The 55,321-nt window shown below is 37.1% G+C and overlaps 3 protein-coding genes across 6 annotated transcripts; 2 read left to right on the forward strand and 1 right to left on the reverse strand.

Moving 5' to 3' along the window:
* The first annotated feature begins 29,049 nt into the window (after positions 1 to 29,049).
* Positions 29,050 to 39,707, forward strand: LOC110615512 (inorganic pyrophosphatase TTM1). Of its 4 annotated transcripts, none has more exons than XM_021757387.2 (12): positions 29,050 to 29,226; positions 29,786 to 30,156; positions 31,625 to 31,739; positions 32,150 to 32,345; positions 32,453 to 32,566; positions 32,677 to 32,850; positions 33,263 to 33,457; positions 34,308 to 34,430; positions 34,501 to 34,613; positions 34,973 to 35,096; positions 35,357 to 35,629; positions 39,225 to 39,707. In XM_021757387.2, the coding sequence occupies exons 2-12, from the start codon at positions 29,817 to 29,819 to the stop codon at positions 39,441 to 39,443; spliced, it is 1,986 nt and encodes a 661-aa protein (XP_021613079.1). In that variant the 5' UTR covers positions 29,050 to 29,226; positions 29,786 to 29,816; the 3' UTR covers positions 39,444 to 39,707. The 4 variants fall into 4 exon arrangements, with proteins under 4 accessions (XP_021613079.1, XP_021613080.1, XP_021613082.1 ...); XM_021757388.2 differs by having other exon boundaries at positions 29,791 to 30,156; XM_021757390.2 differs by having other exon boundaries at positions 29,845 to 30,156.
* A 2,428-nt stretch (positions 39,708 to 42,135) lies between these two features.
* LOC110614718 (H/ACA ribonucleoprotein complex subunit 2-like protein) lies at positions 42,136 to 44,156 on the reverse strand. The gene is made up of 4 exons (XM_021756355.2): positions 43,910 to 44,156; positions 43,404 to 43,473; positions 42,804 to 42,909; positions 42,136 to 42,427 (listed from the first exon to the last, which is right to left on the reverse strand). Exons 1-4 carry the CDS (start codon positions 44,043 to 44,045, stop codon positions 42,266 to 42,268), a joined length of 474 nt encoding a protein of 157 aa, XP_021612047.1. The 5' UTR covers positions 44,046 to 44,156; the 3' UTR covers positions 42,136 to 42,265.
* A 1,765-nt stretch (positions 44,157 to 45,921) lies between these two features.
* On the forward strand, positions 45,922 to 51,332 carry LOC110614411 (plant cysteine oxidase 3). The gene is made up of 5 exons (XM_021755936.2): positions 45,922 to 46,309; positions 46,899 to 47,050; positions 47,433 to 47,595; positions 50,626 to 50,826; positions 50,987 to 51,332. Exons 1-5 carry the CDS (start codon positions 46,189 to 46,191, stop codon positions 51,112 to 51,114), a joined length of 765 nt encoding a protein of 254 aa, XP_021611628.1. The 5' UTR covers positions 45,922 to 46,188; the 3' UTR covers positions 51,115 to 51,332.
* The last annotated feature ends 3,989 nt before the right edge of the window (positions 51,333 to 55,321 follow it).

Genomic DNA, 55,321 nt, shown 5'->3' on the forward strand with positions numbered 1-55,321 from the left:
TTAGGTGATTTTGGATCAAGAAGCCAAACTCTATATCCTTTTACACCATATGGATAACCAACAATATACCCTTTCTAGATCTAGGTTCAACTTTTCCATTACTAATATGAACATAAATAGGATAACCAAACACCCGTAAAATCAGAATAATTAGCAAGATCACCAAACCATACCTTTTTTGGAGTCTTCATCCAATTGATACAGATGGAGAACAATTTATCAAATAGCAAGCTGTAGAAGCTGCTTCTACCCAAAAGTCTTGTGTCAAACTAGAATTAGATAGCAAATATCAAACTTTCTCCAATAGAGTTCTATTCATGCATTTGAAAACACTATTCTACTATGGAGTTTCTCTAACTATGAGATGTCTCCCAATACCCTCATCTTTATAGAATTTAATAAACTCACCATTATAGAACTCTAGTCCATTATCAGTGCGAAGACATTTGACCTTCTTGCTTGTATGCTTCTCTACCAAAGCTTTCCATTGCTTAGAAGTAGCAAAGGCTTCATTTTTTACTTTAGAAAGTAAATCCATACCTTCATAGAGTAGTCATCAATAAAGGTAAGTATACAGCGAGCACCACCTTTCGAAGGGGTGCGTGCAGGTCCCCTAAGATCTGAGTGAATATAGTCCAAAGTTGATAAGTCTAAGATCCGGTGGGACAAGGAGATGATGATACATTGGTGAGGGTTCGATTTACGGGGAAGTTAATGGATCTGATTGGGTGGTTTCCAAATAGATAAGGGATTGAACTGGTTTTATGGCTTTAAGGATGTTGGGAATACTTAGAGCCGTTTAAGAGCTTTCAGGATCGAGGTTTTGTAAAATCTATCCTCTTACATAATTGGTTCAGGGGTATTAATACCTTGATTGTTTTGGTGCATCATGACGAATCGTCCTATTGGATGCGATGATGGAGTATTGTGGTAGAAGTGTCAAGCAGTTCATTTAAAATGGATAGTCGGCTAATAAATGCTGAGGCGCTTTTGCCATGCCCTGTCCATCACTCACTTCTCCTCTATCATTCTTACTTGCACGCGTAATGATGACCTATGTTGGGAATCTGCGTGCTTTAATGAACTAGGTTAAGGTTACGCCGGTAAGGATAGTGGGGAATACTTTACAAAGCAAAGGATCAGAGTGAGTCGGTAACTCCATGAAGATTTTATAGTTGATTACATGGTCCCTGGGATTACTTGTGCCATTATACGCACCAATGGTGGGCATTTGAAACTTCTTAGGAATAGTCTCTTCTCAGATATGGGCTACAAATGGGAAGTCATTTTTAGGCTTATAGGGGCTCCTGCTTGGTTCTTTAACTCCGCCAACAATTCTTCCTTCAGTTTTTCCAGCTTCTCTACTACTCCATTTTTCGTGCTAGTTTTTTCACTAACTGTAGGAGCTTTCGAACCGGCGCCCTCTTCCTCACTTTCTACTTCATACCTCTCCATCCTGTCAATTTCTTCATCTATCTAATTTCTTATTGCAAGGCTTCTGGACTTGGCTGAAGTTTCTCTAGTGGACTCGCCTTCTCTTCTCTTCCGAGTTAAGCATATCGTAGCAATTTGTTCATGATTTTCAAATTCTGGGATAAAGGTTGGCTTAGGTGCTTGGTTAGGGTTTGTGATGGGTGTTAGGTTTGTGGGCATAGGCTGTATTATTTGGTTCATCCACATCATCGTTTGTTGCAGTTGCGCAGACATTGCTTGTAGATTCTAGTTGGACATATGTGTTTGCAGGGCAATGTTTGCTAGAATGGGGTTGCTGGTGGATGGTGTGTGGTAATGTTTGAGTGGGGGGAATGGGAATAACGTCATAGGAAAGCTTGGACGATTTGGGGTTTTAAGGGTTGGATTTTTGTCTCCAATGGGTGTTGATGGGTTGTTTCCTTGATTTGCCATGGTGGATCTCAGTAGGTTTATGTTTGGAAAACTCCGATTAATTGGATAATCTTCCTTCATTTTCCCACAGACGGCACCAATTGATAAGTCTAAGCTCCGGTAGGACAAGGAGATGACGGCACGTTAGTGAGGGTTTATTTTTGGGAAGTTAATGGATCTGATTGGGTGGTTGCCAAATAGATAGGGGATCGGATTGATTTTACGGCTTTAAGGATGCTGAGAATTCTTGGAGCCTTTTGAGAGCTTTCAGGATCGGGGTTTTATAAAATATGTCCCTTTACATAATTGGTTTAGGGGTATTAATACCTTGATCGTTCTAGTGCGTTCTGATGGATCGTCCTATCGAATGTGACGGCAAAGTGTTGTGGCAGAAGTGTCAGGCGACTCATTTATGGTGGGAGTCGGCTAATAAATGCTGAGGCGCTTCTGCCATGCCTTGTCCATCACTCACTTCTCATCTGTCAATGCTACTTGCACGCACAATGATGACCCCTGTTGGCAATTTGCGTGCTTTAATGAGGTCGGCATGCGCGCTCCGTGCATGGGTGAGGTTGGAGATGTAGGAGATCAGACTTGCATTTTATGATGGATGGGTGGTCCTTCCACAAAATGGTCGAATCAGACGAGCTGCTATGGACCTTTCCTCTTTCATAAACACGCATCGCGATCTCAAGGGGTCCATCATTATTATGTTATCAACAGTACCTTTAGTTTTATGAATTGCTGTATTGAAACTAACTTTTTTGTACTTGCTAAAAATACAATGTTTATAAACCTCCAACTTTGATGCACTTTGACTGTTAAGAAGACCTCGCTTGCTTCACATTGTCAACCCCTTCTCACTCATGTGTCTCAATCTCATGTACCATAACTTGGTCATATATGAATCCAACAGGGAAGAAGAAACTGCAGCCAACCCTATGATAGTAGATCATTGCAATACATACAATCTACCAATTTTGTAATACCCGGCTAGATTCGGGCATCGGAATCCCTACCTTCCGGCGGAATCTCCGTTGGAATCTGGAATTTTGATGATGCCAGAGTCTTCTAGAGGGTTAAAATGTGTTTTCCAAAATGTTATTTTTTTTTACTGATTTCATGGTTTTAATTGAAAAAGAATTGAGTTTTGAAAAGAAAAGACCAAGGAGGCATTTGCCAGGTTCGGCCGCCGAAAGTAAAGTTCTGCCGCCGAACATGGGAAGGTTTCGAGAGCGCCTTTGGCCTCCGAAAGCCTTTTTGAGCGAGCCAAGGTTCGGCCGCCGAACCTCAAGTTCGGCCGCCGAACATGCATGAGTTTAGGGGGCACGTTAGGCTGCCGAAGGTGGTTCAGCAGGCCACCTATAAAGAGCCCTCAAATCGGAAATGGGCGAGTTTTCTCCCCATTCTCGAGCTCAGGTGAGTTTTGGTCCTCCTTTGGTCGTTTTCATGTTTTTCTCGACCCATCCTTCAAGTTTTCATGAGATCTACCTTGGTTTTGAAGCTTAAAAGGGAGTTTTGGAGCTTGGAGGCTTTTTGGAGCTTGGATCCTCCACACCTCCGAGTTAGGGATCGCACCAACCCTCGATCTTCAAGAGGTAAGTGTAGATCCTTGCTTTCCTAGCGTTTTACTGAAGTTTTAAATAAGTTTAATGATGTTTTGATGGTTGAGTATGGGTAGATATGCATGTTAGGGTTTATGTGGGTTTTATGCCCAATGTATGGTTATGTGATGTTATGTTGAAAGTTAAGTTAGTTTATACATGTGGGAGAGTGTATGCATGATTGGGAAAGAGCAAGTGAGATTATGGGGTGTTTTGATGATTTTGGCCTATGTGGGTCATAAGCTATCTATGCATGCTTTGGATGTTGTTTTTTTGGAAGTTTAATCAAGTTGTTAAGCTCCTTTGTGCATGCTTAAGAGTTTGTGCATGTGTTGAGATGTTGGGTGTTTGTTTTGGGGTGTTTGAAATGGTTTGGGAGGCTGTTGGTGCATGAGGCTGAGTTCTGGACGAACTCAGGTTCGGCCGCCGAAGGTGGTTTCGGCCGCCGAACCTGCCTATGGATGCATGGATTGGCCGCCAAACTTTGCCCCCGAAAGTTGTGTTTCGGAGCTGGAGCAGACTTTCGGCCGCCGAATGTGATGTTCGGCCGCCGAAAGTGCCTGACTTTCGTCTCTAGAGAGAGGGTTCGGCCGCCGAACTTGCCGCCGAACCTGCATGACTTTCATCTCTAGAAGGGACCTTCGGCCGCCGAAAGTGCCGCCGAAAGTGCCCTGTCCAGCCTTTTCTTGGGTGTTTTTTATGCATGTTTAAGTGATGTTTTAGGGGGTTTTTGGGTAGTTGTTTATGAGTTGTTTAGAGTATGTTTGGCACCTCACTGGAGTCCACCTGTGTAGGATCGGACCCGAGGAACCGAGGTGTTTAGCAGTGTCAGCCGTTTCAGAGTCGGCCTAGAGCTAGTCACAGGTGAGTAGAACATAACTCTTTTAATATTAAAGAAATGAAATGTTTTAAGCATGTTCATGCATCATGAATACCATGTTATGTAATAGGTTGTTGCATTAGAATCCACGAATATGATTGTAACGACCCGAAAATCGGACCGCTACCGGCGCTAGGACCCAGGTCGGCTTAAGGCCGCCGGGACCCGTAGCAAGCCTGACATGCAACCTGTAAACCTGTTTAATCCCATACATGATCAACAGCATACATAAAAATTAAAACTTTTCTTTCATACATTCTCTCATACACCAACTCAACCTGTGCATGCACTGAACATAAGCATAATCATGAACATGACCCCTCAGTGGGATCTCATCAATGCCCCAATGGGCGATACATCATACGTTGAGTTGGTTTACATAAGCATCAAAAAACATCTAAGATCATGTATTAAAAGGGATACCTTATACATAAACTCAAGCACAATCTCTAATCTCAATATCATTACATGACTAAAACCGTACTTTTACATAACATTAATACATTTATCATGTCCACACTATCTATTACAACATAAGACTTCATTACTCTTGCTGACCTCCTGGTCTACCCTGTACCTGCAAGCCTGGGGGGTTAAGGGAGAGGGGTGAGCTACAAGAGCCCAGTGAGCAGAATAATAAAACATTTAAAGTATATGATAACATGGAATGCATCACATCACAGCTAATCACATCAAGGATGAATTTGTCACCAATAGTCCTCTACATGGTCCAACTGTGCCAGGGGCGTAGAATGGGCCTCACTGGTCTTTCTCTTACATAATCATAACATAGCATAACATAACATTCCAACTGTGCCAGGGGCGTAGAATGGGCCTCACTGGTCTTCCGTACCGTATCATCATCATATCATAACATAGGAGGACTAAAGGATCATTCAACATTCATCCGCATTATCAACATATTATGCAATGCAACATATTCGTGAGTTCTAATGCAAGCACCCTATTATATCTCATGGCATTCATGATGCGTGAATCATGCTAAAATTGGTTTATTTATTTAAAAGCATAAGAGTTATTCCACTCACCTCTGGCTGAAGCTCTACTGACTCAGAAGCAGCTGAACTCACTGCTGGGGTCCTCGGTTCCTCGGGTCCGAACCTACACAGGTGGACTCAAATGAGGGACCAAACATACATGAACATAACTCTAAACTATTCCTCAAAAACCCCCTAAAACATCTCAAAACATCCATGCAAGAACATGCAAAGGAAGGCTGGACAGGGCACTTTCGGCGGCAGGTTCGGCGGCTGAAAGTCCCTCCAGAGCCGAAAGTCAGGCAGGTTCGGCGGCACCTTCGGCGGCCGAAACTCCCAAACAGAGGCGAAACTCATGCATGTTCGGCGGCACTTTCGGCGGCCGAAACTCCCAGACAGAGACGAAAGTCTCCTTTCGGGGGCAAGCTTCGGCAGCCGAAGGCTGCTTCCACAAGAGGGTTCGGCGGCCGAAAGTCCTTTCGGCTGCCGAACCTGGTTTCTCCCAAAGGGCAGAAACTTGGTTCAAACATGCATAAATGCCTCCAAACTCATACCATCATGCATTTAGCTCAACCAAAACATGCATACAAGCTCCTAGGGGTCTCAAACTACCTTAAACCCCAACTACAACCCATCAAACATACATTTACATGCCACAATGCTCAAAAACTCATCAAAACCCATAAACTCAACATAAGCTTACTCATGCATTTTCTACCCCATGAACTTGCATAAAACTTGTTTAAAACATAATGTAAGCTAGAGATCGACTCTTACCTCTTGAAGATCGAGAGTAGAGGCGATCTAACTTGGAGTTGGGAGAGATTTAGCTCCTTGGGTCTCCAAGTTCAAAACTTGCTCAAAGCTTGAAAATCTTCAAAAGAAAGCAAAAACTTGTGAAAATCGTGAAAGATTTGAAGGAAAAGCTCAAATATTGGTGAGGAACGGCGGAGAGCTCACCTTGGCCGACAATGGGGAGAAAAACTCGCCCGTTTTTGGCTAAGGGACCCTTTTATAGTGGCTGGCCAGGCCACGTTCGGGGGCCGAACGTGCCTCCGCATGCATGCCATGTTCGGCGGCCGAACTTGAGGTTCGGCTGCCGAACCTAGACTTCCCTCACTTATGCCTTCGGGGGCCTAAGGCACACCCGAAATGCCTGCATGTTCGGCGGCCGAACTTGAGGTTCGGCGGCCGAACCTGGGTTTTCCTCCAAAGTTGTTTTCATGCAAAAACTCATTTCCTTTTCACTTAAAACATATAAAACGCATTAAAACATTTTATGAAAACATGTTTCTACCCTACTAGGGGCTTCCGACATTCGAGATTCCACCGGACGGTAGGAATTTCGATACCGGAGTCTAGCCGGGTATTACAGCATTGCATAATACGATGATGATGATATGGATGAATATTGAATGATCCTCTAGCCCTCAGTACGATATGATATGATATGATATGACATGGTATGACATGAGATGGAAAGACCAGGTGTGGCCTAATCGCCCCTGGCAATATATTATGTGACAGAGAAGACCAGGCGTGGCCTTATCGCCCCTGGCACAGTTGGACATGTTACGATATGTTGAGGGCTATGGGTGACAAGTTCATCCTTGATGTGATATGTTTGTGATGTGATGCATGTCATGAAAGCATATGATATTATAAACTGTTTTTATTAGTTTTGCTCACTGGGCTTTATAGCTCACCCCTCTCCCCTAACCCCAGGTATGCAGGGCCAGAGGTAGTTCAGGAAGTCATCAGGATATGGCTGTGGTTATGATGTGTAATAGAATAGTAGTGGACAAGATGTAATGTAAGTCTATGTAATGATGTAAAAGAGTTGTGTTGTAAATGATATTATGTAATATGTTCAGAGTTATAGTATTGTGCATGGCCCGAGTTGGATAATCCCTTTGTGCATGAGTTTTATTTTTATGTTGATGTATGTGTTGGACCGAGTTTGACACAGGGTATGCTGACCCTAGGGGTTCTATGAGTTCAGTCATAGTGCATACACAGGTCAAGCTGGTGAAAGGTAAAGTTTTAAATGTTTCATGGAAATGTTTATTCATGTTTGGGATTATACCGACTGTACAGGATGCATTGTAGGCTTGCTACGGGTCCCGGCGGCCTTATGCCGATCTGGATCCTAGTGCCGGTAGCGGTCTGGTTTTCGGGTCATTACAGAATGGTATCAGAGCCCTAGGTTCACATGGTCGGACCTATAGTGTGTCGGGCTCATAGAGGTGATAGAAGGGCAAGCACAATAGGAAGATCATGTCCACTAGGATAGGAGGTGGAGTCCTGTCTTGTATGCTGATGTATGCTGATGTGAAATGCCATGACGATATGCATGTGCATTAATGATATGCTATGTGTGTGATGCGGGTTCATGTGTTTCCACATGAACCGTATGATGCTAATGTTTATGTGATATGTTATGTTTTCAGAAGTTAAGATGAGAGGAACTCGTCGATCTGCTAGATTGACTGGAGCTCCGCCAGAGAATGAGGACATGGATGCCCATTCCCCTGCTCTGCAGAGGGCAAGATCTTGTAGAACAAGCAGAGAAGGTACATCAAGGGACCCTAGAAGGTCTTTTCATGCAGATCGGAGGAGATCAGTTCAGGGTGATATGTCAGCAGATGTCATGGAAACAGAGGAGGATAATCAGAGAAGAGATAGCAGTTTGGGCATGAGTATGTCAGAAGAGGATATGAGAGAGTCCCAAGGAGGCACTCAGGCCTCGGGCTTTGTTCCACCACAGTATCCACCCTACCCGCAAGGGCCAGAGTATCCGATGGGAGGTACATCGGATTTCTTTAGCTATAACCCATATCCCACCTTTATGCCCTATCCTCCCTTTTACCCACAGTACCCCATGTTTCCACCCTCATCTTTTTACCCAGGTCCAGCATACCCAGAGAATGCTGCACCTCCTCCTCCACCAGCAGAGCCAATTGTCCCTGATGTCCAAATACCCAAACCTGGTTCATCAGTTGGGGGTAAAGTAAAGATGACAGACTACCTAAAGTTGGATGCCCCCAAGTTTGAATCAGGTGATGACCCTTTTGAGTACCTCAGAACGGTGAAGATGATAACTGATGAGTTGGGAGCAAGTGACAGTAGAGCCATTCAGATGGCAGGGTTCACATTGAAATGCAAGAAGGCAAGGGAATGGTTCAAAAACTATGTGGACCCAAGGTTGGAAGGCTTATCCTGGGAGCAGTTTGCCAATGAGTTTGCAGGATGGGCTTTTCCAGATAGTTCCAGAGAACTGAAGATGATTGAATTTGAGCAGCTAAGGCAGACAAAAGAGATGAGTGTAGATGAGTTTATAGACAGGTTCCTGGAGCTGTTGCCGTTTGCAGGACAAGGTCTTGACACAGACCTGAAGAAGTCTAGGAGATATGGCACGGAAAATGGAGGCTAGTGCCACCCTTCAAGGGACAGTTAAACAGTACGTGGCATAGTCTTCGGGTTTCAAAGCCCCGGGGACAAGTGATGTTAATCTCTCCCCTCTGAGCGAGGCTGTCACAAAGAGTAAGAAGGGAGGCAGAGGCCTCAGAAGATCGAAGAAGAGCAAGTTCTGGGATCAGATAAAGTCTGGTCTGGGTTTACGTGATGGTTCGAGCTCTGGTTCGGGTAACTCCAGATGTACGCGGAGCGGTAGGCCGCACAAGGGAATCTGTTTGATTGGGACAACGGCATGCTTCAGGTGCGGACAGGAGGGGCACATGGCACGTGAGTGTCTCACTGTGACCTTGTTGGCACAGTCCCAGCAAACAGTTTCAGGCAGTGTAGCTCACCCAGTAGCTCCATCCATGACGCAGGGCAGAGGCAGAGGAAGAGGGATAGCTCCTTCTTCAACAGGTTTCCCAAGTGAAGGTCCATCAGCTCCAGCACGGATCTTCACTATGACACAGTAGGAGGCTAACACATCGAACCCGATGGGATCAGGTAATCTCACTCTGGTATGTTCTGATGTGTATGTTTTATGAACCCTGATGTTTCTCTTTCTTTGTTTGCTTTGTGAGCCTTTGTGAGGTTGGGTTTGATAGCTTATGGGTTAGAGTATCCCCTTTGGGTCGGTGGACCCAAGTGTGATTCATCAGTGGCGGAGTCAGTCTGCAGGTATAGTTCAGAGTATGTTGTGAGTAGATGCCTTCCAGCTGACCTAGCGGTTCTAGATTTGACTGTTTGACGTCATTCTAGGGTTGGATTGGTTCTTCTACTAGTGGTACTACCTAAGTCTGCAGAGACAAGGTAGTCAAGTTCAGAGGTCAGGATGGATCAGAGGTAGTCCTTAGAGGGGACAGAGTAGGGATACTTAGTGTAACGACCCGAAAATCGGACCGCTACCGGCGCTAGGATCCAGGTCGGCTTAAGGCCGCCGGGACCCGTAGCAAGCCTAACATACATCCTAAAAACCTGTTTAATCCCATACATGATCAACAACATACATAAAAATTTAAAACTTTTCCTTCAAACATCCAACTCAACCTGAACATACACTGTACATAGTCATAATCATAATTATGATCCCTCTGTGGGATCTCATCAATGTCCCAATGGGCAATACAACATGAGATGAGTTGGCTTTCATGAACATTATAAAACATTTTTGATCATGTAATAAAAGGGATACCTCATACATAATGTCAAGCACAATATCTAATCCTCAATATCATTACATGACTGAAACTGTACTTTTACATAACATTAATACATTTATCATGTCCACACTATCTATTATATAAAACATACTTCATTACTCTTGTAAACCTCCTGGTCTACCCTGTACCTGCAATCCTGGGGAAATGGGAGAGGGGTGAGCTACTAGAGCCCAGTGAACAGAATAATAAAACATTTAAAATCATATGATAACATGGAATGCATCACATCACAGCTAATCACATCAAGGATGAACTTGTCACCAATAGCCCTCTACATGGTCCAACTGTGCCAGAACGTAGAATGGGTCCTGGTCTTTCCCTTACATATCATAACATAACAGTGTCCAACTGTGCCAGAACGTAGAATGGGTCCTGGTCTTTCCCTTACATAGTGCCAGCGAACGTAGAATGGGTCCCACTGGTCTTACATTCCATACCGTACATATCACATCGTCATATCATAGATCGAGGGCTATGGATCATCCAACATTCATCCACATCAACATTTAACATATGCAATGCAACATATTCGTGAATTCTAGTGCAAGCAACCTAATTCATCACATGGCATTCATGATGCATGAAGCATGCTAAAAAGTACATTATTTGCTTTAAAACATGATAGGTTATTCCACTCACCTCTGGATAGCTCTGACCAGACATTGGGGCAACAGACTCACTGCTGGGGTCCTCGGTTCCTCGGGTCCGAACCTACACAGGTGGACTCAAATGAGGGACCAAACATACATGAACATAACTCTAAACTATTCCCCAAAAACCCCCTAAAACATCATGGAATAATCATAGAAAAATATGCAAGAAAGGGCTGGACAGGGCACTTTTGGCGGCAGGTTCGGCGGCCGAAAGTCCCTCCAGAGCCGAAAGTCAGGCAGGTTCGGCGGCACCTTCGGCGGCCGAAACTCCCAGACAGAGACGAAACTCATGCATGTTCGGCGGCACTTTCGGCGGCCGAAAGTCCCAGACAAAGACGAAAGTCTCCTTTCGGGGGCAAGCTTCGGCAGCCGAAGGCTGCCTCCACAAGCACGTTCGGCGGCCGAAAGTTCCTTCGGCTGCCGAACCTGGTTTCTCCCAGAATGGCAGAAACTCAGCTCCCTTATGCATTTGTGCCTCCAATCTCATCCAAACATGCAAAACCTATTCTACAACACTCATACACAAGCATACAAGTTCCTAGGGGCATCAACTAGCTAAAACCCCATCTATAACACACAAGCAACTCACATTGTTCAAAAATCACACCAAAAACCCATAAACATAACTATGACCTAAACATGCATTCTACCCCCATGAACTTCATAAAATTCGTTTAAAACATAATGTAAGCTAGAGATCGACTCTTACCTCTTGAAGATCGAGAGTAGAGGCGACCAAACTTGGAGTTGGGAGAGATTTGAGTTCTTGGACCTCAAAGCTCCAAAACTTTGCTCAAAAGCTCAAATCTTCAAAACGAAGTTAAAACAAGTGAAAAACTTGAAAGATCTAGAGGAAAAACATCAAAGATCGGTGAGGGGCGGCGGAAAGCTCACCTTGGCCGAAAATGGGGAAAAGCTCGCCTGTTTTCGGCTAAGGGACCCTTTTATAGTGGCTGGCCAAGCCACGTTCGGGGGCCGAATGTGCCTCCGCATACATGCCATGTTCGGCGGCCGAACTTGAGGTTCGGCGGCCGAACCTGGACTTCCCTCACTTGTGCTTTCGGGGGCCTAAAGGTGCTCCCGAAGGCATGCATGTTCGGCGGCCGAACTTGAGGTTCGACGGCCGAACCTGAGTTTTCCTTCAAGGTTGTTTTCATGCAAAAACTCATTTCCACTTTACTTAAAACCATGAATTACCTTAAAACATTTTATGAAAACATGATTCTACCCTACTAGAGGCTTCCGACATCCGAGATTCCACCGGACGATAGGAATTCCGATACCGGAGTCTAGCCGGGTATTACATTCTCCCCCCCTTAAGAATATTCGTCCCCGAATGTTCCTCAACTAGCACATAGCATGGCATAAAACATAACATACATAGCACATAAACACATAGAGATCTAACCTTAAAAGAGCTGAGGGTACTGCTGGAGCATAGACTCCCGTGTCTCCCAAGTGCATTCCTCCAAATTGTGGTGGTTCCACAAGACTTTCACCATCGGGATTTCCTTGTTCCTTAACTTTCTGATCTGGGTGTCTATGATCCGTACTGGCTGTTCAACATAGGTGAGATCCTCTTGGACCTCCACATCAGGCTCCCTAAGAACCTTGCTCGGATCTGACCCAAACTTCCTCAACATTGAAACATGGAAAACCGGATGGATTCTTTCCATTGAAGCAGGTAAATCCAGCTTGTACGACACATTCCCAATCTTTTGCAAGACTTCAAAGGGTCCGATGTATCGTGGGGCTAGTTTACCTTTCTTCCCGAAGCGAACCACTCCTTTCATAGGAGACACCTTGAGCAATACCAGATCCCCCTCCTGAAACTCTAACTGCCTTCTGCGGATGTCTGCATAACTCTTCTGTCTGCTTGCAGCAGTCTTGATTCTCTCTCTGATTATGGGTACTACCCTGCTGGTAATCTCTACTAGCTCAGGCCCTGCCAAGGCCTTTTCTCCAACCTCTTCCCAGCAAACAGGTGATCTGCACTTCCTTCCATATAAAGCTTCATATGGAGCCATCCCGATGCTAGCATGATGGCTGTTATTGTAGGCAAACTCCACCAAAGGTAGATGTTGCCTCCAAGAACCGCCAAAGTCCAGCACACACATTCTGAGCATATCCTCTATGGTCTGGATGGTCCTTTCTGATTGTCCGTCCATCTATGGGTGGAAGGCAGTACTGAAATCCAACCTAGTACCCATGGCATTCTGCAGACTCCGCCAAAATCTGGAGGTGAACTGGGGCCCTCTATCTGACACTATAGAAACAGGAACCCCATGCAGCCTGACGATCTCATCAACATACACCTGCGCCAACTTGTCCACAGAATAGCCACTCTTGACAGGAATGAAGTGAGCAGATTTGGTGAGTCTGTCCACAATCACCCATATGGAGTCCAATCTGTTGGACGTCGCCGGTAACCCCACTACGAAGTCCATAGCTATATTTTCCCATTTCCATTCTGGAATAGGTAGCGGGTTAAGCATTCCAGCTGGCTTCTGATGTTCCAGCTTCACCCTCTGACACACTTCGCAGGCTGACACAAACTGTGCCACTTCTTTCTTCATAGCTGGCCACCAATAAACCTTCTTCAAATCTTGATACATCTTGGTGGCTCCGGGGTGAATGCTGTATCTTGCATTATGAGCCTCTCTCATAATGTCTCCTTTTAGCCCTATGTCATCTGGTACACATAGTCTGCTCCCATAGCGGAGGATCCCCTTGCTGTCGAATCTGAACTCACTATCATTGCCTGACTGAACAGTCCTGGCAATCTTCACTAACTCCGGGTCCTCATGCTGTTTCTGAGCCACCTGCTCCAGAAACACGGGTGCCACTCTCATCTGGGCCACCAAGGCACCTGTACCAGACAACTCCATCTGTAGACCTTCCTCAATGAGCTTGTAGAGCTCCTTCACCACTGGCCTCCTCTCTGCCGATATGTGGGATAAACTGCCGAGTGATTTCCGGCTTAAGGCGTCTGCCACTACATTCGCCTTACCCGGATGGTACTGAATCTTGCAATCATAGTCACTCAGCAGCTCCACCCATCTCCTCTATCTCAAATTCAAATCTCTTTGACTCAGGATGTACTGCAGGCTCTTATGATCTGTAAAGATCTCACATTTAACCCTATAGAGGTAGTGCCTCCACATCTTGAGTGCAAAGATTACTGCTGCCATCTCCAGGTCATGTGTGGGGTAATTCAACTCATGCTTCTTCAGCTGCCTAGAAGCATAAGCGATCACCCTCTCATTCTGCATTAGTACACAACCCAGTCCCACACGGGATGCATCACAAAAGACTGTAAAGTCCTCATCACTAGATGGCAGAGCTAAAACTGGTGCTGAAGTCAACCTCTTCTTAAGCTCTTCAAAACTCTCTTCGCACTGGTCAGTCCACACAAACTTCTGATTCTTCCTGGTTAACCTGGTCAGAGGAGCTGCAATCTTTGAGAAGTCCTGAACGAACCTCCTGTAGTAACCTGCCAAACCCAAGAAACTTCTAATCTCTGTCACTAAAGTGGGTCTAGGCCAGTTAGCCACAGTTTCTGTCTTCTTGGGGTCCACCTCAATCCCATTCTCTGACACTACATGCCCCAAGAACGAAATGCTCCTCAACCAGAACTCACACTTAGAGAACTTGGCATACAAGTCATGTTCCCTCAAAGTCTGCAAGACCAACCGCAGATGATGGGCATGCTCCTCTGCATTCCTGGAATACACTAAGATATCATCTATGAAGACAATAACGAAGTGATCCAGGTATTGACTAAACACTCAGTTCATGAGGTCCATGAATGCTGCAGGGGCGTTAGTTAACCCGAACGGCATTACAAGGAACTCAAAATGCCATATCTGGTCCTGAAAGCTGTCTTCGGCACATCTTCATCCCTTATCCTCAGCTGATGGTACCCCGATCTCAGATCTATTTTGGAGAAACAACCCGCTCCTGCTAGCTGGTCGAATAGATCATCGATCCTTGGCAAAGGGTACCTATTTTTAGTAGTGACTTTGTTCAACTGCCTGTAGTCGATACAAAGTCTGAGGGACCCATCCTTCTTTCTCACAAACAAGACCGGAGCACCCCAAGGTGAGGTACTCTGTCGAATGAAGCCCTTTTCTACCAGCTCTTGCAACTGCTCTTTCAACTCCTTTAACTCGGCTGGGGCCATCCTGTAGGGAGGGATAGAGATCGGTCTAGCTCCAGGCATCAACTCTATCTCGAACTCTATCTCCCTAGCAGGTGGTAAACCTGGAAGCTCGTCTGGAAAGATATCCTGAAACTCTCTGACAATCGGCATCGAGGCTGGCTCCCTGACCTGACTACTAAGCTCTCTCACATGAGCCAAATACCCCTGACATCCCTTCCTAAGCAACCTACGAGCCTGAAGAGCTGATATCAGACCTCTAGGTGTGCCCCTCTTGTCTCCTCTGAAGACGACCTCTGACCCGTTCTGATCTCTGAACCTGACTACCTTGTCCCTGCAGTCCAAGGTAGCACCATGGGTAGATAGCCAATCCATCCCTAGAATGACGTCAAAGTCTGTCAAATCTAGAACCACAAGGTCGGTGGAGAGGCATCTTCCCTCAACAAAAACTGGACTGTACTGGCAGACTGACTCTGCCACTGACGGGTCACACTTGGGTCCACTGACCCATAGGGGACACTCTAACCCAGAGACTATCAGACCCAACCTCTCAACGGCTCTCGGAGCAATAAATGAATGAGATGCACCCGAGTCCATTAATGCATACACATCAGAACACCCAATGACAAGATTACCTGACACCACGGTGTTGGATGTGTTAGCCTCCTGCTGAGTCATGGTGAAGATCCTGGCGGGAGCTGATGGACCTTCACCTCGGGAACCAGAAGAAGAGGCTGCCCCTCTCCCTCTACCTCTGCCACTGCCCTGAGTTGTGGCTGGAGCTGCTGGCTGTGCCACACTACCAGAAGTTGTCTGCTGGGGCTGGCCCATAAAAGGCGCTCTAGGACACTCCCGAGCTATGTGTCCCTCCTGACCACATCTGAAACATGCATTAGTCCTAGCTCGACACACTCCCCTATGCGGCCTTCTACATTTCTGGCATTCTATACCATCTGAGCCTGAGCTCGAGCCACCGCCAAATCCCAGACTGGATTTCAACTTATTCCAAAACTTATTCTTCTTCGGCTTCTTGGTGGTGTTATCCCACCTCTTCTTACTTGAGCTCTGAGAAGAGAGACCTGGCCCTCCTCTGCCTGGGGTCTTGACCCCTGAAGACTGGGTCACTGACTGCTTCACTGACCCCTCAACTATAGCACTCGCCTCCATCCTTCGAGCCATATCCACCACAGTGTGGAAACTTTCTCTCTCAGCTGACTGAATCAACGAGGAGTACCTAGAATGTAGCTTCATAACATATCTTTTGGCTTTGTTCGTATCTGTATCTAGAGCTTGCCCTGAAAAAGGCAATAGCTCCAAGAATTTATCCGTGAACTCCTCTACACCCATGTGCTCTGACTGCCTCAGTTGCTCAAACTCAATCATTTTCAGTTCTCTGGAACTGTCTGGAAAAGCCCATCCAGCGAACTCATTCGCAAACTCCTCCCATGTCATGCCGTCTAGTCTCGGGTCCACATAACACTTGAACCATTCCCGTGCCTTCTTGCACTTTAAAGTGAACCCTGCCATCTGAATGGCCCTGCTATCATTCGCCCCTAGCTCATCAGTTATTGTCTTCACTACTCTCAGGTACTCAAAGGGGTCATCCCCTGACTTGTATTTGGGAGCATCCAGCTTGAGGTAAACTGTCATCTTTACTTTGCTCCCATCGGCTGAGCTAGGTCTAGGAGGTTGAGTAACTGGGGCTGCTGGTTCTGTAGGTGGTGGAGGTGGGGGTGCAGCATTCCCCGAGGTGGGGTTTGCCGGGTTTGGATAGAAGGGTGAGGGTGGATAAGCTGGGTACTGTGTGTAAGGTGGATAGAAAGGTGGATAAGGCATGTAGGTAGGGTAGGGGTTAAAGCTGGAGTAATCCGATGTACCTCCCATCGGATACCCTGAACCCTGTGGGAAAGGTGGATAATGGGGTGGAAAACCATACCCCGAGGCCTGAACGCCTCCCTGAGACTCCCCTGTCCCTTCTTCCTCCATGCTCACGTCCAGGTTCCCATCCCTCCTCTGATCCTCTTCCGTAACCTCCCTCACATCTGAAGAACTTCCTCCCCTATCTGTCCCCCTTCTGCTAGCATCAAAAGACCTTCTAGGGTCCCTTGACACTCTTTCTCTGTTGGCTCTACAAGACATTGCCCTAGGCAATGTAGGAGGACGGGCGCTCGTGCCCTCATCCTCAGGTGGTACTCCAGTCAATCTTGCCGATCGACGGGTTCCTCTCATCCTGTTTTCTGAAAAACAGTACACATCATACAAACATTAGCATCGTATGGTTCATGTGGGCACACATGAACCCTCATCACATATACATCATTCATATCATAGCATCAATGCACATGTATATAATCATGGCATTACTCATCATCATACAAGATAGGACTCCACATCCTATCCTAGTGGACATGATCTTCCTATTGTGCTTGACCTTCTAGAACATCTATGAGCCCGACACTCTAGGTCCGATCCTATGAACCTAAGGCTCTGATACCATTCTGTAACGACCCGAAAATCGGACCGCTACCGGCGCTAGGATCCAGGTCGGCTTAAGGCCGCCGGGACCCGTAGCAAGCCTAACATACATCCTGAAAACCTGTTTAATCCCATACATGATCAACAATATACATAAAAATTTAAAACTTTTCCTTCAAACATCCAACTCAACCTGAACATACACTGTACATAGTCATAATCATAATTATGATCCCTCTGTGGGATCTCATCAATGCCCCAATGGGCAATACAACATGAGATGAGTTGGCTTTCATGAACATTATAAAACATTTTTGATCATGTAATAAAAGGGATACCTCATACATAATGTCAAGCACAATATCTAATCCTCAATATCATTACATGACTGAAACTGTACTTTTACATAACATTAATACATTTATCATGTCCACACTATCTATTACATAAAACAGACTTTATTACTCTTGTAAACCACTTGGTCTACCCTGTACCTGCAATCCTGGGGAAATGGGAGAGGGGTGAGCTACTAGAGCCCAGTGAGCAGAATAATAAAACATTTAAAATCATATGATAACATGGAATGCATCACATCACAGCTAATCACATCAAGGATGAACTTGTCACCAATAGCCCTCTACATGGTCCAACTGTGCCAGAACGTAGAATGAGTCCTGGTCTTTCCCTTACATATCATAACATAACAGTGTCCAACTGTGCCAGAACGTAGAATGGGTCCTGGTCTTTCCCTTACATAGTGCCAGCGAACGTAGAATGGGTCCCACTGGTCTTACATTCTATACCGTACATATCACATCGTCATATCATAGATCGAGGGCTATGGATCATCCAACATTCATCCACATCAACATTTAACATATGCAATGCAACATATTCGTGAATTCTAGTGCAAGCAACCTAATTCATCACATGGCATTCATGATGCATGAAGCATGCTAAAAAGTACATTATTTGCTTTAAAACATGATAGGTTATTCCACTCACCTCTGGATAGCTCTGACCAGACACTGGGGCAACAGACTCACTGTTGGGGTCCTCGGTTCCTCGGGTCCGAACCTACACAGGTGGACTCAAATGAGGGACCAAACATACATGAACATAACTCTAAACTATTCCCCAAAAACCCCCTAAAACATCATGGAATAATCATAGAAAAAACATGCAAGAAAGGGCTGGACAGGGCACTTTCGGCGGCAGGTTCGGCGGCCGAAAGTCCCTCCAGAGCCGAAAGTTAGGCAGGTTCGGCGGTACCTTCGGCGGCCGAAACTCCCAGACAGAGGCAAAACTCATGCATGTTCGGCGGCACTTTCGGCGGCCGAAAGTCCCAGACAGAGACGAAAGTCTCCTTTCGGGGGCAAGCTTCGGCAGCCGAAGGCTGCCTCCACAAGCACGTTCGGCGGCCGAAAGTTCCTTCGACTGCCGAACCTGGTTTCTCCCAGAATGGCAGAAACTCAGCTCCCTTATGCATTTGTGCCTCCAATCTCATCCAAACATGCAAAACCTATTCTACAACACTCATACACAAGCATACAAGTTCCTAGGGGCATCAACTAGCTAAAACCCCATCTATAACACACAAGCAACTCACATTGTTCAAAAATCACACCAAAAACCCATAAACATAACTATGACCTAAACATGCATTCTACCCCCATGAACTTCATAAAATTCGTTTAAAACATAATGTAAGCTAGAGATCGACTCTTACCTCTTGAAGATCAAGAGTAGAGGCGACCAAACTTGGAGTTGGGAGAGATTTGAGTTCTTGGACCTCAAAGCTCCAAAACTTTGCTCAAAAGCTCAAATCTTCAAAACGAAGTTAAAACAAGTGAAAAACTTGAAAGATCTAGAGGAAAAACATCAAAGATCGGTGAGGGGCGGCGGAAAGCTCACCTTGGCCGAAAATGGGGAAAAGCTCGCCCGTTTTCGGCTAAGGGACCCTTTTATAGTGGCTGGCCAAGCCACGTTCGGGGGCCGAATGTGCCTCCGCATGCATGCCATGTTCGGCGGCCGAACTTGAGGTTCGGCGGCCGAACCTGGACTTCCTTCACTTGTGCTTTCGGGGGCCTAAAGGCGCTCCCGAAGGCATGCATGTTCGGCGGCCGAACCTGAGTTTTCCTTCAAGGTTGTTTTCATGCAAAAACTCATTTTCACTTTACTTCAAACCATGAATTACCTTAAAACATTTTATGAAAACATGATTCTACCCTACTAGAGGCTTCCGACATCCGAGATTCCACCGGACGATAGGAATTCCGATACCGGAGTCTAGCCGGGTATTACACTTAGAGGTATGTTATCGGCCCTATAGGCTCGTAGGTTGCTCAGGAGAGGTTGTCGGGGGTTTCTCGTTTTTGTGAGAGTGTTTAGCAGTCAGGTCAGGGAGCCCGCCTCAGTGCCCGTAGTCAGAGAAGTTCTTAGATGTTTTCCCAGATGAGTGCCCAGGACTACCACCTGTCAAGGAGATAGAGTTTAAAATAGAAGTAATGCATGGAAATTGACCAATCTCTATCCCTCCCCACAGGATGGTATCAATAGAGTTGAAAGAGTTGTAAGGACCAGTTGCAAGAGCAGGTAGTGAGGGTTCCCATCTGACTGAGCACTTCACCTTGGGGTGTTCCAGAGTTGTTATAAGGATGAAGGATGGATCCCTAGGACTTTGTATCGACTACAAGTCGTTGAACAAAGTCACTACCCAGAACAAGTAGTTGTTACCTTGGATCGACGATCTATTTTAAACCAGCTAGCAGGAGCTGGTTGCCTTTCCAAGATAGATCTGGAGTCCAGGTACCATTAGTTAAGAGCAAGGAAGAAGATGTACAGAGAACAGTGTTTAGAACCAGATATGGGCACTATGAATTTCCAGGAATGTCGTCCAGGTTAATGAACGCCCCTACAGCATTCATGGATCTCATACGCAGAGTTGTAGTCGGTTTCTGGATCACTCCGTTATTGTCTTCATTGACGGTACCTCGGTGAGTTCCAGACATATAGAAGAGTATGCCCATTATCTGAGGCCATGATTGCAGATCCTGAGAGAACATGGCTTGGATGCCCAGGTCTCCAAATGTGAGTTCCGGTCAAGGAGCATACCTTTCTTGGGTCATGGTATGTCGGGGAAAAGAGAAAAGTGAGGTAGACCCGAGAAAGTTGAAGCTGTAGCTGACTAGCCCAGGCCCACTGTAGTGACATAAATCAAGTTTTTGGGTTGGGCAGGTTACCTACTGGAGGTTCATCTAGAACTTCTTTAGAGTTGCCGCTCCTATGGCCAGATGGATCAAGAAGAATCAGAGGGTTGTGTGGTCCACTCAGAGTGAAGAGGGCTTTGAAGAGCCGAAGGAAATGTTGATGTTAACACCTGTGGTGGCTCTATCCACCAGTAATGAAGATGTCACAGTGTCCTGTGATGCGTCCCGAGTGAGACTAGATTGTGTGTTAATGTAAAGTGGCAGGATGATTGCTTATGCTTCTAAGTAGCTGAAGAAGCATGAGTTGAATCATCTTACACATGATTTAGAGATGGCGATGGTAATCTTTGCACTCAAGATGTAGAGGCGATACCTGTATAAGGTGTGATAGTAGATCCTTACAGATCGAAAGAGCTTGCAATACATCTTGAGTCAAGGGAGAAGAACCTAAAGTAGAGGTGATGGGTAAAAACTGCGTAGTGGTTATGACTTCAAGGTTTAATATCCGGGTGGGGCAAATATTTTGATAGATGCCCTCAACCGGAAACCACTTGGCAGCTTACCCCATCCCTTAGTACAGTAAGAAGGAAGCCAGTAATCAGAAAACGAGAAGAATCAGAACTGCCGTGAGTCGGCAGGAGAGTTATGAAGTTGTCCGCAAGAGGCATGTAGAGTTTTAGAAGAAAGAAGAGTTTTATCAGAGTGCGCAGCGAAAGCATGGTGAGGTTCTTGAGAAAGTCGAGATTTGCTGGAGGTGTCTCCTAAAGAGAGAGTGATTTGTTATGGGCAGAAAGGTAAATTAGCTCTCAAATACATTGGACCCTTTGAAATCCTGCAAAGGATTGGGAATGTATCCCACGAGTTAGATTTACCTACTTCAATGGAAGAGATCCATCCGTTTTTCCATGTTTCCACGGTATATGGGTTTGTGTCGGGTCCGAGTGAGGTTCGTGAACGAACCAGAGGTGGAGATCGTAGAAGATCTCACCTATGCTGAGCAGCTAAGTACGGACCGCAGACACACAAGTCGGAAAGTGTGGAAACAAGGAAATCCCGATGGTGCAAGTCCCTTAGAATCACCTTAAGATGAAAAAGTGCACTAGGGAGACCGAGAGTTTCTACTCCAGTGATACCGTGTTTCTTTATAGACTAGAGTTTATGTGTTGTTATGATTGTGCTGATGTTATGTTTATACATGTACCTGTTTGTTTGAACATTCGGGGACGAATGTTCTTAAAGGGGGAAAGAATGTAATACCCGGCTAGATTCTGGCATCGGAATCCCTACCTTCCGGCGGAATCTCCGTTGGAATCTGGAATTTTGATGATGCCAGAGTCTTCTAGAGGGTTAAAATGTGTTTTCCAAAATTTTTTTTTTTTTTACTGATTTCATGGTTTTAATTGAAAAAGAATTGAGTTTTGAAAAGAAAAGACCAAGGAGGCATTTGCCAGGTTCGGCCGCCGAAAGTAAAGTTCGGCTGCCGAACATGGGAAGGTTTCGAGAGCGCCTTTGGCCTCCGAAAGCCTTTTTGAGCGAGCCAAGGTTCGGCCGCCGAACATGCATGAGTTTAGGGGGCACGTTAGGCTGCCGAAGGTGGTTCAACAGGCCACCTATAAAGAGCCCTCAAATCGGAAATGGGCGAGTTTTCTCCCCATTCTCGAGCTCAGGTGAGTTTTGGTCCTCCTTTGGTCGTTTTCATGTTTTTCTCGACCCATCCTTCAAGTTTTCATGAGATCTACCCTGGTTTTGAAGCTTAAAAGGGAGTTTTGGAGCTTGGAGGCTTTTTGGAGCTTGGATCCTCCATACCTCCGAGTTAGGGATCGCACCAACCCTCGATCTTCAAGAGGTAAGTGTAGATCCTTGCTTTCCTAGCGTTTTACTGAAGTTTTAAGTAAGTTTAATGATGTTTTGATGGTTGAGTATGGGTAGATATGCATGTTAGGGTTTATGTGGGTTTTATGCCCAATGTATGGTTATGTGATGTTATGTTGAAAGTTAAGTTAGTTTATACATGTGGGAGAGTGTATGCATGATTGGGAAAGAGCAAGTGAGATTATGGGGTGTTTTGATGATTTTGGCCTATGTGGGTCATAAGCTATCTATGCATGCTTTGGATGTTGTTTTTTTGGAAGTTTAATCAAGTTGTTAAGCTCCTTTGTGCATGGTTAAGAGTTTGTGCATGTGTTGAGATGTTGGGTGTTTGTTTTGGGGTGTTTGAAATGGTTTGGGAGGCTGTTGGTGCATGAGGCTGAGTTCTGGACGAACTCAGGTTCGGCCGCCGAAGGTGGTTTCGGCCGCCGAACCTGCCTATGGATGCATGGATTGGCCGCCAAACTTTGCCCCCGAAAGTTGTGTTTCGGAGCTGGAGCAGACTTTCGGCCGCCGAAGGTGATGTTCGGCCGCCGAAAGTGTCTGACTTTCGTCTCTGGAGAGAGGGTTCGGCCGCCGAACTTGCCGCCGAACCTGCATGACTTTCGTCTCTGGAAGGGACCTTCGGCCGCCGAAAGTGCCCTGTCCAGCCCTTTCTTGGGTGTTTTCTATGCATGTTTAAGTGATGTTTTAGGGGGTTTTTGGGTAGTTGTTTATGAGTTGTTTAGAGTATGTTTGGCACCTCACTGGAGTCCACCTGTGTAGGATCGGACCCGAGGAACCGAGGTGTTTAGCAGTGTCAGCCGTTTCAGAGTCGGCCTAGAGCTAGTTACAGGTGAGTAGAACATAACTCTTTTAATATTAAAGAAATGAAATGTTTTAAGCATGTTCATGCATCATGAATACCATGTTATGTAATAGGTTGTTGCATTAGAATCCACGAATATGATGCATTGCATAATACGATGATGATGATATGGATGAATATTGAATGATTCTCTAGCCCTCAGTACGATATGATATGATATGATATGACATGGTATGACATGAGATGGAAAGACCAGGTGTGGCCTAATTGCCCCTGGCAATATATTATGTGACAGAGAAGACCAGGTGTGGCCTAATCGCCCCTGGCATAGTTGGACATGTTATGATATGAGTTAAGTAAGAAAAGACCAAGCATGGCCTTATCGCCCCTGGCACAGTTGGACATGTTACGATATGTTGAGGGCTATGGATGACAAGTTCATCCTTGATGTGATATGTTTGTGATGTGATGCATGTCATGAAAGCATATGATATTATAAACTGTTTTTATTAGTTCTGCTCACTGGGCTTTATAGCTCACCCCTCTCCCCTAACCCCAGGTATGCAGGGCCAGAGGTAGTTTAGGAAGTCATCAGGATATGGCTGTGGTTATGATGTGTAATAGAATAGTAGTGGACAAGATGTAATGTAAGTCTATGTAATGATGTAAAAGAGTTGTGTTGTAAATGATATTATGTAATATGTTCAGAGTTATAGTATTGTGCTTGGCCCGAGTTGGATAATCCCTTTGTGCATGAGTTTTATTTTTATGTTGATGTATGTGTTGGACCGAGTTTGACACAGGGTATGCTGACCCTAGGGGTTCTATGAGTTCAGTCATAGTGCATACACAGGTCAAGCTGGTGAAAGGTAAAGTTTTAAATGTTTCATGGAAATGTTTGTTCATGTTTGGGATTATACCGACTGTACATGATGCATTGTAGGCTTGCTACGGGTCCCGGCGGTCTTATGCCGATCTGGATCCTAGTGCCGGTAGCGGTCCGGTTTTCGGGTCGTTACAAATTTGGTTGGCTTTCATCACAACTAGAGCACTCTTTAAAACCTTCAAAATTCTACCTACACCAGAAAGCCTGCAACTAAGATTATATAAACTAAGTAAAGAGATGAGATTCTTTCTTATATTAGGAATATAATTTACATCAGTCAATGATATGATCATGCCATCATACATCCTAATTTTGATAGTACCAATACCGATAACCTTACAAGGATGATCATTATCCATCAGCACAACTCCTCTGTCTACAAGTTCAAAGGAGGAAAATCAATCTTTATGGAGACATATATTAAATGAGCAAGCAAAATCTAAGACCCATCCTTGTTTGGATTTGGCACTATCTTCAATTACAGTGTAGACATCACTATCTTTTACCTTATCCCGTACAACATTGATTTCAGTGGGCTCACCGATTTTCTGATTCTTTTCTTTATTATTGTTCTGAAGCTTATAACTTTCAGTTTTAATGTACTATTTCTTCTTACAATAATTACAAGTCAATTGATTGTTCTTCGACTTTGATTTCGATCTTGGTTGACTACTACTGCTGGACTCCCTTGTAGAAGACCTTTCTTTAACAATCAAACCTTCTATTGGACTGTCAGAATGGCTAGGGGAGAGTTTTTTTGTCACAGAGCTCTTTTGAATACAAAGATGCTTCCACCTCCTCTAACTTTAAAGACTTATTGCTATAAATCAAAATTTTTCCAAAGCTCCTATATGATGGAGATAATGAACAAAGCAACATAAGAGCCTGATCTTCATCTTTATATTTTATCTCTATATTTGCCAAGTCTAAAAGCATAAAAGAGAAGTCATCAATGTGAGAATTAATTGATGTACTTTCCGCCCTAGAGATGGTGTATAGACGGTGCTTGGCAATCAGTTTGGTGGTGAGATTCTTTGTAATATACAAAAATTCCAACTTGTCCTATAAATCCTTGGTTGTCTTCTAATCAAGGACTTCATGTAAAACTTCATTAGACAACTATAATTGAATAGCTAATAAGGCTTTCTCATCAATTTCGACCTTTTTATCTTCATCTGTTGAATAAGGCATCTAATCTTTTCCCAAATGCACTTTTCTGTAAACAATTTTGCGTTAAGGTTGCTTTTATCTTAACTTGCTACATATCAAAACTCATATTGCTCTCAAATTTCTTAATATCAAATTTTTGCTGTTGCTGTAGCAGAATCCAAATAAATATTAGCAAAACTTTGATACCAATTTATTAGAATAAAATGCAAAAATAAAATATTTATCTAGATAAAAATACGATAAACAAAATAGAAAAATAGGAGAAGACGAAATAAAACACACATATTTACATGGTTCGGCGTAAGCCCATGTCAATGGGCGAAGGAGAAGAGAAAAATGCACTAATAATCAGAAAAGTATAAGAACAATAGAGAACAATCACTCAAATACATCCAATGTACTCACAAAACTCTCTCTATAATATTTCTTAGCAACTTCATTCTAAAAAGTTTATTTATAAAGATACATGAGAAAAGAAAGAAAAAAACTTTTTCAATAAGACTTCACAGAAATTGGATAGTCAAAACTTGTCAAACAAATTGGTCAAAACTTAATGAGTAAATTACAGTTAATAAAACTCCAAACTTAATAGTCAAATCGTATTAAATAAAATTTAATAAAAAAAATTTTATACGAAGAAATATAATTCTATACATATGAGTATGCTATAAATAATTCAAGTCACTAGAACAAATCAAAATCAAGTAAAATCACTAAAATAAATAAAAATTATATAAAATTGAAATCATGTTAAAAATGAAATTGAATATGAAATTAATAATACGATTTTATCGAGTATTTCATGATTTTATATATTTGAAATTTTCAAAATTAAATGATTATAAGTCATCAAACCATATTGTAATTTATCTATTTTAATATCATTTCTAGATGTTTAAGTTTTTAAATGTTATAATGGCTATTATTTATTCTATTATAATTATTATGATATTTTTGTAATATTTTTAACAATTTTTATTATATTTTTATTATTATAAATATAATCTAATTTCAATATATTATTTGTCAAAGTTTGAAAACTTGAAATTATATTTTAAAAATAAAGTTTATATACATATTTATATATAATTTTAATTATTATCAGGTGAAGAAAATATTATATTTAAAATAAATGTAATTTGAATATTATACTGACTAAAAACGTTAGAAAGTTCTTTTCATAACTTTTTCATGTTTTCTTACGTGTGTGAGTGTGTATATATTTAAATAAGTCATAAAATTTTATGATTTTTATAATTAGAACTAATGAAACAATTATTTAAATAAAAGTTTTGCATAATTTTAAAAATTTTATTTTAAAAAATTAAAATTTTACAAAAATTTATTTAAGTATTTTTATAAAAATAAATCATATCAAATAAAAACTTAGTATATTCTTTCACTCGATTGTTTACATAAATTAATATATTAAAATTAATTTATGAGATTATATTTATTGAAACAATATAAATATCTGATTCAATATTGATGACTGCCGGATTTCTCCATCCCTTTGCGAGACCGGGCCGATGATAGCATCCCACAATCAGGAGGCTCTTGAACCCCCGAGCAAGTCAGGCCCAATCCGTTCATCCTCCTTAGACCGGCCCAGCCCACCTCATCCTCAAATCCAGCCCTCTCCTAGGTTTCGGTTCTTTTTCCTCAAACCCGGCCACGAGAAGAAAAGACTGCAGGTCCAGTCATTTCGCAGCTCTGACCACGCACGCGCCGAAGGGAATTAAATGCTCGCCTGACACAGGGAGGGTCCTGAGGTTATCCTGACATACGGCACTGCATCAAGGGGTAGGTGCATCTATAGCGGAAAGGCCATCTCGCGTGAGGGAGAAGGAAAAGGATAAAAGGAGGATTGCCCTACTCTAGACCCAAGTTTTTCTAAGTTCACAAAACCCTTGTAAAATTCTATATTTCTGGATCTCAGATTATCAAATACTAATATATTAATAAAAATATTAATTATATAACACAAATTTAGTATTTACCGAAAGTATATAATATAAAGTTAATATACAAATATTAATAATGATATATAAAATTAACATTTATTATATAATATTTAGAATAAACACTATACTAATTCTATCTCGATTTAATTCTAGTTAAACATTAAATTCTTAATACGGAAAATATTTTTCAAATATAAATTATTTTTTAAAAACAAATGAGGTAGGTTTTATTTATTTTTTAAAAAAAAAAAATATTATTTTTTATATATTTTTTAATATTTAAAATATTTTAAAAAATTAATTAATAAAAAAATTAAGTTAAATTTAAGGAAAATTACTTTTTCTTTCTAAATAAAACCATGCATCTAATTTCTAAAATTTTAATTGTTCTAATATTTATTTTAAGGGAATGTTTAATATAAAATATAAAGTTTTTTTTCTTGCTATATGTATAAATAATTAAGTTTTAAGCTTCTAAAAAAATTAAATATTGGTAAATATCTTTAAAATATATTTAAGTAAAATTTTGTTTTCATTTTTATTAAAATTTTAATTTTGTTGTTAATTTTATAAATTTTTAAGTTTTTATTGTAAAATATATGATTTCAAAAATATTATATAGTGATCATATTAGATTATATTAAAGTTTTTTTTAAATCAAACTTAAATTTTTTAATAAAAACTTATTATTTCATCATATTATATATATAACATTGCATTAAAACTCAAAAGGGTAAAAATGTAATCCACAATATTATATCAAACCCTCTTAACAAAGAATCAAAACAAAATCTAACAAATCAAACCATTATCAACCCAAGAAATTTTAAGATGGCAAAATAAAAAAAATAACTAACCATAACAAAGTCAAAAACACAAAATTCAAATAAAAAATTTTAAAACTACTAAGCTTTTAGGGATTGACGCAGCAGAGCTCACAGTGACATTATCCTGAGATCAGGAGCGGAGCCAGAAGCTTCCCTTTTGATAGGGTATCAACTGCACCGCTGCAGCACCACCGGCTGTGCCGCTGCAGTACCTTCATTCCCTTTACAAGTATTTTTCGATCGCCGGTATGACACATGTCCCTTACCGTACCTTCTTTCCGCCCTGCTTGAGATGCATAGATTACCGAGTCTGTCACAATCCTTAAGTTGTCTGATATCAGAGCATATAAAATCTCTTGTTGAGTTAAAAAAAGATTCTCAGTCCAGCATTATCTATAGATCATCGTAAAAGACCTCTCAATAGTACAACGTTGTGATTTGGCAAATATCTAAACTATCCAACAACATTGTACCGACAAGATAAATTCATATTTTATTATTAAAATATCTTCTAAATAATTTACTTATATTTTTTATTATCTAAGCATTAGCTGCAATTCCACCAATTTTATTCATTTTTTTATATATTTTTAATCATATTACTCAATTAAAATTAAATAATTTTCATTGTTAAATTCTTTTTAAAATTAAGAAAATTTTCACTTTGAATGCATATGAGTTGAGAGTATATTTGTAAAACTATTAAAAAATTACTATATGGAAAAGATAATAACATATCTCTTAGAAGGTATAAAAAGGAAAATAAATCAAATTTTATCTAATTAAGAAATAATAATAATAATAATAATAATAATAACAAAATATCTAGAGATAATTAAGGGCTTAGAGCCTCAGGCAAATGACACCGAAACCTGTGTGTCCACGCGAGTGACTTGACCAAAGATAGTGTTGACATATGGGACCCACTCAACCCCTAGTCTTATAACCTAAACTATTCTACACACCTTCATTACTCCAACCTATAAAAAAACGCCACGCCTCCTCTCTCTCTCTCTCTGTCCTATAGCTGGATTCCTAACGACTTCTATAAAGTTTCAAAAGCTTCCTTCCATTTTTTAATTTCTCGGGTATCAGACCTTGCAGATTTCCACTATTATAATCGATTTCCAGAGCATACAACACAAAAAGCCTAAATAATTCAAGGTATTCTTTACATGTTTTCTATTATTATGCACTTTCTCGGCATTTTTTCATTTTATTTTGTTAGTATTCGAGGAAATTGAGTGTGAAAAGCGATGTTTAAATTCGTTGTATTCCGGAAAGCTGACTGATTCTGGTTTTGGGAGAAATTTGCTTTAGTTGGTAATTTTGATTTGCCGAAATTTTGTGGACGATTGTTATATATTCTCAAGTAGAGATATTGGGACTTTAAACAAGTAATCTAGCTACTGACTTACTCGGACTCTACTGGTGTTCATGTCTTTTGATGTCAATTTAATCGAAGTTTTTCAATTGCTTTACTGGGTTTGATTCCTTAAGGCCCTCTGGTGATCCCCTCCCCTTCTTCCCTTTTTATTTTTTTTGGGGTAAATGTGCCAACACATAATGGCTTCTTTTAAATTTGTCTGTTTTACTCTTTTGCTATTTTGTTGATTAGCAGTTAGCTCTATTTGAAATCTAATACATGGAGAGATCTGCAACTTATTATTTTAAATTGCTGTCTTGTAGTAGATATTGTTTTAACATATGTTTTTTCCTGTAGAATAGGAGAGGAACTATTCGCCATCTCTTAAATGGCTCAAAAAGCTTCTCATAATGCAGATTCACCTAGGCGGCGTTCTGGTCTCTTAAGAGATCAGGTGCAGCTGGTTAAGAAGAAGGACTCTGATCGCTATGAGATTGCACCAATTGAAGAAACTTTATCATTTGAAAAAGGGTTCTTCATAGTAATTCGTGCATGCCAGTTGCTGTCACAAAAGAATGATGGAATAATATTCGTAGGAGTAGCAGGTCCATCTGGAGCTGGAAAGACTGTGTTCACTGAGAAGGTGCTCAACTTTATGCCCAGCCTTGCTGTCATTACCATGGACAATTACAATGATTCTAGTCGGATCATTGATGGAAACTTTGACGGTAAAATTTCATGTTCATCCAATTCGGATAGTAGTTGTTAGAAAGTGTTATTTGCTTAGTCAATGAAGTTTATTGATGCTCATGATCTTCAAAATGATTCCCTTTTCAATCATTTTATTTTTGTATATTAATGAGAATTTTTGGTTTCGCTTTATGTGTGCATCTAAAACCTTTAACTGAGTAACTTCTTCTGTATATTGGTCCCTTTTAATTTATTGAATATTAAGGTCAAATAAAACCAGTGCCCATTTTATGGATGCCCATGCTCTTTCAAACATACTAAAAGGCAAGAGCTGCTTATGTTCCTCCAAAACTATTCCCTTTTAGAAAGAGTGGCTGAAGGTTGATTAAAATCAAATAGTCCTTCCCTGTTAAAGACTGTAAGATACTGACTGATAATAAGTATTAATGTTCCGACATCCATTTAATTGATGAAATTGATTGTATATAGTTATCTCTTCGCCCCTCCTCCCTGTTTATTTATTTATTTATGGGTCTTCAGCTTGAGCATGTACTAATCTCAATTATATGACAACGAAATAAGAATGAGAAGGCATAGTAATCTATATTTCTCTCTCTGTCTCTGTCTCTCTCTCTCTTGCAACTCTAATTCATATGCAAGTTTTTTAAGGACCTGACCATATGGCTGGTGTGTATAAGTTGCTAATTCTAGGCTTTGGTAAATAAGCTTCTTGCAATGTATTGTTTGCTTTATTGCTATGTAGTTTGGTAGTAAGCTAGAAATTGGACTGTGTTTAGCAGAAATTCTGAAGTGTTGTGAAAACATTTTAGACAGGTGTAATGATTTACTCTTTGAGGGTATTCATGGTTATATAGGATTAGGGATATCCTGGTTCTACCTGTAGTAGTATGTGGTAAAGCCAAAGAATAATTTTCCTTTTATGGAATATAAAGGATGAGAATTAACACCGCTATGAGAAAAGAAAGCAAGATGAGAGTACAAGAAGCGTGCCAAAAGAACAGAGCCTCTGGATGTTTGGGTTCTATTTCTAACACAAAATTACTAAACTAAAGGAGTCTAGGTCCATTTACAATTACTTCAAGTGGAAAAGTTTAGGCTCTTAGTAGAATAATAGTGTGATAAAGTTGATAGGGAAGCACACAATGGATGGGTCATAATGCTTCTGTTTATGTAAGCATTCAAAAGAAAATAATAGCATAAGTCAAATTGTAATTGTAACTGAGCAATTATCTGTGGAAGGATGTATTGGATCAGATATTCTATTACCTGATTATCTGACAGCAGATTATAAGGTTGCTTCAAAGTCATGATATTTTCAATATCTTGTGCTTGCTTTTGTGGGTATCAGTTGATGCATATTTTGCTTAGATCTTTCCTGTTTCTTGAGAATAGTTTTCAATTATCTATAGATCGTTACATTTGGAGATTGAATATGAAGGAGGGAAACATGGAAGAAGTCTAATTGGTGTGAATTATTTGCCACAGACCCACGTTTGACGGATTATGACACTCTTCTCGATAATATACATGGTTTAAAAGCAGGGAAGGCTGTTCAGGTTCCAATATATGACTTCAAGACTAGCTCTCGCATAGGTTACAGGTTGTAGTTATCTCTTTGACTCTTTCTCTATTTTTCGTGACATGAAAACTTTTATCATAGTTTTCACGCCTTCTCCAATTATCCTGCCCATTCAAGGAAGAGGAAGAATGGGGGATGAAACAAATAAGGAAATAAGTTTATGGTGTGTTATTGATGGCTTAATTGTTTTGCGCATATTAAGAGAAGGCCAGAAATACAGGTACTTCAGTTGATGTTCAAGTTCATGCGGACTTCTACAGATCTGATTGCCCATTCATTTTGCATCCTTACTTGTATTCATCATCATCATGTCTCTCTCCCCCAACCTCCACCATCACCTCTTAAATATGTTTTTTCTGTAGTGTGGACAAAAGTTTGATTGTTAGCTTATGTTAGTTTTTAACTCTTTGTTGTCCTCAATCTTCCAACAGGACTGTTGAAGTCCCTAGTTCCCGCATTGTGATTATTGAAGGAATCTACGCGTTAAGTGAGAGATTGCGACCATTGCTAGATCTTCGTGTATCTATAACAGGTGGAGTTCACTTTGATCTTGTCAAACGTGTTTTGCGGGACATTCAACGTGCTGGACAAGAGCCTGAAGAAATAATTCACCAAATCTCTGAAACGGTGCTTTAATTGTCTCATCATGGATGATTTTCTGTGCTTGTCATTGTGTTGCCTCATTTCATTATGAGGCATTTACTTGATCTGTATTTTGTTAAATTTTTCCCCAGGTTTATCCCATGTACAAGGCTTTTATTGAGCCAGATCTCCAAACAGCACATATTAAAATAATTAACAAGTTTAATCCTTTCACTGGATTTCAGAGCCCTACTTATATTCTGAAGGTAAATATACGTGTTTGTATCCAAAACTTCTTATTATTCTTTTTCATTACTTGCATCTTCCTGTGGTATTTTTCTTCTAATCTTGCACTAACTGCTTTCTTTTATTGCAGTCAGCCAGAGCAGTTACAGTTGAACAAATCAAGTCTGTGATTTCTGAAGAACACACTGAAACAAAAGAAGAGACTTATGACATATATCTTCTACCACCTGGTGAAGATTCTGAAGCATGTCAATCATATCTAAGGATGAGGAATAGGGACGGAAAGTACAATCTCATGTTTGAGGTCGGATCATTGTAACTTTAGGCCTACTTATATTTGTGTTCTAAAATTTCATGCTTGGATGAGAATTATCAGTGTCAAATAGTACCTGTTTCCTCCAGCTCCTATAATAATGATAAACTCCATTAATCCTTAAACCTATCATAAAAAAGGTTCAAACATTATGATGAAGGATATAGCGCATGTGTTAAAGTCTGAAAGGAGCATACACAATCCATTTGATTGCACTGAAAAAAAAAAGAGAGCAAAGGCACACCTGCAGAAATGTTATTGAAGTTATTTTGTATTGCAGCAGCTGATTAAACTTATGGAGGTGATGATGTATGGTTTAGGGTTTTGTTGAATAATCATAGCATGGTAGAGGTTCTCTGAAGGTTGGGGTTCCTGTTCTAACCATTATATATTTTGTGACCAGGAATGGGTTACAGACAGTCCATTCATAATATCACCTAGAATAACTTTTGAAGTTAGCGTGCGCCTTCTAGGAGGGCTAATGGCGTTGGGGTACACAATCGCAACCATCCTCAAAAGAAGTAGCCACATTTTCAGTGACAGCAGGGTGTGTGTGAAAACAGACTGGTTAGAACAGCTCAATCGCCAATATGTTCAGGTAGTATGGAACCTAGAGATGTGCTGCTGTTCATAACATCTTCTTTTTCTTTCTTTTTTTTTTTTAAAGGTTCATTGTACTAACTACTTCCCCTTTCTGAATAAAAGTGGATTCAACTTAAGTGAAACTTGGAACCTAACCCACACTTTGAATTGAGAGATTAGAAGTGGAAATGTGGACATTAGTAGCACGCAAGATGCTCAAATAAAGTACAGTTTGTGATTCTAACAATTTAATTCTATCATGTACTTATTATATGTGACATTGGTTGCAAATTTGAAGGAAGTCTAATCTTTATAGCATTTAGCTAACTGATGATATTTTGCATTTGCAAATTGAATTTTTTTTTGTTTTAAAAATAAAGTTTCTATCCAAGTATATGTTCTCCTTCTAATAGTCACTTCCATTCTAAAATTGCCACACCAATCTTGTGTGTTGATTCCAGCTTTTCTCAACTCAGCAATGCCTTTCCCTTTATCTTTTGGGAGGTCTTCCATTAGTCCAGGCATTGGCTTAAATATGGTTGTTAGCATAATCATACTTTCTTGAATTTCAAGTCAATACACCTTGTTGAAATAGCTGTGGCAAAAAGTGATAAACTGAATTTCCTTGTGCCTTCCTCATATCGTCACTTCAAAGATATCATTTCATTTGGCACTTGGCAGTCCTCTTGTATATTTGGTCCGTCGGTTGGACAGTTACAGGAAATTGTCCATGTTATCTGGTGACTAGCAGTTTATATTTTTTGTTAGAATACTATGCGTATTGCGTAGTCCATCGATGGTGCATAATTTTGATCTAATTTTCAAGCCTTAGCACTGTGTAAACTGATGTTATTCCTGGACTAAAGGTGCAAGGTAGAGATCGCTTGTATGTTAAATATGTGGCTGAGCAGCTAGGCTTGGATGGTTCATATGTTCCTCGCACTTACATAGAGCAGATTCAGTTGGAGAAGCTCGTCAACGATGTTATGGTATGGTTCTCATTCTTAATTATGCTTTACCCAATTTGTGCTTTGTGGTCCTTATCCTATCAATCTGCAGGCATTACCAGATGATCTGAAGACAAAGCTCAGCATAGATGATGATTTGGTTTCTAGCCCTAAAGAAGCCCTTTCTCGAGCTTCTGCAGATAGGAGAAATAAGTATCTGAGCCGGTACTCTATTTTTCTGATCCAATTTTGATAATTTATCCTTCATACAGTTTGGGAAAATGAAAAAGAAAATCGAAAGAAAGGTCAGGGGGTAAATAACCAGACCTCTATGTGGGTAGCATTGCCCTGTATATGATTTGTTTAACACAATATTTTGGCCATTGGAACCATTTATCTTTTAATTCAACTGATGATGCCTTTAAAATTCTACTATTTTTTCCCTAATTTATGTGTACTTTCTTAGGGACAAATGATGCAATGACTTGAATTTTGAATAGTGAAACAACTTATGTGTTAGCGTGTTAATATTTACAAATTTAAGGAACTTAGTTCCTCTGACAATTTTATTTGCGTATTAACAGTAGTGTATCACTCTCATATGCAAATCAACGGGAGAAGAATATATCCAAGTTGACAAGACTTGCTGTTAATAATAGAAGGTTTGATGAAAGGACTCCTGACTCACCAGCCACAGTTGCAAACCAGGTTAGTTTAGATCCTGCCTCAAGAAGTATTTAGATCTATTCTAGTGGTCTATTTGTTCAACACTATGTTTGAAATAATGGAAGAACATAAATATTTAAAATTTCCCCCTTTGTTTATTAGTGGTACACAGAGAGAAGCTTGGATAAGCTTGTACTAATTTATTATATTCGTCATTTCTTCTTGTATTATTGTTATCTTTTCCTTCTTACTTGCTTCTAAATGGAGCTTTGACCAATTATTTGATATTGGGAATGTTTCAGGGTATCATTACTCAACTCTCTGAACAGATTGCCACACTGAACGAGAGGATGGATGAGTTCACATCTCGGATTGAGGAACTGAATTCCAAGTTCACTATCAGGAAGGTTTCAGCTAGCCAACAGAACTTGGCAATGCAGGCAGAAGCCTGCAATGGCTCTGGACCCACTTCTGTTTTTGTTTCTGGTTTGGGTAATGGTTCATTAGCCGGATCACTACTACCAACTTCCTCATCTTCATCACAGTTAGCTAGGGAGTCGCCCCTGATGGAAGAGGTAAAGCAGCTAATTCAAAATAACCTATAATTTATTTGTAGGAAAAAGTAAAATTGAAATAAATTATAGAAATATATGGCAGATATGAGGTTCTAATTTATCATCTGTAAACCAGAATAATATATATAATTCTTGAATCTAGACCGGTAATATGTTTACACAGGGAATCATTGAGAGCAATGAAATTTTTTTCGAACAGGGTATGTTATAACAGTACTAGTTTTGTTGTGCACTTCCAGTTTAAGAATGAAGCTGTTGGAATTTTTGGTTTAAATAAGAGAGCTTATAGAATGCGGCAAAGTGAGTGTAAAAGCAATACATGTGGAAAATGGTGGAACAATTAGTAGTGTGATATACTTTTGAAAAGTGGTTGTGAAAGAGACTACTGAAAGTTGGCAGTAGGCATCTTCATATTGTTACGAGATAGGGATTGGAGATGAATATTGGGAAAGTGATCAATGAGTACATATATACAAGAAGAAGAGTGACCTCACATGAATCACAAGGAGCTACTCAAGCCTGCCAGCTGTACCAGCTGAATAACCGACTGGCTTAACTTACCATTAGTTACTAACATTAGAGGAAAGACTAACTATGTACAATACAAAGACTTGGATAGATAACAGCAGTAACAACATTAATTTTGGCTAACTAACAACTTCATTTATTTCTTTATCTTGATACTCTCTCTCAAGTTGAACATATATGTTTCCAATATTCAACTTGTTTAGTAAGTGCTTGAATTGAGTAAGATGGAGAGTTTTGGTAAACAGGTTTGCTGGCTGTTCCTTAGTATTGATGTACTCTGGTCTGATTGCTCCAATTGATCTTATGGAATGACAATCTATTTTAATGTGCTTTGTTTTCTCATGCATAACAGGATTCTTAGCAATGTGAATTGCAAACATGCTATCACATCCTTGGAAATAAAGCATGTTTTTGTCTCAAGATCATATAGTTTATAGCCTTGACACCATTAGAATAACCTACAAACACATTTTTTTGCTCTTGATTCAAACTTAGTTCTATGTGCCATTAAATTTGAAACAAAGCATAAGCAATCAAAAGATTTTAAATGATGATATTGGGAAGATTTATAAAATAGAAGCTGAAAAGGAGTTTGATTCCCACACTTGACAATTGGAATTCTGTTGATAAGAAAAGTAGCAGTCAAAATAGCACAGCCCCAAAACTAAGTTGGCAAACCAGAATGAAAGAGCAAAGCTCTTGCCACATTAAGAAAATGCTGATGTTTTTTTTTCAACTATCCCATTCTGTTGGGGTGTATATGCACAACTTGTCTTATGGACAATTTCATTAGAAGCAAAATAAGTTTTAAGGAAAAACTCAGATCCATATCCGTTCTAATCTATTTAATTGAAGAGTGAAACTGAGTTTTAACATAATGCAAAAACTGTGGAACAATGAATGAGACATCTGCCTTTGATTTCATAAAAAAAGTCCAAACATATTTAGAAAAATCATCTACTATAGTGAGAAAGTAGTGATTCTTATTAATGTCTTGTTGTGAATGTGATCCCAAACATCCATTTGAACTAAATCAAAATAAGCAACAATATTTGAAATGTGTTGAGGAAAGGATAACCTCCTTTGTTTAGCCTTAGGACAAGTAAAGCAAGGACAAGACTTATTGAAGGAGCAATATAGCTGAGCAGACAGTGGAAGATATCTGAGCCTGTTGTTTCAGGTAAAATAAACCATTCTTCTTATTAGCCCATCCAATTGTCTTCCAGGTGGAGAGGGCCTGAATGAAGCAAATATCAACCAGAAACACAAAACACACTTCCTTATTAGAGATTAACCTACTGATAGAAAGCAAATTGCAATTGATTGACGGAATGTACAGAACATTCATGGAGGAATAATTAATCATTGAGTTTGACAATTTTAATAGCATAGACTTGAACCCTTTGGTTATTTGGAAGAGAAACAAAAGCTTTAGAAATAGGCTTAGAATCAATAAATAAGGAAGAATCACACACAATGTGGTCAATTGCACCTGTATCAATAATCCAAGAACCTACTGGACCAGTCATACTTGCTATATTAATTTGAGATGACAAAGGAGTGCAATTACTACTAGCAGAGAATTGAGTGATGAATCATTGAATTCATTGAGAAGAGACATCGGTTTTATGATATGATCTTTGGTCAAACTCAATTGAGAAGAATTCTCATTCAAAGAATTCTCAGTTGAGAGAGAAGATGAAGAAACTTGTTGAACAGTCCCTTGTAGAGATCCCTTATGAATAAAATCTTTAGATCTAGTGAATTTAAAGTCTGGTGAAAAACCAACAAGTCTATAACACTGAGCCTTTATATGTCCAGACTTTTCACAGTGGAAACACACAACATCTGATTTTGATCTTTTAACGGCCATAGCAACTCCTTCAATAAACAGTTGAGTTTGTAATGTTAAAGATCTTTGTGTTTTCTCTCTAAGAACCATGTTATATGCTTGATCAAGAGAAGGAAAAGGTTGCATTATGATTATCAGTGATCTTAAGCCTTGATAAGATTTGTTTAATCCATTAAGAAACTTGAATACATGATTCTTTTGAATAGTTTTAGTGAATTTTTGAAAGTAATTTGAGTTGCATTTGCCACAAGAACAGTGAGAAAATGGCCTATACACCCGTAACTCTTTCAAGATTCTATTTAATTCTGTGAAATACGCATCTACAAATTTCGTACCTTGAGTAGTGATAGAAAGCATGTGTTGAAAATGACAAATTCGAGAATCATCAGGTTGGGAGAACCTCTGGTGCAACTTATCCCATATTTGCTTTGCATGCTCCAAAGAAAAGACTGTAGATGCAATTGAAGGCGATATAGATCTTAACAACCACGCTACAATTAGATTGTTACATATAATCCAAGGTAGGTACAGTGGGCTTTCTAGAGAGGTTTTTGGAACAGTACCATCAAGAAAACCTTGTTTGTTTCTTATTGATACCGCAAAGATGAAAGATCACAAAATTGTGATTCTCAAAATAGTGAAGAAAGTATGGCAAGGAAGCATCATCTAAGGGATTGAGATTATTTTCGGAAGAAGAAAGTGTGACTGCAGCTATAAAAGAAGAGGAAGTCATTAAAAAAAAATTCAGAGCTCTGATATCATGTTACGAGATAGGGATTGGAAATGAATATTGGGAAAGTGATCGATGATTTATTTACTCTCTGTATCGGTACATATATACAAGAAGAAGAGTGCAACCTCACATGAACCACGAGGAGCTACACAAGCCTGCTAGCTTTACTAGCTCAATAACCGACTGGCTTAACTTACTATTAGTCACTAACAATAAGGAAAGACTAACTATGTACAATACAAAAACTTGGGTAATTAACAGCAGAAATTTTGGCTAACAGCTTCATTTATTTCTTTATCTTGATACATATATTTTGATCCTCTTATCTCAAGTAAATTCATATGTGCTATTGATTTTAACATATCTTCTTTAGTTACATGTGCAATCCTATTGATTTTCCATGTTACATTGCCTGAAACAGAAACCATGACTTAAGAGTTTAAATGCCTTAACGAACAATTTGTTTGATTATTACTGAACAGGTTCTAATAATTGCAAGGGCACAACGCCAGATCATGCACCAGTTAGACAATCTGAGCAATCTTCTGCACGAGTATTGGGGAGCGAGGGCTCGCCAAGAGAGAACAGATAGGATAAACAGAGCTATAGATGTTGAGTCTATTGCCTTGCCTGTTATTCTAACTTTAGCAGTTGGTGGTTTAGGTGTGTTCTTGTTTAGGGGTCTGACATCCCAAAAATGATTTTTGTCACCGTGGGTTGTACACGAACATGTTATTGATGTTGTTCTGCCGTTCTAATATTGTTACCCAGAGAGGGGAGAAAGGCAATAATCAAAGCTCCCCAGTCCCCACAACCTTGTCGTCGGTGCTGTTTTCAGGTTAATATTGTATATATGGAACATCCAAGTGCAGAGTAAAGGGCTCTGTTTGTTGGGTGTTAATGCCATAGCATAATTATCTCTACAGTTACTTTAAAAAAAAAAAAAAATTTAAAGGACATACAAATGTGGAGTATAATTGGTAAGATTTTGCTGTTAATAAAGTGTTGCTGAGGATTCTGTCGGTTTTAAGTTTTGAATAAATTAAAAATTAAAATTTTAATATTTATAAAAATTAAATTGAATCAGTTTTGATAAGAAATTGAATTAAATTGAATCTATTTGATTTGATTTAATTTGATTTAAATTTTAATAAATTTTTTATTTTTTATATTTTATTTTTAATATTTTAAAATTTAATTAAAATATTTTAATTTTAGTATAATTTAATTTTTTTATATTATTAAAAATAATATATTATTATTACTAATTAGTTTGTAGTTTTTTTAATTTTTTTTATTAAAATTAAATCGAATTAAAATAATTAAAATTTTTAAAATTAAAAATTAAATTAAATTGAATGAAAATAAATAAAAAATCGAATTAAATTTTTAAATTTATTCAATTCAATCGATTTTTTTTAATTTAAATTAAATACTGGAGCAAAAATTATAAACTCATCAACCCGCAAAATTAAGCTTTTTTTTTTTATTTATAGTTTCATTCTTGACTATTATTGGCATTTTTGATAACCCATTATCAGGTTTTTACTTTCATCACCATAAGTAAAAAGGTCTTTTACTTTCATTTCTTAATAAATTTACTGTTAGAATTTCATGAACTTTTATTTAAATGAATCTTTTTAAAATCGTATATGATTTTAACCTTTTTGTATAAATAATAATTTTTTAAATTTTGAAGAATTGAATTATTTTATTTTAAATAAGAAAATTATTTTAAAAAAATCAATTGAATTAAATATTTTGTGAATTTTATTTTTATTGTAAATGGAGGGAAAATGTTTTAACTACCTTTTTAAGCTTTTCCCATTAGTTCAAAATCATAAATTCCCTTGTGAGATCTCTTCAACTTTCTTTGTCTCTCTAAAAGGTGTCATTGCCGTCGATAATTATCCATACAATGCTGCCATGGCGAGATCTCCTTTATCTAACATTTTCTCTTGAACTATTCTTCGCCACAATAGCAGAACCTATGGCTTGGGCTATCAGAATTTGAAAAGGAATACGAAATCCGCGAATCGCCATCATCTTTCAAATATGACGAAGCTAGAGCTTGTGTACTTACCAGTGGGGAGGGCAGGTGATGAAGGATATGATTTTAGGGATGTGGAAAATTGGTTCCAGACTTCACTTGCGTTAGGAAAGACATTTTCTTTTTAAATTGCTAAAACTTGAAGTTAGGCACTTTGGTCGATGGTGATTCTATTGAAGCAAAAATTCCATTAGGATTTTGATTTTTTTCTGTTACGAGTGTCTTCTTGTTCTGTCATTTTTTTTTGTGTTTTTTTGGTTTTGTATTTGATTTTTTTTTTATATTTTTATTCTACATGTCATTTACTAGATTTATTTTGATAGCTTTATCTTTTTTGTTTTTTTTTTTTGGATAAAAAATCGATTATTTATTATGCTACATTAATTATTATATTGATTTTGGTGAAAATAAAATTAAACTAATCCACCCATCATTTAACAAATTGACCAAGTTTGACTTAATTTTTAGGGATAAACCAATCAAAGGGTTGATTCCCGAGTTTTCAAAATAAACTAGCTATTATGGTAATTTACCTTTATCTCAATCATTACTATTAAAAGGGAAAAAGACAATGAAAAATTATTATATATATACACGTATAAATGGATCGTATAACTCCACCAAAACATTAATAAGTTTAATTTTGATTTATTTATTAAAAGGGTTTAGATGAATTGAGTTTTTAACCGATTTAATTTTAAATGGTTGATAAATAATATTATAATGTATTTTAAAAATTAATAAATTTAAAATTAAATAATTTTAATTAAATAAATATATATATACATTATCTCACAAATTTAAAAAAAAAATTATTAAGTTTTAACAATATGAATATTTGCATATTCTAAGAATGTAGTCAATCTGTCAAGAGCAAATTCATGTTTTGAACTCAATTTCTTTATATTTAAGGAATATATCTACAAATCAATTTATAAGTAAAATAAGTCCAACATAAAATCTTAACAAACTAAATGCATACAGAATTCAAATTCAGCTCACTTTCACTAACAAACCCAAAAGCTAATATCAAGTTCAACTTATTTAGAGTTTTCAATTTTAAAATTTGAATAGTTAATGACTAGTTTGATTCATTTATATCCTATTATATAAGTTAGAATTACCAACCCATCTATGGAAATAGTATTTAAATAAAATAATAATTTTAGAAAACAAAATAAAAACTTAATAAATTCAAATTTGATAAACTTTCACGCAAGTAATAGTATGAATACTTTAGTGATAGTGCAAGTTTAGTGGGCAACTCTAAATTATGTAATAATTTATTATAACACTATTAGCTTGATGTACCACTGACACAAAAGAGGTGGTATTCCAGTGCATTTAATAATTTCCTAAAAATCATTACCATTGATGGGGAGAAAAGCTTTGTTACATTATCCAACCGCAACAAAATCACTTCAACAACTGTATATTACATCACCCAAACTACAATAACTACCATTTTCTCCACTAGAAAAGAGAGGAGTTAAGTTCAGATACATCAGCTGCAACTTGAGAAAAGTCTTCCTTCAATTTCTCCTGTTCCTCCTGGACTAGTTCTCCCTTAGGAGGCTTGGTTAACACCAGAACACAACACGTAGGTCTCTTGGTAGCTCCTGCATTTGCAAGATCCTGAAATTGGAAAAGTGACATTAGCAAATCAAAAACCTGGAAAATAATGGAAAAGAGAATTCAAACTTAATCAAGCTATTAAGGCATCACTAAAAATGCAAGGCAAGGCATATACAATTACATTCAGGTTTCAAACAAATCTGTTGGGCCTAGATAACTAATAAGCTATTTTTATCCTCTCATTTACTGATAAAACTGTAGCTTGTGTTATATGTTAAAATGCTGTCATAAAACAATAGGGACATCATAAAAGCTATTGAGAAGTAGTAGAAATGAAATATTATACACTCGACATCCTTGATATATTAAGAAAGAAGAACAGGTATGCAGTTCCACACAAAAGGAAACTAATGCAGAGCAAAAGGGAGACCCTTACTTCTTTTGAGGGAACATATACATAAGGAATGTCAGACTCCTCACACAAGATTGGGACATGAGTGATTACATCTATGGGAGATATATTCCCAGCTATAACACATAACCTGCATTGCATAAACACAATAAACCAGTTAAGATTCTAATAGCAATTTCATAATTTTAAAATCAAGCTATTCTATGAATAAATCAACTAGATATATAAATTACAACTTTATGATTAGGATCCAACCATCAGGGCATAACTAAGATGTATTAAAAATGCAGCCCATATATGACAAAGAGACTATTAATGCAGTGAAATAGCAAACAAGAAAACAGAAATAAAATTTACCAAAACATCCACATCCTTACCAAAAATCTCTTAAGAAATGAAATTGCATAACTGACACTGATATAGCCAATAATACATTCCAAGTCTTATTTTTCTTCAATTTTAAAAAACAAATATCATGAAATTTGGCGAGGTATTCTATAATAGAAATCCATGAAACCAATTTGTACAATAATGCGAAGAAACAAAAACAATATGAGTTGAGTTTAAAGAACTAAATGTATTGTGAGAGTGCTTCAAAAATCCATGATGTATAGAAAAACTGACCCTTTATGACCACGCCGAATGCTTTTAACCACCTCTTTCACACCTCTCTTCAAGCATTTGTGTTCAGCAGCTGGAAGAACAATATAATTATTTCATCATAGGCATAGCATAAATAAATCAAATTCATCAATTGCACCGACAACTAGTAAATAAATATATAGATAAGAACTCACACCAATTACACTCACCATAATGAATTCACCTAAAAGTCGACAAGAAAGCCCATTTCTGATTCAAATGGTTGTTATAATCTCAAAACCGTTGTATGCATCGAAATCTATAATCATAATCCAGTATCAACTACAATAGTACTAAACTACGAGGCAGAGAAACAAAATCAGCTAAGAGATGGCCATTGAAGTTTCAATCTGTCATCAACAATTTCTACTCTCTAATCAGATCAATAATGGGAATATGAAAGAACTAAAAGCAGCACATATCTTCTTTCTCATAAACAAGAACGAAAAGCAGCAACGTTTTCTATTGATAAATGTAAATCAATGTACCTTGGCGAACTAACTTGAGGGTTCTTTTGCAGAGCTTTTTACCAGCAAGGGGCTTGGCGATAGGAGACAGAGCCAAAATCTTCTTCTTGTCCTTCTCCTGCTTCTGCGACCTCTCTGCTTCGCTATCACTTCCCATATCTCCTCTTTCAATCTTTCTCTGACTCTTGAGTGTAAGGGACAGAAGAGCTTCTGGCTATGGGTGAAGGCGGAGAGACTAGGGTTTTTGCGCTATCCTGCTTTTTATAAATTTATTCTGTTTAGGGTTTAAGAAAATGGTGGGTTACCCTCCCACTTTTTTTTTCTTTTTTTTTTCCCTCTTTTTTGTCTTTAGGAAAATAAGAGCTAATTATTTTTATTTTCATTCTTTATTTCTTTTAAATGGAAGAAAAATCGTGAGAAGAATGCAAACTAAAAAAACAATAATTTATTTAAGAAAATAAAAGAAAATTTTATTTTCGTTATCTATTTTATTTTATAATATTGAAAAAATTATGAGAAAATTAAGAATATATATTTAATTTTATTAATTGAAGGCGCATTGTTGAATACACTTTCTTCTTTTAATATTTTTCTCAAAAAATAAAGGATTTTGTTGAAAAAACAAAACGTGTATTACTTAATTCAAAATCGAATTATAAATATAATAAGCATTTAGATCTAATAAAAAATTTTTAAAGGAATCCTAGAAATTCAAATAATAGAAGATTCGAGATTCGAAATTCAGATCTGATAAAAAAACTGTATTACTATTCTTTCTTACAGTTACAACCGACTGTCATAAAACTTAAAAGCCATGACTTGAAAGATCTTTTTAGTTGTGAAAATCATAAAAAAAAATTAAAGAAAGTCTAAAGAGATAATTGCTTATCTAATCAATCAAAACAAGCAAAGAAAAGAAAATCATATAATGGTAAATCATTAAATCCGACCCATAGATGCATGTAGTTATATATTCCATTGTTCGAGTCAATAACAACTCCACAAATTAAGTTCACTAATAAAAGTGGTGGAAATATACTCTTTGGCGATCTAATTGCGCTTTTCAAGTATTATTTCGCGAGTCGTTTTCATATTTTCTTTTTTTACAAAGAAGGACAATATGGATAAGAATCCAATCTGCGAGTCTTCTAACTTGTATGTAAGGAAAGAACCACAATAAATACCATAAAATAAAAAATAAAAGCATATCAAAGAAATCCTCACATATAACCATAAATATAGAAGAAAATTTAAGAGAAAAAAAAATAAAGAATAAAACACGAAAAGAAATCAAAAGAAAACATATGGAGGTGGGGAGGGGAGGGAGACCCACACTCCGGATTGAAAGAAATGAGGATGTTCCCAACATGGAGTAGACTGAAGGAGACATGCTCCCAAAAGCAAGAAAAAATTTAGAGAAAAGTGTGATATTTCCTTAGTCTTTATTCGAGAAAAATATTTTAAATTAATAAAGTTTTTAAGGTTTAAAAATATTTTAAAATAAAAAACTTTAAGTTAAAATATCAAATTTATTCCTAAACTATACTATGAAATTAAAAAATATTAAATTGATCTAAAATTGCTCTTAAACTATCATTGTAACCCAAATAAAACTATTATTTATCAGGATAATTATGTATTTTCAATTTATTTGATCTTATTTAATTTATTTAAGATAAAAAATAAATGTTTTTCTTCATGATGGAACATAGACATTAAAAAATATAAGATACTCTTAATTTTTTTTACAAATTATTAAATAAAATTAGATATGTATTCAATTTCTCTCATAATTTCTATTTATTTTTTTAATTATTTTAAAATTATTATTTATTTTTAAACTATTATAATTTTATTTTATTTTAAATATTTAATAAAATATAATGTAATTATAATTAGAAAATTAATAAAAAGAAATTACATTTTATGAAAAAGTAAAGGAGAAAAAAATTATGAGATAATTAAAATATTCATATATTATTTTAAGATTGAAAAAAAATCAAAACTCTTAATAATTTTCATAAGCAATATGCCCATACTGGCTCGCTGCTGGTTGCACATCGTGGCTGTCTATGGAGATTCCAAATTCCACTGGCACAGAAACAAACAGCTAAACAAGCAATCACATTTGGTCCAACAAAATCTGAAATTTATATAGTTTAACCTCTATTTCTTCAATATTCTCATTCATTGCCAAAATGTTTTCATAATTACACCAAACAACTGATAAGGCCAGGAGGATTGTTTTAGAAGCCAGAAACAACCCGCTTTTCTCTGTGTGTTTCAGGAGCCACGTTAACATGGTGGAGCAAAGCTCCTCTTCTAAGGTTCATGCTATTTACGATCTCTGCACAACCACCTTCACGCCTTCAGGAATTCATTCTTCTTCCTCTGCTATCCACAAGCTCTGCTCTCTTTTGGGTATTTTTCTTTTTTGCCTTTTTTATTGATTTGTGTCTGCTAGGCTCAATTCTTGGGTGTGTTTCTTAAATTATGTGGAAATTCAAAGTGTTTGCTATGTTTTAAGCCTGAAATTGGGAAATGAATCTTTTGTCAATTTTTGGGTTTTATTTCAATTGGGAAACAAATTTCCTTTTTCTTTTTTTTTTCCTTTAATGCCGTTTTGGTCAAATGAGATATGGTTTCTTCTGATTTATTGCAAAAAGAACATTCTAACTCGATCATAATACGCACTCCAGAAATGCTTGATAGCAGGGAATCAAATTATCAAGCCAATGACACTTATCCATTTTCAGCTTTTAATTTTATCACCATCTATGATTTTAATTTTAAATAGGAGACAATGCATAACTATGAATTATCACATATCATTTATCCCTTGTTTTTCCTGAATTTTATATACTGGAACCAGTTCCTCCTTAGCAACTTTTAATAACAAGATGGAATTGGGGATTTTTTGCTTTTTCAGAAGTATGATAAAGTCATATTACTGATTTACTTATGCTGCCTTTGTGGCTTTGATACATCATTACCTATTGCTGTTCTGCAGACACAGTTCAGCCTGCTGATGTAGGGCTTAAAGAGGAAAATCCGGATGATGATCGAGGGCATGGCTTTTTTGGACTGAACAGGTTAAGTCGGGCAGTTCGATGGGCACAACCAATTACGTACATAGATATTTACGAGTGTGATAGTTTTACGGTGAGCTTTTCCATCTTCCAGATGGAATTTGATTTGCTTTTAAGCTTGTTACAATGGCCCTCAGTCTGGAATATTATCAGACAGCCATCCATGTCTAAGTTTTAAAACTTGACATTTTATAACATACTTATTACTTAGCGTGCTCAACTTTAATGATACATGGTGTTTTTTCCCTGTCATTTCCCTTTCACGTTCTAGAATTTTTTTTTTTTGGGTGGATGTCCATGGTGCATGTATGTTGAGAAGCAAAAATTGGCTTGAAATTTTATATTAATAATTTTTAAGCAGCTCTTTTATGTGGACACATAATATGATAATCACATATGAAATATGGGTTCTAGCTGTTCAAAACTGCTTGATATGAAAGTAACTGTTCATGCAGATGTGTATATTCTGCTTTCCTACTTCCTCAGTTATTCCACTCCATGATCATCCTGGCATGACTGTTTTCAGCAAAGTTCTCTATGGCTCCTTGCATGTGAAAGCTTATGATTGGGTCGAACCTACCTGCATCAACGAAAACAAGGGATCCGGTTATCCACCAGGTTTGAACTTTCTGACTTGCTTTTCCAACTTCTGACATCACAAACTGAGTTCCACAAAATGAAAGGAACTGCTAACTTCTAATTATTTATTCCTATGGTCTTGATCTTCCTGCAGTAACTATTTTTATTTGAAATAGTTGGTGTGCTCTAACGCTAGACTGTAAAGTTAAGACCCTCTTCTGTTATTTGGGTGGTGGCCGTAATTGTTTTCTCTTTTAAGTCCTAGATTTATTTTAAATTCTAAGCAAAGTCTAATGTATCCAAAAACTATATTCATATTCTACTTGTTGATGTTGGTTTCATTTTGTGGAACATTTTATGGAACTGCATCATTTTCCTTTGTTAACTGTCAGTTGGAACCAGTGAATTTCTTATTCAAATTTGGATCACGTTTCTTCTACTCAGATGGAGTAGTACATATACATTTCCATGATGACCAAACAGATGTTGATCATTGAGTATTTACCTTTTTTCCCACTGGGAACTGAGTGGACCACAGTTGGCAGAATTAGGTGGTGGCAAGGGGAAGCCTTTCCCTCCCCCTCCCCCTCCCCAAAAAAGAAAAAAAAAATTTTGTTAGAATTTTTAATAGTTATAATGAATTTTATTTTATTTTTTATTAATTAGTCTCTCAAAATTTTTTATTAGCCCCTCCAAATATTTATAAAAAATCTTAAATATGTAAAATAAAATTTTCATTAGCTCCTCAAATTTTTAATTGGCTCCTAATAATTTATAATTCAATTATTATGATTTAATTGAAGCATATAATAATTTGATTGTCACTAAATGAGTACAAAAGCTCAACTAAAAATTAATTATTCAAACACTTTTGTGTTTATAAATTATAATTTGATTGGTGGTTATTATTTGAAAACTAAATACAATTTAATCTAATAATTTCATATCATATAACTTAGATCAAATGAGATTTTTGAAAAATTTTTTTCTCTATCTTCGCTCTTAAAATATAAAATTTTCACTATCTTCCCTCTTGTTTAGCTTGCACTTCTTTATGTAATTCAGATTAAAAAAATTTTATTTTTCTGTATAGTTAGAAAAATCTAAATGTCTCAATTCTCATGAAAATTTTGGATGTTTACTTTGTTATTTTACTAATCTATTTTATCATCTCTTCAATTTTAATAGTAATTATTATTTTTAATCTTTTGCTGTTATGCCATATATTTGGCTATTTAGCGTTTATATTTATTTTATGGCTTTCAGGTCTATGAATTTTATATAAGTTTTTTTTGGTATAATACTTTAATACAAACTTGTTTATATTTTCTAAAAATAATAAAACTTATATTATGAAATTATATACTAATCAAAATTATAACTATGTTAAAATTTATAATTATTATTGAAGTTTTTTTATATTATTTTAACCGGTAAAAACTTTATTATAGTTTGATATTGTGTTATTCTTATTTAATATATGTTTATGCACTCTATTTTTATGTATGTGCTTGCGTGTGTGCACAGGCGTGTGCATATGCGTGGTTTATTGATGCACTACAGTTGCACTACAAACCAAATAAAAATTTTCTGGTTCTGCTCCTGGTGGACTAGACCAATAATGTTGTCTAGCCATTCCACAATAGTTCCGTGCAATAACACAGCAAGTTCTTCTGTTTTGTTGCAAAAAGAAAAAATAAAAAATGGAGCCACTTTTTGGGACTATTATTGTTCAGAAGCAGCATAGTGTAATATTTTATGTAAACTTATTTCTGGTGGTTGTTCTACTACGTTGGTTGGTGCATGGTTCACAGATGGCACTTTACTTTGGAATTGCTTTATGACTAATATGATATCTACGTGTCAAATGTTGTTTTGTTTGATCCAGTGGAAAAAATTGGTATACTCACTATGTTTTGTTCATCTTCTGAATTATGTATGCATTCAGGGCAACATTCAGTTTGCCTTTTTAATGATTTTTAGTGGAATGGTGTTCTTTGTGAAAGCAGAAGTATCATTCCCTTATGATTGGTTAAATGTGAAACTAAGGTATTGATTCTTGCAATAATATGGAATTCACTATTGATACATTTGCAGAACTTTATCATCAATTCAAGAAGGGGAAAACTATCATCTGCATCATGTCAATTGTCTAGCAAGCAGCAAAAGAAAGAAATAAACAAAGAAAGAAAGCAAAACCCAACTTGGCAGCAACAATCATACTTGTGATAAATTGGAGACAACACTTACTGATGATAAAACAATAGAGACCAAAACTTGGTGCATATTTCTGTCCTAATCAAAGCTATATAACATCTACAATTCTACATTACATTCTAGACATAGAAGTAGAAGAAAGTATATTAATTTTGTTAAGGTCCTCATGAGAGGAATTAGGGATAAAGAGAACTATGGCAGTATATGACACTCAAAATTTTTCTTGCAGGTTTTTGTGAACCCAATTTTTTTTTTTTTAAAAAAGATATTAACTATTAAGGCACAATATCCAGACATATTGTCTGATATTCCAAGCAGATGCAATGTGAGGAAATGGGTAATCTTAGATTTTCCTGAGTAAACAGAAAAAGATTATGCAGATTCCCCTGACAGTTTCTTGACCTCCCATGAACCAAATACCACCTAATGAAAGAAATCCACAAATAACGTGACTATTCCTACTGTTGGCCTTGTCGCTAGAGCATGGTAAATTGGTAATGTGCAGCCTAAAGCAGTCCCTTTTATTGTGAAACTTTATATCCATTTGTAGTTTGGCAATGTATGTAAAGGAATTTGGTCAGTTGGATGATTGTTTTGTTTAAAATTGTGGAATTGCTGGATGAACATTACAGGATATTGATTTTTCTTGCCTGACCTGTACTAGGCTCTTCGTTATGAGTATGTCTCAACCATAGTTGTTATGAATGATGGCGGTTGTTTGGTTTTGTGTTGTCAAATTTATCTTAAAAATGGTAAAAAAATTTATGTGCCATTAGCAGCAGGAGTGGCTGTTGCAAAATTTGAAGTTAAAAAATGGCGCACACTTGTGACAATAATATATATATTTGGCAGTAAAGTTGGCAAAGTTGGCAGTTGATAAAGTTTTGACAGCTCCATGTGGGACATCAGTCTTGTATCCAAAAAGTGGGGGGAATCTCCATTGTTTCACTGCAGTCACCCCTTGTGCTGTGCTTGACATTCTTACACCATCTTACAATGAAGATGCAGGCAGGAAATGTACTTACTACCATGATTACCCTTATTCCGCATGTTGTAAGTATTCTTGTCTTTGTATTTACTATCTTTTTTAGTTCTCTGCAAGTAAATCTTCATCAATGCTGCATATGTTGGTTGAAATGCATATGTCATTCAAATTTCTAGTATGAGCAACATGATAGATGTTGGGTAGCTTATTGAACATGTTATCCTGCAGCTACAGGAAATACAATTGATTTTAGTGATGGAAAAGAAGAGGACTATGCATGGCTTGCAGAGATAGCAACGCCAGACGATCTTTATATGCGTCAAGGAGCATATGCAGGTCCAGCCATTAGTGCTTAGTTCTTATTATCAGTAGAATGCATGGCTGTTCCCTCATTTGATTCAAGCTTCATTGTGAATATGCCTGTAATAGCTTGCTTTCAACTGCAAATATCCTGCTATCTTGTGAGGATATCAGCATTATAGTTGACACAATTTTGCATGTGAAATTGTACTAATTGTATCATCAGGTCTCCAGTTAGTTTAATTATTTAACTTTTACAGGTTTCCCTTTTCAATTAATTTTCCATTTTCCTTAATCTAAGTTTATCTTATTCTATATATTTTTTTCTGGTTAACATTTCCTTTGATTTTTGGTAGTTCCACTCATCCTGTGCTGTTATTAGGAATGTCTTCTTTCCAAATGAATGATATTGGAGTTTGATAATATCTCAATGCCTTATTTGTTAAGGTCATTATAGTCTTACTCTTAAAATAAGTGAAAAAATATATACTCAAAAGGATAATGAAATTTCATTTTCTATTTTCTTTCTTTTGATAATTTTTTCATATTTTAGGGTTTAATTCCCCAACTACTTTGATGTCACACCAAAAACCATTTGCGCAAATGCAATGTAATTAAAATTTAATTGAGTTCCATTTGGCAAATACATTCTCACGCACATAAATTTACAAATAATAATGGAATTATAAAATTTCTCCTTATTCAGAGGCACACTTGTTTCTTTCAAGATTTTGAGAAAATGGGGTTTTTAATTGACATCTACATAGACTCTCTGCCAAAATTTCTCTAGATTTTCTAAGGTCTTATTGAAAGTTGATTGAAGCCAGGAACCAACGTAGGCACATACTCTGTTTACAAATTAAAAGCCAGTCGAAGTACATGATTCCAGTAAAAGAGAATAGAGGTGAAAGCACTAGCTTGCTAACCTTCACTACCCCATAAGGAGGGCCTCGGCGCATGAGGCTGAAGTGTCATAAATTCTTGCATAGCTAAATTATTTCCAGCATGATTACCTCCATTTGTGACATTGAAAGCAGGAACTGGCATAACAAGCTCCTTTGGCAATCCTTTTGCTCCACCACCTGCTCGACAAATGCTCAGAGAGACGCCAAGGATAGCATTAGCTCCTAGTTTTGACTTGTTTGGGTTTCCATCAATATCTAGCATAATAGCATCCACATCATCTTGGTTTCTTACAGAACATAAACGCCACAGTTATAACCAACATGTGAAAGAATCTACCCACGAGCATAATGTGATGCTGTAACAAAGGTATAATGACCGATTTTAGACTAGAAACTTGTTTGGTTGGAAATAACTTAACTAAAATTCTATTTATTTAGAAAAAATAACTTGTATTTAAAAAATATTTTCGTCAAAAATATTTTTCAATAAGATAATTTATTTTTTATTACTTAATTTTAATTTAAAAATAATATTTATTAAAAAATTTATATATATAAGTTTTAATAAGAGTTTAAAAGTGCTTTTAAAAAAATGACTTTCACTTTTTTTTATTTTTTTTTAAAATGACTTGATTTGTTCTTTAATTAGAAAAATATTTTTTATTAATTAAATTATTTGAATGTCTCAAATGCTAAAAATATTTTCTCATAAAATATGGAGCTCAAATAATTTTAAATTTTCAGGCAGTTTTAAAATTTTATATGTTTAGTTGAATTTTTTTTTTTTACCTTTTTGAAAATCAAAGCATTTGAATCAAACCAGGGCTAGGTGAGAAGTGGGTTCGTCTCTCAAACTTGTTGATTAAGCTTCCGATCCTCACACAGGCCTGCCATACCACAAGTTAAGGTGTTAATAATTTTTCCTTTTCCAAATAAAGTTAGGAGTTAATCTCTGTATTCAGGGCTATTTTTTTTATTTAATTAATAATTATTTAAAGTATTATTATTTCTTAAAATCGTTCTTTAAGATGCTAAATTTGAAAAAATTTATTATATTATTTTATTAATTTTAAAAAATAATTTTTATATTTTTAATTATAAAAAATTATGTAAACTTCAGACTTTAAGTGTCACAAAAATATTAATAATAAATTTTCGATGAATGTGATAAAAATGATTATTATTTATAAAATAAATATTTATGTTTTATTTAAAAATAATAAAAATATGAATAAATTAAATTAATTTGAATTATATTATTAATTTATCTAGTATAAAAGAGTTTAATTAAATTTTATTATATTCAAATTGATTCTAAATAATTGAATTTTTTTCAGAAATGAATTGAATTTTATTGATAGAATTTAATTTTTTTTAAAAAAAAATTATATATCAAATAGAGAAAAAAGATATAATTTATTTTTGGTAATATTAAACAAATAATAATATATTTAATTATTAAATAATATTATAACAATTCATATAAATTCTGTTGTATTTTAAGATTAAAGTATTGCATCTTAAATAATTTAAAACAACCAAATTCTAATTTGAAATAATCAAGATTAAATTATATAAAACATGATTACTAGAAGTCTAGAATTTATATGAAAATTAGTTGGAGATACAGATCCTGTTTATAATAATATAATTAGAGTAATTTTAAAATATTAAATTTTAATTAAAAAAAATATAGAATGTAATTATAATAAAATTAAAAATTATAATTCGATGTCTCACATTTATTAATTATACTGTAAGATATATTGTTTTGAGATCCAACATAATTGAAATACATAGATAATTAAAATGATTAAAAAAATAAATTTAGCAAATGAATTGATAATATTTTGAAAATAACGAAAAATAAAAAAATAAATAGAGGAAAAATCGTAATTCAATTAATGTTTTCTTAAACGCTGTTATTTATATTAATAATTTAAATAAATTAATTAGGATAACATTTTATTTATAGGAAACTTCTTAGCCCAAGTGTTTATATATTCTACCAATCAGAATTTATCAATTTATTTTTGCTTAGATGGATTTCTGCACTCCTTCTCACTTCACTCTCTCCTCTGTCTCTCTCCCCTTTGCTTCCTAATTCCGGCAATCCATCACCGGAAGGACATAAAATCCGGCCATCTTATTTCTCATTCTTCTTTTCCTTTGTTTTTTTCCTGCTTTTTCTTTTTCCCATTTTTCTCTTTCACTTCCGCGATTCTTCCTCTCTTTCATTTTTTTTTTTCTATTTATTGTGGAGAATAGGACATCACCGTGGCAAGCTTGCAAGAATGGGAAGCTAACGTCCAATTTTAAATCAAATTTCATTTTGATCCTTTTTTGAAAAATCACTTTAATTTTTAACTTTTTCAAACTTTTATTTTACACCTAAAATTTCAATACTTACATTTTAAACTCCAATCTTAGTTAAATTTTATATTCAAATTTCCATAAAATTTATTTCATTTCTAAAAATAACAGTAAATATTAGTTTCATAAAAAAAAAAAAAATTAGAGTGTCACACAAACATCTTTAAATTTAATAGTGGAGAGCATGTTCTTGTAACTATATTATTCCCAGCAATTTATTTGATATAATTATTATGAAAATTTATTATTTAATTTTTAAATTTTATCATTATTAACAAATATTTAAAAAATATATTAAAACGTTGTTAGATAATTAAATTTAAAAATCAAGTCATTCTATCTATTTTTTATTAAAAAGATATAAAAAAAGAGAATACTTTAAAATTTCAATTTTACCCTTATCACTCTCAATTAACGCGATATCTAAAAATAATAACCTTCTTCATTCTTATTTTGAAGCCACAACGTTCTTCTTGTTCTTTTTCTCTTTCTTTCCTATGTGAATCTCTTTCTTTCCTTTGTGAAACCACATATTTCTTGTTCTTTTTCTCTTTCTTTCCTATGTGATATCACATATTTCAACTGAAGTCGCTATCTTTTTATTTTTTTTCTTATTTCTTTCTTCTAACGGGAGATTTATTCCTATGATCTTTTTCGACTTTTCTTCTTCTTTTTAATCGACTGTATTCTCAATCTCCACCAATAATTACACAACTATTAAAATTAAATATTTGTGAGTATTTTTTGTTGCATTAGTCTCACTCGAATCCCTATCAATTATCTCTTTCTCGCTCGATGCTTTCATTATCATTGTATGTTGCAATTTGATAAATTTTATAAGATTATTTTAAAAATTGAAATGTGAATTTTATGTTTATACATGCGTATTGAAGTATTAAGAGATTTTGTATTTAAATTATATTATTTTGTGAGATTGAAAGATTGAGAATTTATATTTGGATGTGATTAAATATGTGGTTTGAAT

Source organism: Manihot esculenta, chromosome 5 (assembly GCF_001659605.2).
Source record: "Manihot esculenta cultivar AM560-2 chromosome 5, M.esculenta_v8, whole genome shotgun sequence".
NCBI classification, from domain to species: domain Eukaryota; kingdom Viridiplantae; phylum Streptophyta; class Magnoliopsida; order Malpighiales; family Euphorbiaceae; genus Manihot; species Manihot esculenta.

Excerpts from the sequence above, each read along its gene's own strand:
- LOC110615512 (XM_021757387.2), top strand. The coding sequence starts at position 29,817 with ATGGCTCAAAAAGCTTCTCATAATGCAGATTCACCTAGGCGGCGTTCT. Across the intron at positions 35,097-35,356 it reads CAGCCACAGTTGCAAACCAG|GGTATCATTACTCAACTCTC; the intron begins GTTAGTTTAGAT and ends GGAATGTTTCAG. Across the intron at positions 35,630-39,224 it reads AGTCGCCCCTGATGGAAGAG|GTTCTAATAATTGCAAGGGC; the intron begins GTAAAGCAGCTA and ends ATTACTGAACAG.
- LOC110614718 (XM_021756355.2), bottom strand. The coding sequence starts at position 44,045 with ATGGGAAGTGATAGCGAAGCAGAGAGGTCGCAGAAGCAGGAGAAGGAC. Across the intron at positions 42,910-43,403 it reads ATTCGGCGTGGTCATAAAGG|GTTATGTGTTATAGCTGGGA; the intron begins GTCAGTTTTTCT and ends TATGCAATGCAG. Across the intron at positions 42,428-42,803 it reads TATATGTTCCCTCAAAAGAA|GATCTTGCAAATGCAGGAGC; the intron begins GTAAGGGTCTCC and ends TTCCAATTTCAG.
- LOC110614411 (XM_021755936.2), top strand. The coding sequence starts at position 46,189 with ATGGTGGAGCAAAGCTCCTCTTCTAAGGTTCATGCTATTTACGATCTC. Across the intron at positions 47,051-47,432 it reads ACGAGTGTGATAGTTTTACG|ATGTGTATATTCTGCTTTCC; the intron begins GTGAGCTTTTCC and ends CTGTTCATGCAG. Across the intron at positions 47,596-50,625 it reads GGGATCCGGTTATCCACCAG|TAAAGTTGGCAAAGTTGGCA; the intron begins GTTTGAACTTTC and ends TATATTTGGCAG.